Source organism: Prionailurus bengalensis, chromosome B3, assembly GCF_016509475.1.
Source record: "Prionailurus bengalensis isolate Pbe53 chromosome B3, Fcat_Pben_1.1_paternal_pri, whole genome shotgun sequence".
NCBI lineage: Eukaryota > Metazoa > Chordata > Mammalia > Carnivora > Felidae > Prionailurus > Prionailurus bengalensis.
The window spans coordinates 121,124,417-121,196,000 of record NC_057355.1 but is presented as its reverse complement, the minus strand read 5'-3'; the positions used below and the strand labels follow the sequence as shown (position 1 = coordinate 121,196,000).

Genomic DNA, 71,584 nt, shown 5'->3' with positions numbered 1-71,584 from the left:
GCAGATAAAATGATCAGTGCCAGACAACTCACTGAATCAGAGAAAATATTCACAAAAGACGTACCTGATAAAAGGTTAGAATGCAAAATACACAAAGTACTATACAACCCAACCCCCAAAACACAAATAATCCGTTTAAAAAATGGGCAGAAGACACGAACAGACGTTTTTCCAAAGAAGACATCCAGATGGCTAACAGACACATGAAAAGATGCTCAACGTCACTCATCACCAGGGAAATGCTCATCAAAACCACAATGAGATATCACCTCACACCTGTCAGAATGGCTAAAGTCAAAAATGCAAGAAACAACAGTTGTTGGCAGGGATGTGGAGAAAAGGGAATGTTTGTGCACTGTTGGCGGGAATGTGAACTGGTGCAGCCCCTGTGGAAGCTCCTCAAAAACTCAAAAATAAAATTATCAGCTGATCCGGCAACTCCACTACTGGGTATTCACCTGAAGACTATGAAAACACTAACTCAAAAACATATATGCACCTCTATGGTTGCTGCAGCATTATTTACAGTAGCCGAATTATGCAAGCAACCCAAGTGTCCGTTGATAGATGAATGGATGAAGATGTATATATATGCAATGCACTATTACTCAGCCATAAAAAAAGAATGGAGTCTTGCTGTTTGCAACGACATGAATGGATCTAGAGGGTATTAGTGAAGTCAGTCAGTCAAAGAAAGGCATAGCATATGATTTCACTCATATGTGGAATTTAGGAAATAAAACAAATGGACGTTAAAAAAAAGAAGATACAAACGAAAAACCAGACTCTTAACTATAGAGAACGAACTGGTGGTTACCAGGGGGGTGGCAAGGGATTGGGTGAAATAGGTGAAGGGGACTAAGATTACACTTGTTGTGATGAGCACTGACTAATGTACAGAGTTGTTGAATTACTATATTGTACACCTGAAACTAATATAACACAATATGTTAATTATACTGGAATTAAAAAAAAAAAAAAAAAGGTCAGTGCCTTCCATGACCATTAACTCATATGTGCTGAGAATCACATGACTTTAGAAGTGAGGTACCTAGCTCCCTACGGTCTTGGTGCTGGGAAGGATCTTCATTTTCTTAATAAGGACCCTGTCGTGTTTGCCAGAGCAATGACCCGGGAGCACAGTCACATTCAAGGGCTGTCTGTGCCCATTTAATTTCTCATGCACAATAATTTGTGTGCTTCTGCAGAAGATTCTAGAATCCAAATCCGCCACTGCTTTGTGTCTTCGCAGGATTATTTCTTGCTATGACAGATCTCTGACAACTTACCTTTCTGGCCTTCCCCATCTTATTTCTTGCTCTTTGACATTCTCCTTAGTCCCCCGTGCTCCCAAGAACTCTTTTGTCCGCCCAGCAGGAGAGCACATATCTGACCTTCTGACCCACAGAGTCCTGGGGGCCGCTCCTTTAGAGTAGGGGTCCCTGTTCCAGTGAATGTGAGACGATTCCAGGCGGCAGGTGAGCAACACAAGGGCCTCTGCCCAGCAGAGATGACACAGTCACTATCCCATCCCAGGACGACAGCCTGATTTATCTGGGAGGTGGGGGCACACAACCGGGCCCCTCCCTTCAAGTCCATTTGGCTCAGGTCCCTGGGATCCCACCTCACACCCCCTCCATCTCAGCTTTCTCCTCTGCACCCCCAGCCCTCCTCCCCTTAACTCTTTCAGGTCGATCTTCATTGTGCCCAACGCCTCAGCAACCCCTTCTCTAAACCACACCCTGCTTTTGTCTCAACCTATGCTCCCTGAAGTCCCTCTTCCCCCTTGTCCTGCCCTCCTGCCCTTAGTCTCAAGGCTCTGCTCCCCCATGTCCCCCACCGATGGCACCTCAGAGTCAATCTCCACGAGACTCCCAGGGACCTGCAGCCTCCCCTCCTCCCACTTTCTTCTTTCCTCTGCTCACCCCTTGGGACCTGACTCGCACACCCAGCCCCCTCCTGCCTTCACCTGTCCTCCATCTCTGTGAGCAGTCCTCCCTTTGGGGCCGGATCTGTCTGGCTGCTCACATCTTTCCTTTTGGTCTCCCTGATCTGCTAGCTTTTTTTTTTTTTTTAAAATATATGTATTCAAGTAATAAGAGTGAGTTGATTTAGAAAACGAGGTCATTAGCAGTGCAGGTGATTCGTGGATGCAGCAGAAATGGCGGTGGTTGCGTGTGGGTAACTCACGTTTGGGAAATAGTGAGTTAGAAGAACGGGTATAATAAACTCAGATGAAAAACAGCTACCAGACTCACGCAATGACAACGGTCGTGTGTCACCTAATTTTATCTGTTGATACGGGCTCGCTCTGTCTGTGAATCAGGTAACCACAATACAAAAAAACTACTGACACAACCTGTTTCCATCCTCCACAGCCTCTGTGGCTCATAAGCCAGGACTTAGTCTCCCCTCTGTGCCTGGACCCAGGTACCTTTAAGGAGTTTGTTACCCTCTGAATCCCAGACACTCACTCATTTTGGGAGCTCATATATCCCTCCCATCTCCATGGCTATCAAAAGAATGTTTCTGGCCAGTGTGTTGAGAGTTTGGGACATCAGAAGGAATCTATGGGGTCTTGACATCGAGTATTCCCTTTTTTCTCTTTGCCAAAGTTAGTAAGAGGTTAGGACAAAGCAGGGATGAAAGGTGGTGTGGGGGTGAGGGTAGCCATTCGCTCATTTATTTATTCAACAAACATTGTTGAGCCCTGATTACATGCCCAGCACTGCCCTAAGCACAGGAAATACAATGGTGAACTGGCTACAATTTCCTGAACCTTTGAAAGTTTACAATCCCAAGGAGAAGATAGCCAATGGATAAATAACTAACGATATCATGAGAGATAGCAAGATAGTGAGGTGGTGCTCAGGGAAGGCCTCACTAAGGTGACATTTGAGCGTAAGTGAGGAAACGGGCCACATGGACATGTAGAGCCAAGGGTGCCCCAGGCAAGTGCAAAGTCTCTGAGGCAGGAACATGCTTGGTGTATTCAAGGTACAGCAGTTGCTGTAGGGAGAGTATGGGGAGAAGAGGTCAGATAGGTAGATGAGGGCCAGATCTGGTGGGGTCTGATGGGCTCTGGAGACGGCTTGAGCTTTGGTTGAGGTAAGAAGCTCCAAGAAGGCTTTTTTTTTTGTTGTTTATTTATTTATTTTAGAAAGAAAGAAAACAAGTGGGAGAGTGGCAGAGAGAGAGAGAGAGAGAGAGAGAGAGAGGGACAGAGGATCCAAACAGGCTCTGTGCTGACAGAAGAGAGCCCAACATGCAGGTCAAACCCACAAACCCCAAGATCATGACCTGAGCTGAAGTTGAACGCTTAATCGACTGAGCCACCAAGGTGCCCCGAGCTCCAAGAAGGTTAGGAGCAGAAGAGTGATGTAGTTGACTTCGCTGTGAAAGGATCACCCTGACTGCCATACGGGGAGCAGACACGGGAGTGAGGGTAGAAGCAGGGGAACAGTTAGGAGACTTCGGTGGGGAAAACTTGCTAGAACTAATACGTGAACAGCAAAGTCACAGGATATAAACTCCACGTGCAGAAATCAGTTGCATTTCTATACACCAGCAGTGAAGCAGCAGAAAGAGAAATCAAGGAATCGATCCCATTGACAACTGCACCAAAAACAGTAAGATACCTAGGAATAAACCTAATCAAAGTGGTAAAAGATCTGTTCTCTGAAAATTATAGAACACAATGACCTAGAGGAACATTCCATACTCCTGGATAGGAAGAACAAATATTGTTAAAATGTCTATACTACCCAAAAGCAATCTATGCATTTAATTCAACCCCTATCGAAATACCACCAGCAGTTTTCACAGAGATAGAACAAATAATCCTAAAATTTTTTTTAACTTTTATTTATTTTTGAGACAGAGAGAGACAGAGCATGAACGGGGGAGGGGCAGAGAGAGAGGGAGACACAGAATCGGAAGCAGGCTCCAGGCTCTGAGCCGTCAGCCCAGAGCCCGACGCGGGGCTCGAACTCACGGACCGCGAGATCGTGACCTGAGCTGAAGTCGGACGCTCAACCGACTGAGCCATCCAGGTGCCCCAATAATCCTAAAATTTGTATGGAACCACAAAAGACCCCAAATCCTAAAATTTATGTGGAACCACAAAAGACCCCAAATAGCCAAAGCAATCCTGAAAAAAAAATGCAAAGTTGGAAGCCTCGCAATACCAGACTTTAAGCTATATTATAAAGCTGTAATCATTAAGGCAGTATGGTACTGGCACAAAAAGAGACACGTGGGTCAATGGAATAGAATAGAAAACCCACAACTGTATGGTCAACTGATCTTTGACAAAGCAGGAAAGAATATCCAATAGAAACAAGACATTCTCTTCAACAAATAGTGTCGGGAAAACTAGACACAACATGCCAGAAGAATGAAACTGGACCACTTCCTTATACCATACAAAAAAATAAATTCAAAATGGATGAAAGGCCTAAATGTGAGACAGGAAACCATCAAAATCCTAGAGGAGAACACAGGTAGCAACCTCGTTGACCTTGGCCACAGCAACTTCTTACTCAACACGTCTCTGGAGGCAAGGAAAACAAAAGCAAAAATGAACTATTGGGACCTCATGAAGATAAAGAGCTTCTGCACAGTGAAGGAAACAATCAACAAAACTAAAAGCAGCCTACGGAATGGGAGAAGATATTTGCGAATGACCTATCTGATAAAGGGTTAGGACCCAAAATCTATAAAGAACTTATCAAACTCAACACCCCCAAAATAAATAATCCAGTTAAGAAATGGGCTGAGGACATAGACATTTTTGTAAAAAACACGCATAGATGGTTAACAGACATATGAACAGATGCTCAGCATCAGTCACCATTAGGGAAATACAAATGAAAGTCATGATGCGATCCCACCTCCCACCTGTCAGAATGGCTAAAATTCACAACATAGGAAACAACAGATGCTGGCGAGGATGTGGAGAAAGGAGAACCCTCTTGTACTCTTGGTGGGAATGCAAACTGGTGCAGCTGCTCTGGAAAACAGTGTGGAGGTTCCTCAAAAGATTAAAAATAGAACTACCCTACGACCTAGCAATAGCACTACTAGGAATTTATACAAAGGATACAGGAGTGCTGATCCAAAGGGGCACATGTACCCCGATGTTTATAGCAGAGCTTTCAACAATAGCCAAATTATGGAAAGTGCCTAAATGTCCATCAACTGACGAATGGATAAAGAAGATGTGGTTTATATATACAATGGAATACTACTTGGCAATGAGAAAGAATGAAATTCTGCCATTTGCAGCAACGTGGATGGAACTGGAGGGTATTATGCCAAGCAAAATAAGTCAGTCAGAGAAAGACGGTATCCTATAATTTCACTAATATGTGGAACTTGAGAAACTTAACAGAAGACCATGAGGGAAGGGGAGGGGAAAAATAGTTATGGAGAGGGAGGGCGGCAAACCATACAAGACTCTTAAATACAGAGAACAAACTGAGGGTTGATGGGGGGTGGGGGAGAGGAGAAAGTGGGTGATGGGCATAAAGGAGGGCACTTGTTGGGATGAGCACTGGGTATTATATGTAAGTGATGAATCACTGAATTCTGTACCTGAAACCAACTTTACCATATGTGTTAACTAACGAGAATTTAGATAAAAACTTGAAAAAAAAAAAAAAGGGTGGCTTCCGTGGGGGATAAAGAAGAGGAACAGAAATGTCTACCCCAGGGTGAGAAGCATGAATGTGCTGACAGGTGGGCTGGTCAGGCCATGTTGTTCCCAACTGTGAAAGATGGGGGATCCCTCTGTGGAAATGTAACTCAGCACCAGTACTTCTGGAGGCAGGGAAGTTAGGAATTGATAGGGCCATCTCTCCAGTGCTTGGACACCTCAAGCCGAGATTTTGGCTTCCAAAAATGCTAGAGACTGGGAGAAAATGCTAGAGACTGGGAGAAGGTGACATTGGTCACCGTCCAGTCTTCAGTTGAAATACCGCTTTCTCGGGCTGGCTTCCCAGACCTCCCTCCCTCCGGGGAATAGGTCAGCTCCTCAGGGTACGCTTTCCTAGTCCTCTGTGCTTATGGCGCTGAGCCCGTATCAGCACCGTCATTCATTAATTAGTACAATCAGTTCTTCGGTGTCTATTTCCCCCACCAGACTGTAGGCTCCGTGCGGGCGGGGATGGGTCTGCTTTATTCATCTCTCCACCCTCAGTCTCTAGCTGTCTGCCTGACACGAGTGCTCAATATACGTTTGTTGAATGAATGAAGGAATCAACAAGTGCATGGTCAGGAGAGCAGGTACCAGAGACGCGGCAGGGGGGAGAGTTGGTTCTTAAGGGGGAGATGCAAATAGGGACAGGGTTTGTGTCAACTTAGAAGTCAAAGGACTCACAAACACCTAGGGTGGAAAGCATGGGATCTCTGTCCTGGACTTGCAGACAGACCCAGCCTCGTAGACAGGCCCACACATGCAGATACACACACACACACACACACACACACCTGGTGGTCACAGCGGTAGCTCCTATTATGAAGGATAAGGATGGGTTGATAACAACATAGAATCTCGACTCAGGAAACTTACTGAAGTGGGAGCAGAAACCAGGACTAATATTCTGATGGCCAGATTTGTTCTTGAGGCAAAGGATTCAATCAACTCAATCAATGGAGTCTCAACCGAAACCAGATCAATCTCGATGGAAATCAGGACATGATCAATTTGGTTTCAGTACCTCCAGCTCCCAGCCTCCAAGTCTTCTTCCACAGCCCTTCTCCCAGTCTCTAGCATTCTTATGCCCCTTCCACCCTTCTATGAATCAAAAGAAGACCTTCAGAGAAAAGAACAGGCAAAAACTCTGTCTACTGATAAGACAAAGTATTAGCCTTACCAAGAGCATTTGCACTTTGGTTGGAATAGATACCTTAAGCCCCAGGAACAAAGTTTAGGGTTCTTATGCCCTTGTGACTTTGTTCCGTGGACAGCCAGTTGTCTCACAAATGTTCTGATCTTTCACTCACTGCCCTTGGAAGGCACTGTGCATGGTTGTTTTAGCAGAAGAGCATTTTGTCAAAGGGACATTTTTATGTATTATTGTCGAAAACCATTAAGGTTCCAACTATTGAAAAATCACCGAGTAATGTTCCTAACGTACATCCTCATTTCATCCCTGAACCTTATCCCGTCCTCATGCCCCTCCTTCTCACCACTGATGACACGTTGTATCAGAGTTGCCCAATCTGAATGGCCTTTGAGTCAAACATTCTGCTTCATGCCAAGTGGGTTTACTTCTTGCAAACATGAAAATCTCCTGGCTCCCTAAATTATGACAACTGATGAGAACTTCTGACTTCCAATTTAGCGCGGCATGCTATGGACCACACTCTCTACTGGGAGATGCGTTTCTTGAGTTTTGGGTACTTGCTGTGTTGACTGATGAAAGGTTTTTACCTTGGGGGTCTACGAATGCATCTCAAGAATCCATGAATCCCTGAAATCATATCATCCAAATTTGATGAGTATGTATATATTTCGTAAAGGAAAGGGGGGTGCGGTCCGTGGTTTTAATCAGATCCTCAAAGCAGTCTGATCACCGGCTTAGATGGGTAATCTAGATAGTTCAGGTAAAAACAATCTATTTCGTTGGATGTCGCTAGCTTAGTATCTGCCCTCACTAGATACATCGTGTTCTGTTATGTTTATTTCGTCACTGGGCAACCGGTTTATGTAGCACATCATCTCAAGTGGATTTCCTGACACAAATGATGCACCTTGGAGACAACCTTTGAGGACTAAACAGAGAAGTTTCTGGATTAACTTTGAGCAAAGTGAAGCACCTGTTTGGTGAGAACATCCTGCCTTCTAGAAGGCGACCCTCTATTCTCTCTCCATTTTCAGTGAGGTTCCAAGAACTGGCCCTAAAGGGAAAAATGTGGCTTCTGGTTTCCATGTTGCCGGGGACCTTACATTGGGAAGAAAACCCAGCAAAGAGTCGCCCAGCACAGGGAGTGGGGGTTGCTTCTGCTTATCTGCCTGCCTAGTGTGTCCTATTCTGTGCAGGGGAGGGAGGATTCTTCCTCTACCCTTCAAGGTCTTCCAGCTGGACTAAGAATTCAATTTACACGAGAAAGATTAACAGGAAGAAAGAACAAAGTTTTCTTATGCGCGCCCAGAGACCCAATAATGAAATTGAGACCCAAAGATGTGACCAAGGCAGGCAGTCTTTAATACATTTTAGACAAAGAGACAATACATTTGCGAAGAATTTACAGACTAAGGAAAACGGGTGTTTGGGAGCTTTGATTAAATTCTAAGCAAAATTTGGGCTGAGGTAGCAGATTAGTAAAAAAGTAACAAGGTTTATTTCTGCAGCTTTCTGGCCTTTAAAGTACCTATCTCCGGTGATAAGGATATCTTTGTACTTCTTAGTACAGGGAGGGTATTTTTCATATGGGAGATTTATTTCCTGCTTTCAGGGGGACAGAGGAGGGTCTGAGTGTCCTTGTACTGGCTGTGTCTGAGATAGCTTCGATTCAAAGTAATCAGTGTGCACTTTGGGGCAGCCTGCCCTGGGCCCCTGAATATGGCTGAGACTAAAATCACTCCCCAGCCACATGTTTCAGATTGAGGTAACTCCTCGCTGCCTTAAAGGTCAGGAAAGCCGCTGTGCTGACACAGGCCCTTCTCCCCATGACAATCTGCCCCACATCGACTCTTGAGTCATCACATCTGGATGACTAGGCTGACAAAAACAAGGTTTCTTGTGGTGAGTTGAATTGGTGGCAAGGCAGTATGGTGGAGCAGGAAGCACTGTGCACTTGGATGCTGAGGATCTGAGTTCGAGTCTTACGAACTTGCATGCTGCATTGATCCCTTTGGGTCTCGGCTGAAATTAAATAACGCGAGTCAAACTGCTTCACATGGTGCGAAGGACCTAGGAGGTGCTCAGTGAAAGGGATCGTGCAGGACCCACACCGAAACAGAAGTCCTGGCCGTGGACCAGGATGTCGTCAACCCTGACCTGTCCGGCGGTGTCTTCAGAGGCTTATCTATGGAGACCAGGTAGATCCCCAGACCTGTAGAGATTTGCACCCCTGGTCATTCACTAATTCAACAAATGTTTCTTCACACCTATGCTCTGGGATACTGTCCAAACACATAATGCCTGGCTGCCGGAGGTAGAACTCAAACTGCCTGCGTCTCTCTTAACTGGGAAGTTGGGACAGAGCCAGGACCGGAAAGGAAAGAGGCGGTTTGTCTCCACAGCTCTCTGCCTAGCCACTAGGTGGCAGCACCAACTCAGGGCTGCTGTCCCCACATTCCTGGCAGTAACTTGGGACTTCAGAAACTCCCCTACGCGCACTCAAGCTTGGTATACAGCTCCAGCTTTGGAGGCAACAAAGGCCGGTTTGAATCCCATCTCCACACTTGGCTGGGCGACCTTGAACACACCGTTTAACCTTTTTTTCTTTTCAAGATTTTGGTTTCTGGGGCGTCTGGGTGACTCAGTCGGTTAAGTGCCCGACTTTGGCTCGGGTCATGATCTCCCAGTTTGGTTCGTGAGTTCGAGCCCCGCGTCGGCTCTGGGCTGATGGCTCAGAGCCTGGAGCCTGCTTCTGACTCTGTGTCTCCCTCTCTCTCTGCCCCTCCCCCATTCATGCTCTGTCTCTCTCTGTCTCAAAAATAAATAAACGTTAAAAAAAAAATAAAGTGAACATGCAGATAAACACTTCAGGGTATGTAGGGGGAGGGTCCACGGAGTGATTTTTCTAGAACAGACCTGACTTTTCCCCTTCCTTCCCTTCTCCACCTCTTCTCTTCCTGTTCATTTTCTTTCTTCTACCTTGGGATTTTTACGTCAGGGCGGGGGACGGAGGGGATTTTTACTTGTTTAAAGTGAGAAGTCACCGCTGCTCCGTGTGAAGCCCTTGGCCAGGCAGGGACAAGTGGGGGACAAAAGTTGAGGAGAACAGAGTTACAAACGTAGGAGAGAGTCCGCCCTAGGAGGTACTTACAGTCCTGAAGGTGCTGAACTGATACCCAGCTGGCATGCACCCAAATGTAACTAAAATGATCTTTAAGATATTAAAATATTTACGTTCCGGCTGCTCAGTGGCCTCTACCCTAGTGCCCCTGTGTGCTGCAGTGCGGGCACGCCCTGACCCCGCTTCAGTGCCAGCTCCAGCACCCATTCTGAGTGGCCAGGACCCGGCCTGCCAGTTTGAATACCACCCCTGAGCAGGTTGACTGGGCTCCATACACAAAGGACCAGTGCGGGTGGAGAGTGCCGTCTGGAGGCTAAGCTATGACTCCCTGTGATGGTTTTCAAGTTACAGCCTGGGGAGCTTGCCAGAAGCAGCAATGGGTCACATCCAGGTCAGGCATGCCAGAGGCTGGTGCAATCCTGGCTGAATGTCCAGCTTCTGATGGAGCACAGGGCATCCCAGAACCCTCTTGGAAAATAGTCTACTCCTGCTGTCCCCTGAGATTAGGATCCAGTGCCCCCCACTTCCTGGGAAACCCTATGATTCATCATCCCTGAGTTTTGGGTTTCTTAATAGAGAAGCTTACTCTGGCCGGGATGGCTTAAGCAGGAAGCGAACCTGCTGGGAGAATATTGTGTGGCTCCCAGAATCCAAAGAAATGGCTGGAGAACAAGGGTTGGAATAAGGCAGGAACTAGGACAGTTTTCCACCAGAGGAATTCTCTGGCCAGGGCTTCCTAGTTGGAGGGGAGGGCTCCCACAAGCTTTTGGGTCTTCCGTTTGCTGCGTTCAAGAGTCAAATTCCCAACCTGATAACAGCAAAATGGATGGCGTTTAGTCTAGTAACAATGTGTGATAACACTTCAATTATTTGGGTTTGCATTATTTTTGGTACTGGCTTAAAGATAATGACTTTTTACTATATAATTTTATTGTAATTGTAATGACTTTTGACCTGTACTAATCCCATCATTAAACTAGAAATGTGAGTAAACAGGGGTGCCTGGGTGGTTCAGGCGGCTAAGCATCTGACTTGAGCTCAGGTCACGATCTCACCATTCCCGAGTTTGAGCCCCACCATCCGGCTCTATGCTGACAGCTCGGAGCCTGGGGGCTGCCTCAGATTCTGTGTCTCCCTCCCTGTCCCTGCCCCTCCCCTGCTCGTGCTCTGTCTTTCTCTCTCAAAAATAAATGTTAAAAAATTAATAATTAAAAAAAAAAAGAAATGTGAGTAAATAAAAACTTTTATAAATTCCATTAAAAAAAAAAAAAGTCAAATTCCCCGGAATGAAGCTGTTTGGCCCAGCCTGGGTCACATGATTGCACCTTGGCCAGATAAGACAAAGCACCTGTCTGATAGCTCTACTCACTGAAACAGAAATCAGAGTGCTTTACCAAGAGAAGGAGACGTAGATTCTGAGTGGCAAAAAAAAAAGATCCCTCTAATCACCTGCATGCCAGTTCCAACCGACAGTTCAGAAACACCTGTCTCTGGCCTCCAGGGGTTAGACCCAGACAGAAGTAGACCGTCATCCTAGCACTATATATAACCTCCTTGGAGGCTACCAGATCAACCCATAAGGTTCTATGAGTGCAGGAATTACAGAAGTTTTGCTCACGTTTGAATTCTCAGCCCCATGCACAGTAGCACAGAACCAGCCACACAGCAGGAATTCAGTAACTATTTGTTGACTGCATGAAAGAAAGACAGATGAATGGACGAAGGAATGAATGGAACACAGTGCCCGCCTTCTAGGAATGTATAATCTGAGACAATTCTTATTCTGACAATGGAATATGAGTAACAAGATAAAACTTTGCCCAACATACAGACAGTAAGCATCAATCAGATCTTTTAAAAGCAGGAATCAAGGGAAGGGACTCCTTCCCATGGAGGTGGTAGAGATTGGGGCAGGACTCCAGGTGGGGCCAGAGGAGGCTAGGGTAGCAAGCTGTGTTTCTGTGTTTCTTGAGTTGCACGGTCATCTAGGTTTTAGTCTTGTGTCTAGATGTCACCGATCAGACAGAGGCAAGGATAAGAATCAAAGTAAAAGCAAGGTGGAGTCCTGAGCAGGGTTCTGGAAAAAGAGATTTGCCTCTACCCTCTCAACCTCTGTCCTATTCCTCAAAGTCCTGCTTCCCTGATAATGTACAATAGAAGTTGGCCTGCCTGTCTGTACTCTCTCTCTCTCTCTCTCTCTCTCTCTCTCTCTGTCTCCATGAACCAATCCTCTGACCCAGAGAGGAAACAGACACATTCCTAAGCAGCCTCTCCAACTGGAGCTTCAACTATGACAACCATGTTGGTTTCTCCCAAGACCATTGAGAGACAGTGATAAAGACAAGACATCCACCCGTATCATGGACAAAACCAGCAATGGTGATTAATGGTGGCCAGTCAAATGACAGTAAAGAGGCCATTCACTAATCCATGAGCAAAGGTAGAGATTGCTTCTGTCTTGATTAGTTCTATATCCCTGGTGCCCAGCACAGCAGACTCTTAATATTGGTCGGTTTGATAAAGGAAGGAAGGAAAGAAGGAATGAATAAAGTTTCTCTTATATTCTCAAGGCTTGTGTGTTTCAGGTTAAAGTTATCTATGGCTCCCTCAGAGGTTCGTGTACCATATTTCTTCTATTAACCAAATAACCACACAGTTAAAGTGGAATTTCAGTGGGTTAATGGCTGTGAAAGAAGGGTACGTAGTGTTCTGAAACCATGTGATAGTGGGGATCTGATCTAGTCTGGGAATCGGACAAAACTTCCCTACACTGATATTTGAAGAAGAGGTGGGAGTTAACTAGATGGGGGTGGGGGGAGTACAGGATAAAGAGCAGGTCAGTTGAGACTGAATGCATGAACAAGATTCTCAAGGGCGAGGGAGTGCAGAGAATGAAGGGAAGGGACAGAAGCCAGCACGGAGGAAATGAGAGTTGCATAAGGTGAGCTGAGGGGCAGAGGGCGTAAGATTTCTGGGGTCCCAGCCAGGGTTTAGGTGTTCACTTCAGTAGTCACCTTAAGTAACTCTTAAACCCAAATCGTGCATGCTGCGTGCCAGCAGGCCATTGATAAGCTTGGCGAAGACGTGCTAATGGCGGGCGAGGTGGGGGGGGGGGGGCATTGGGGCGGGTGGGGGGGGGGCGGTGCAGGGAGGCCGACCGGTACTGATGTGACTTTCAACCTGACTTTACTGCTCGGATGTCACAGCAATGAAGAACTGATCTCCAGGAATGGGGACCTTTGTCTCTGCACATTGCAAGATGGTTTGGAAAGTTTGCTGTCAGTTTCTTAAAATGCCGCAAGATAGGGAAATGAGATATGATGCTTTTCACTTTTCAGAACTAGATGTTCTCTAGAGAAAACAAAAGGGGGAAATTTCAGGGATGCTCCTGGGCTTCCAAACTGTAGTATTTATACCCTGTATTTGCCAGGCTTTAAAAATCTAAATATATGTATTTTTAAACAAAAGAAGACTGATCCTCATTTTGGCCGGCATGGAGGTTTTATTCATACCTTTTTTACACCCCTCCTTCCTTGTCTTCTATGCACATTAAAAAGCAACAAGGTAGAAAACCAAGCAAATATTTACATACTGTGTCCATTAACAAAAGTAATGTTTCCTAAATGAAGCAGCTTTTAGCATGTTCCTTTTTTAAAAATTTTTTTAATGTTTACTTTTGAGAGAGAGACAAAGTGTGAGCGGGGGGAGGGCAGAGAGAGAGGGAGACCCAGAATCTGAAACAGGCTCCAGGCTCTGAGCCATCAGCACACAGCCCGACACGGGACTTGAACCCATGAACAGTGAGATCATGACCTGAGCCAAAGTTGGGTGCTTAACCGACTGAGCCACCCAGGCGCCCCTGAGATGGATTTTAGAAAGTGGGTAGAATTTCAAAAAACAACTGTGGCTTAATCAAGCCATTCGTTCATGCCACTGAGATCAGAACCACCGACGAATCTTACTAAAAATCAAGAAGATTCCTGGGCCCCATCCCAAGAACCCGTGAAAACATGACAGAGCGATTCTAGGCAGAGAAAAATAGCACAGAGGAAGAGCAAAGTAGCGAAAGGAAAGTGCCAGATACAGCCCCCAACATGAACGTTTCAGCCTGGCCACTTCATGGGGTTTGTTCCCAAGAGAGGAGGGGGTGATAAGGGTGCCAGGACAGGCGAGCAGGCTAAAGTCTAGTGGTCTGGAAGCAACTGGGGCTACCTGCTGGGTTTCTCAGCCTCCGTGCTGCTGACCCTGGGGCTGGACAGTTGTTCGTCGTGGAGTTTGTCCTGTGCGCGTAGCAACTTTAGCAGCACCCCTGGCCTCTGTTCATCACCTGTCTCCCAAACTGTAACAGCCAAACATGTCTCCAGACATTGCCAAATGGCCCCCGAGGGACAAAATCGCCCCCAGTTGAGAACCACTGAGGGTGGGGGGGGGGGACGGTTTAAATTCCTTGTTTGGTTGTTAAATTCCTTGGCTCCCGCATGAGACAGAATTAGACGCTCGCCCCACTGAGCCACCCAGGCGCCCTGAGATAGGCCCACCTTTTATGGAGCTTTCCCTTAAGCCCAACCAGCAACTTCTGCTTCTATCTCACTGGTCTGGGTCACATGGCCGTGCCTAGCTGCCAGGGAGTCTGGGAAATGCAATCTTTCTAGCTGGGGACGTCACCATCCTGGACAAAATGAGAATTCTGGAGTAAGGAAAAGGGGAAGGGGGAATGGCTTTGAGAGGTCGATTTTCAGGCCTTGCTACTGCTCCTCATCTTCCTTTCTATGTAGAGAGACAAGCTCAGCCGTCTCTTCCCAGTAATCTTCCAGAAGGAGCCGGACACACCTCCCAGGCAGCCATGGAATTCATCCGTGAAAATTGCCCTAGAAAAGTCCTCCAAAAGGGAGCTTCTTATCTCTGCCTGCTGGTAGAGTCTTCGAACCAAGATCAAGTTTTTAGTCTATTTTCCTCGAAATACATTGGCTCCATGATACGTGGGAGCAGTTGGGAAACAAGCTTTTTAGGAGGGATGTCTTAGTTCTTATCCTCACTTCCTCTTTCCCTGGGACCCACACGAGGCCAGTGCAGTACGGGGTCATCCACATGGCAACAATTCCATTCAATTATCTGCCCTACACACTTGCTCCAAAGCCTAAAATGCCACCATTGGGCACTCCCTCCTTTGGGTCAGGCATTCCTCTTTTAGGTGCCTCTTAAAATGTCAGTCCTCTGACAGGGGTAAAAGAGTATTTAATCCACCACCTTCGTGTGGGTCTGAGCTCACTAGCCCTTTTCTTCCTCCCTTGGAATTCCTGCCCAGTAGGCACTTGGGGGCACTGAAACCTGTGAGGGGGAAGGTGGCTGGGGTGGGGCAGGGGGCAGAGGGGGACAGCATGTCTGTCCTGGAAAGGAGGGGGGCACGCAGCTGGCTCACCTCCTTTACTGTAAAGGCTGCAGCCGCACTGGTACTTTGGTTGGAGGTATTAATAAACTGCTGGTAAGTTTGGGTCCAGCAGATGGCAACCCCATGACCTTTGAGTTGACTTTGCCTCCCTTTCTCTCCCCACCCACACTTCTCAACCTGAAGACTAAAAATCTGGCTTTCCTGTAACTTGCGTTGACTCTAACTCAGGGAATAACACTGCTAGTAAGAGACGAACACAGAGGGTGGCGGGCGGGGAAATCAGCATTCCCCAGGAAGCCTCGCGCCGAAGTCACAGATAACGATGACGCGGTCACGCGTCCATTTCTTGCTGCACGGAGCCTTCCTTTAGCCCGGGCTTTCCAGGGAGACATCGTTGGCCAAGAGAGGTGGCAAACCTCTCCAGTGCCACCTCAGACCCGGGCAGAAGAGGTCCCTATTCCGGACCGCCAGGAACGGGCACTGGGCCTCCAGCTAGACTCTTTCTCACGGGGCAAAGATCTTAGACCCAACGGGTCATGCCCACCCAAGGCCCTCTGTCCCCTTGTAAACCATGCTCCGATCGCTTCTCGGCCTTTTGGCTAAGATCAAGTGTAGTAAACCATGCTCCGTATACCAGGACACCAGAATCCCCCACCTGAGTGGCCCTGAGCTGGCTTCCAGGAGTTGCAGCCCTCTTCCCGGATACTTCTTCTTTGGGATAGACCACACCACTGGCATATGCACCTTTGGACCCTAGGGATGGCCAAGGGAGAGCTGTCTGCGTGAGAGGGGTGTGGGTGGAACCCAGTCTTGTAGGCTGGGATGCACACCAACATGAGTGTGGGGCCGCTGAGGGGGAGCCAGGGGAGGGACAGGAAGAGGACAGGCTGCTGTCTTGGGGCCGTTTGTTCGTGGGCCACCTGGTGCTAATACAAAATTCTGAAGCACCCAAGAATTCGAAATTCAAACCTCGCCTTCCAGGTTGGTATGCAGGTATGTTTGCAGGAGAAGAGAACATACTTTGCTTACCATATTTCATATATTTTGTAAGCCTGATTTATAATGCGTAAATACTTAGACATATGCTATGTGGCCTCTGTTTGTACTTTGGCCCCAGGCCCTGCAAATAGTAGGGGCCAGCCTGTTCCACAACCATATTTTACTCGGGCTGCAGGGCGTTTTGAAAATTGAGAGGTTTCGGGGCACCTGAGTGGCTCCGTCGGTTGAGCATCCCACTTTGGCTCAGGTCATGATCTCACAGCCTGCGAGTTCGAGCCCCGCGTCGGGCTCTGTGCTGACAGCTCAGAGCCTGGAGCCTGCTTTGGAGTCTCTGTCCCCCTCTCTCTCTGCTCTTCCCCTGCTCATGCTCTCTTTCTCTCAAAAATAAATAAGCAAAAAAAAAAATAAAATAAAATAAAATTGGGAGATTTCATGTATAAATTCTGATTCGGGCTTTTCTTGACACGTTGCAAGATATGGCAACACTGGGCCTGAATTCCCACAGGGCAGCGTGGGATAGAACCAAAGGGCAGCTGCCTGCTCTAGGCAGACAGGCACTCCCTCCTCAGTTTGCCACACTCCCCACTACTCCCAACTGCCCTACATGGGCTGAGCTTCGTGTATCTGCATTGCCTGCCTGAGCCAAGTGTGGGTCTGTGGCCCACCAGCCGGAGGGAGCGGTCCCTGTTGGGTAGGAGGCTGGGACAGAGCTGGGGGGTGGGATCCATGGTCAGAGAGCTCTGCGAGTTCAAATTTATTCGTAGCCTCTCCTCCAGTGGTCCTGTGTGGAGATGAAGTCAGCACTTCATAACTCCCCCCAGGCTCAGCCTGATGCTTCCTTGACCAGACTGATCAGAAAGGAGAAGTGGAACTGCCTGGGGTCATTAGAAAGTACAGAATGAAAGAGGAAGAGCAGGTCTCATCAAGAGATGGGAACCGTGCACGTGAGCTCTGCATTTCTAGTCGGGGCCCTGAATGTCACTCAGTAGATGTTCGGCACAGGTCATGTGCTTTCTGTGGGGGTTTCTGGGGGGAAATCACAATGCTAGAGAGGAGTGGGGAGGAAAATCTCTGATTGGAAGGAAGCCTGCCCCAACCTCCCATGAGAGGCCGGGACTTGGTGGAGCCGGCCGTAAAGAAAGCAGGGCCTAAAGTTCTGCTTCCTAAGAACGTGAAAGAAAAATGAATTCTATACGATGCACGTAATGTGTGCCGTCACCATTGGCTTCTTCGCCCTGCCCGGGCCGAGAGGAAACTGATGAGAGGGATCCTCGTTGCCTCGGCCCCTCATCACATAACCCTTAGTCCACGCGGAGTCCGGGAAGAGGAAGCCCCACTTACCAAGTTTTGTTAGGCGACCAAAGGTGAAAATGTCAGACTCTGCTACTAGCTGGGGAAGGTCTTCTGTCTCCAGCAGGCTCTGAGTGCAGTTCCCACACTCTGGGCATCGGCGGGCAACAGCTTCAGGGTTGAGGGGCCCGATAGTGGCAATGTGGCTTCAGAGGCCCTTGGGTTAGACCCCCCACCCCGTAGACAGGCCACAAGGAGGTCAGGTGACCACGTGCCGGGATGCTGCGTTTCCAGACCTCTGCAGAGTTCGGCAGTCACGGTAACCCAACACCAGCATGATCCCAGTGGGGCAGGAGAGACGGGGCGGGGGAGGCCCAGTGCTGAGGCCTTGCATCAAACCAGCCAGAGCTGTGGGCCGGCGGGTTGAGGAGGCGCTGCTCCTCTCTTTTCCTTGGGGTCACCATCCCAAGATGGTGGGTTCAAGGGACTCACCATCCCAAGATGGGTGCTGACAGGGAGACCACGGGCAGTGGTAGTCCCTCTGAAGGACCAAGGGGTGAGTTTGAGGTGGCTGCGGAAGAGGCTGAACCAGACACATCCTGTGGCGATCCCTGTCACTATTGCCCCCAGCTGACTCAACAGAGGCTGCGTGTGGGGGCAGTCCCCACTGTTGGATAAGGCTGCGGCGTGCAGGCCAGTGGGCACTCGACCTGGGGACCTATGAGAGCAGGGGACCCAGAACATACTGGTTTCAGGCTCTGCCCAAACTAGAGAATTTGAAGACCTGAAGACAACCCTGTGTCAGTGAGGCACTTACTGCCCTCAAACTGTGCTCAAAATGGCGGCCTGTGGAGCCCAATGGAGACAGGCAAAGCCGTGTGTGCTTTATCGCAGCTTCTCAAGGGAGGTGGGGTCTTTAACAGGACGTGTAGGTCCATTGGGAGGAAATTCCCCAAGGACCTAAGCCACATGCTGCCCCTTGAGAGCACGAGGCAGCACTTTCCCCGTGTTGCCCTTGTGTTCCTAGAACACCTTGCACGGAGCCTGGCATGCAGCATCACCCAAGGCTGGCTTTCTGGGAGGAGCAGAGAAAGTATAGTCGTAAAGGTGAGAGTATCAACCTGAACGACCATTCCTCTGAATGGCGTCTTGCACTGGTCCTTCTCCCTGTCTGGAAAATGGCCCGCTGACAATCCAGGAAGCGTGAGGCAGTGAGGAATGGAAGGTGGGAAGGTCATGGTGAGGTGACGGGGGGGGGGGGGGGGGGGACCAAGAAGATGCCTACAGGGAGGATTGAAGATGCTTTGAAAAAACCCAGCTCGGGGCTCCTGGGTGGCTCCGTGGGTTGAGTGCCCGACCTCAGCCCGGGTCACGATCTCACGGTTCATGGGTTCGAGCCCCGCATCAGGCTCTGTGCTGACAGCCTGGGGGCTGCTTCGGGGTCTGTGTCTCCCTCTCCCTCTGCCCCCCTTCCCGTTCACAGTCTGTCTCCAACATAAACATTAAGAAAATAAAAAATAAAAAAACACCCAGCTTCCCAAGTAGGCCAACCAAACCATGGAAAAGAAGAGATTAGCAGAGTCCCCAGAGCTGAGACCAAGAGCAAAAGAAGGCCCCCACCCCCGCAGAACCTAGGCTTTCAAGGGACTACGTGAAAGAAGAGAACCTCTTGCCAGACCGGTTGCTTTTAAGAAATTTATTTAGAAAAATAACCCTACCCTGCCCTCCTCCCTCTGTGCCATGGGACTTGGGCATCGTGTTGGATTTGACTCTGGATTGGGCCTCCCGTCCGCACGGGGGCCCGGCACATGCTGACAGGCGGCCACGCCGCTGGGTGACCTCACACCCTCTCGGCCGGTACAGTCCTGCGCTCGATCCTTGTCCGGGCCTCTGCCTCCGGGTCTCCGGAGGGAGAGAGGGCCCTGAGGGGCGAGGGCGGCCTGGCCACAGTCTGTGTGCCCCTCCCGAGGCCGGCCAGGGCGGCTGGGGGCGGGGGGGGCTCCGTCCGCCCCCCACCGCCTCTCAGAGCTCAGGGCTGGAAGCGAGGCGAGCTGACGTGAGGCTGGTGGAAGGCATGGGCGCTGTATACCACGTCGGGGGGCGAGGGCGTGCTGGCCGCCAGCACCGAGCACAGGGGCTCATGGCTGCTTAGCACCGACGTGAAATACTTCATCTCTTCCGTGAGCTGTTTGATCTCCTTGCGCAGAGCCGCGTTCTGTTTCTCCAGGTCTTCACTCTCCTGTGGGGAGACAGGTCAGCATCTGAGACTAGCGTCAAGGAAAGCACAGGATCGGGGGAGGGGGGACCGGAGGAGTCCAGACTGGGTTCTCACCGGCACAGCCGTGGGGACGGGCGTCGGTGAATTTTTCTGCACGCGTGGGTGCACGCGTGCACATGTGTTTGCGTGTGTCATATGTGAGTGCGGGTGCATCTCTGCGCGCCTGTGTATGCAAAGATGCCCGGTGGAGCCTATGAAACTGCTGGAATTTGTCTGTTTTGACCTATAAAGATGGCGGTTCCACATGGTCCCACCCAACAGAGGCGTGCACAGGAATGCGTGTGGGCACGCTCCTTTGTGTGTGTGCGTGTGTACATGGGTCTCCGTGAGTGTGTACGTGGGTTGAGAGGGGCAAGGGTAGGTGAGGGGAAGCTGGTTGGCAGGTTAGAACCTGAAGAAACGGCAGAGAGTTTTTCTAGTTCTGTTTGATACAGGTCAGCATTTCCCAAGCTTGCTGTAGCAGAATTTAAGGGCTTGTCACACAGTTCCAGGCTCTTTGTGAAATCTAGAGATTTGAACTGAATGGGTTTGGGATGTGGGGTGAATTCTGGGAATTCACAGAATTTTTATAAAGATGTTTATTTACTTTTTTTTTTTTTTTTTTTTGAGAGAGAGAGAGAGAGAGACAGAGAGCACAAGAAGAGAGGGAGACACAGAATCCGAAGCAGGCTCCAGGCTCTGAGCTGTCAGCACAGAGCCCGACGCGGGGCTCAGAACTCGCAAACGTCAAGATCGGGCCCTGAGCCGAAGGTGGACGCTTCACCAGCTGAGCCACCCAGACGCCCTGGGAATTCGCTGAATTTTATCGAGTGCTCCAGGTCATTCCAATGATCGGGCAAGTTTGCAAACGTGAGTTAAATGCAACCCTAGATTTGTTTTAGTTAGTCAAGCACTAATGTAGTGCCTAAATGTTAGGTGCCTGAACACAGACTATGAACTCAAATGTCCGTCGATTGGCTGGCTGATGACATTAATTGCTGGCCTAGAAGTTGACTCAAAACTACCGTGGGCAGTGGGCAGATATAAGATAACCTACCACGTAAAAGGCACCTTACATAACCCATCAGGAGCATAAGCAGCAATGAGATATCCAGGTTTGCTGCTAACGGCCTTCATCCATGAGCCCAGGGTTTCTTTTTTAAGTGGCGGAAGGGTGTACGACCGGCCTTACCCATCAAGCCAGCTCCCATCTGTCTGTGAAGGACAGATGCAGGCAGGCTCAGCCCCAGCCTGGCATTTCCTGTATGTGGCGTTGAGCTAGAAAATGTGGCTAGGTCGGTACAAAGGAAACCCCTATCTCTAACATGGGGTGGGGGTGGGTGGGATACTCAGACCCACGATGGTGGGGTCAGAGGCACTGGCTTCTTCGGCAAGGTACGGCTGGCTCTCGCTAATCTCGCCAGTTGGCTGTTTCCAGGCACATCCCGGAGGCAGGGCATCCCCTCTTTACCGAAAGGTAAGAGAAAGCAACACATGAGACTGGGTGGGGGGTGGTTGGTAAGACGGGAACTGGGGGCCGGGAGTCCTGGCCCCTTCCTCTAGCCCTTTTCCTCGCCCCCTCTGAGAGTTTCCACTGGTGACAACGTTTACTGTAAATTCTGTGCTCTGAAGAGCCTGGGCAAACCCCGAGGCAGAAGGGAGGGGTAGGGTGGGCGGGCCACAGGGACCAACCGCGCTCTGACCTTCTCCCCGCCTAGAGGCAGGCCCAGCTTTCGGGAAGTGACAGCAGGTTCTTCCTCCCCGTGCAAGCTCTGCTGAGTTCTCTCTAGTTTTTTCTCCCCGCCCCCCGCCCCCCCTGCCTTGCAGATCCCAGTGCTCTAGGATGGGGCGTCACGACTGCTGCTGCCTCTAACCAGAAAACAACCCCCTGTGACAAGAAAGTCATCTTTACCTCGGGAAGCAAGACTGCTTCCTGCTAGGGCCCCAGAGAAACCAGCACTGCCAGCCCAGCAGCCTCACTGCCAGCCAGACACTGGCAAGAGGAAGAGTTTGACTTCCCTTGTAGAAGGAAGTGGCTGATCTGGGGCCTCCTCCCAACATGTCCCCACCTGCCAACGTTTGGTCCACTCTGACCCTCCCTGGGGCAGTCATGCCCCGGAAGGGACTCACACGGGGACAGCTGGCAAAGGCCGTTAACTCGGAGGAGCAAGGATCACATCCCCCGACTTCCCTTAACTTCCCAGTGGCAGCTAGCAATCTAGGACTCAGTGAGGGGGGACGGGAGCAGAATGTTTGGGAAGGAAATGTCGGCCTCTCACACGCATGTCTTCTGCTGCAGTCAGGGAGCAGTGAGCTGGCTCACAGTGAGTTTGGGCTTCCCTGGAAGCTGCTTTCCACTTTTTGGAATTCACTTGGGGCCCTCAGGCTCCTCACAGGAACCCCGAGATGGACACGCTGAGGCCAGCTGGCTACCATTATTCCCACTTCTCAGATGAAGCCAACTGAGACCCTGGGACAAACCTACCCCAAACACCCCCTCCAAATGATTACAGGCTGGTGGCAGCAGCCGCTACGAGGAAAGGCTTTGGAATTTGCCTCAAGACACTTATTTTCTCAGAGGTTCAGACACTTTAGCGATTGACCCAAAGCCCCATAACCATACAGGGTTATGCAGAGCAGGGATCGGCTGGAGGCTTCCCCACCCTCAGCCCCATTCTTCTAGCATACCCAGTGCTTCCCCCAAGAGACTGGTAACTTACGTGACCAAAGGTCTTTGGAGATCACTAAGGAGTCTTCAACTGCCCTACAGTCTCCCAAGAGAAAACAAGGTCTTGATTTGGGTGATCTTTAGACACCGCACTGGAAGCCTGAGTTAGTCATACTTTCCAGTCACAGAGCTGCCTCCTGCCCAGAGTTGGGAGGGAATCATCCATCCAGCTACGCTTTTAGAGGGCTCACTCAAGGCCAGACCTTCTTCCACATGCACAGTGAGGTCCAGAACATACAACAACAGTGGGCTCCATCCGCAGTAACTGGGGACCGGGGTCCTGGCTGGGTGAGCCCCATGACTCTCTTTTCCCTCTCTGAGCCCCAGTTCCTGTTAGAACGGGAAGACTGGACCTCAACAGTGGTTCTCAACCTTGGCCACACATTGAGATCAGTGGGATCCCTGGGGAACCTTACCGATACCAGTGCCTGATTCTGGTTTAAGCAGTCTCGGGTACAGCCTGGGCATTTGGGTTGTTAAAGGCTCCCAGGGGATCCCCTAATGTGCCGTGAACACTGCCAACCATGAGAAGGAACCATGAGCTTAGAAGCTCTCCAAGCCCTCTTCACCTCTGGAATATCTCAGAGTCCGAACTGAGCGTATTAACCTCCAACCCCCACTCGTTGGGAAGGGGTGCGCGTGAATGTCAGGGAGAAGGCTGTTGGGAGCAGAGGGATGTAGACTCAATTTATATGAGAAAAATGAGTGGAAATCGATTTTGTAAAAGAACAATCTAGCTTGACGTAATAATTTTTATTGAATGCTGCCACGTATCAATCACTTTTCAAAGTATTTTAGTTATTATCATATTTAATCTTTGCCACAACCCTATCGGGTAGATAATGTTATCAGACACATTTTACAGAAGAGGACGACCTAAGGTACAGAGAAGTTAAGTAATTCGCTCAAGGTCACCTGGCTCGTAAGTTGCAGCAGCAGGACTAGAAGGAGGCAGTCTGGCTTCAGAGTATGTGCCCACCATTTTCTCTTGCCTTTGACATCTGTTTACATCGTATGACGTTTGGTAATTATCCTGTGAGGCCTCAGCCCTGTTGGCTTTGCCATTTCATCTTCCCTCTTTTCCCATTTCTTGCAAGTCCGGGCGATAAGGTTCACAATTCACCCTCACCTGTGAAGCTGCCTGATGCCAACCCTGTCATGAACTACAAGCAGCTCGGGGGTGGTTAATGAAGAGGCTTCATGGGGGTGTGGGAACATTCTGGGAAATTCCCTACTGGAGGGGCCGAAAGAGGGTCACTCAAAGAGCTCTCGAATGATGGGGAATCCCCAGGCAGTTCCCTTACCCACAGGGAAGCCAGTGAGGACCAAGGCCAAGGACAGGCTCTGGCCCAAGGCTCTGGCAGGGACTCTCCAGGCATTCTGAGCGGGGCTTGGTCCTCCTCCCTGCCAGCTCTGGTTTACTTCTCTTTGAATTTTCTAATCACAATTTCCAGAAGAGTGAAAATAGTCCCGGGTGTTCCTCCTCAAGAGAACATGTATTCGTTTATTGATTGGGTGACCTTTCAGCCCCCACCTACACTTAAGCAGGAGAGTAGTGTGTGAAGCTTATCCCTCGCACCCAGCTATGTTCAGCCTCCTGCAGTTACCAATCCCCGTCCACAAAATGCAGATACAGAGTGGAGCCCGCCATTGCTGGAGAAATCTGCGAACTGACAGGTAGGACATTTCCAAAGCCATGGTAGGACGTATGCCTACCTCTCCAACCAATCTGGGGGAATTAGCCCCAACTTCTGGTCCTCACCCGATGAAGAGAGAAGAGGAAACACTAAACCACAGGCCTTTGCACTGAATAATGTACAAGTCTGATTCTGGAGAAATTTTTACTTTCTTGCCATCCTAAACTCCTCCCCCTTGCTTTCCTCTAGAGAGGCTAGAAAACAAATTCACCAAAATGCTCTGCTTCCCTTGCAGCTAGGCATGACCACGTGACAGATTCTGACCAATAAGGTGTAAGCAGAAGTACCTGGGGGTGGGGCTTCCCTTTTAACTGAAAAAGCAAAGCCTCACCAGGACAAAAGCCACCCTCCCTCAACACAGATTGATGCCTGGAGGTCCAGCAGCTACCTTGCAGCCTTGAAGATGAAAGCCACATACTGAGCATACCTGCACAGAGACAGAAGTAGCTCGGGTCTTTGATGTCATTCCTGCCTTAGCCCTGGTCTGTCCAACTCGAATTCCTTGTGAGAGGACTTCTTCTATTACTCGTAGCTAAATGCAATCCTGGCTGATATCTCAAGTTAGAAAGTTTATCACTAGCAAGCCCAATTCCAAAAAACCACTGATAATTGCCATGAACACAAAGGTTTGAATTAAGTTTTGTTTTGTTTTTTAAACCTGCCAGGCCTCTGGGACAGTGTCTGGGTATAAAACCCCTACAACTGTACCAAACTCACTCCACACCTTCTACCTCATGCACCTGACGGGTTTCAAATGTCACTGCCCCCCAAGTCTCAACCCTGGCTACATACTGAAGTCACCTGAAGAGCTTCAGAAAATCTTAATTCCTGGATCTCACTCCTGTGAGAGGTTCCAATTTGATTGTCCTGGAATGGGTCTCAAGCATCAAGACTTTTAAAAATGCTCCCCATGGCGCAGTCGGTTAAGCGTCCGACTTCAGCCAGGTCACGATCTCGTGGTCCGGGAGTTCGAGCCCCGCGTCAGGCTCTGGGCTGATGGCTCGGAGCCTGGAGCCTGTTTCCGATTCTGTGTCTCCCTCTCTCTCTGCCCCTCCCCCGTTCATGCTCTGTCTCTCTCTGTCCCAAAAATAAATAAACGTTGAAAAAAAAATTTTTTTTTAAAAAAATAAATAAAAATGCTCCCCAGGGGCACCTGGGTGGCTCTGTCGGTTAAGCATCCGACTCTTGATTTCAGCTCAGGTCATGATCTCCCAGTTTTTTGGGTTCGAGCCCCGCGTTGGACTCTGAGCACTGACCACGTGAAACCTGCCTGGGATTCTCTCTCCCTCTCTCTCTATCCCTCCCCCCCCCACTTGCACTCTCTTTGTCTCTCTCAAAATAAATAAGCTTAAAAAATTGTTTCCCAGGTGAGCTTAATGGGCAATTAGCTTGGGAATCATGTTCGTAGCTGATTCCTCTTTTTAAAAATGTAAGAATATAAATATGGGCAGTGTTTAATTTTATTAAAATGTATTTTATATATTTAGATTTTTATTAAATATTTTTATTTTATAATCTATAGTAAAAATAGCATAATACAAATAACTTTAGAGAGATGGGAGGATGTTTCTAAGTCAAAAGTATTTTCTGAAAGTAAATGCCTAGTTAAGGCAAAGGCCTTACTATCCCGATTGCTATTATCTTTGGTGAAAACAATTTCAAGTAGCCCAGAACAGTTCATTTTTATGACAGAAGAGCCAGAGGTAGGACATCTATTCGAATCTCATTAATGATAACTTGATCAAACCAGGTACCCTTTAAATTGTGGAGCTCCATGAGGGTCTATCACTGCCTTCACTGCTTTGCCATCATTGATTAGGACAGTGCGTGGCACATAGTAAGTGTTCAATAAAATCATGTTGCTTGACTGCCAGCTTGAACTCTCTAATAATTTACCAAACCCTGCTTATGAAGAGTCTACTAAGTAAATTTATGATGTCCGTGACATTTCCAAGGGAGTGTTTAACTAAGCATTTACTAGCTTTTATAGCTTCTACTTTATAACAAGGATAGTTGCAAAAGAGTGGAAGAGATTCACTTTTTTAAAAAGGCCCAGGTCAAATCCCTACTCAGCAACACTTTTGTTCCGCAAACTGAACCTATGCGTGGGAGTAGCAGAATGAGCACCATTTTAGGAACTCTGCATATAATTTCCTTAGCTGGAACCTGGCTTTCCCCATCCATTCCACACGAAGGAGACTTGAAAAGCCAGGCCCGTGCTCTTAAATTTTTATAAACTCGAAAGTATTATTATATACGAAGTCACATACGACTTACGTCATATGTGACTTCGTATATAATAATACATCTGATATCTCCATCTGATTGATTTGTAGGAACATGCCAAGCGCTCTGCGTTAAACAAATGAACAAATATAACCTTCTCAATGCAAAACAAAACAGAACAAATGCAATATTGTTCTGCTTTTATATTTACTCTGTCATTTAACTATCGAACAACCCAGGGAGGGGCTATTGCTTCCCATTTTGTAGATCACAAGTTAGGTTCAGACCTATTCCCCAGGCAGATCTGAATTAGTTTTGTTGACTCTCCCCACCCTACTCCCCGCCCCTACCCCTACCCCTACCCCACCCCCAGCGGGCTCCTGCTCCCTGCCACAGGCTCCTTCCTGAGTTCCTTCTCCTGATCTCAGAGGCCTGGGCCCACAAGGCATATTTTCCGACTCTTGGCCCTTTTCCAACACACAGTTTGGCCTCAAGGCTCTGCTGAGCACACCCTTTCCTCAGGTCCTCCCAGTCTCCCTTCTACGATCACAATCTGTCAGGGCTTCAGACAGACCAGACCTTCCTTTGCTCACTGTCCCCGCCCCGTCTGTCCATTAGTTACATTCAACATCGCACTATTTGATTTTCACCGAAGTACTCTTCACTTTATGTGTTGAGCCTGTTTGTCATTTATTTGCCTGTTTTGTTTCTTTTTTTAAAAAAAAATTTTTAACGTTTATTTATTTTTGAGAGAAAGAGAGCACGAGTGGGAGAGGGTCAGAGAGAAAGGGAGACACAGAATCGGAAGCAGGCTCCAGGCTCTGAGCTGTCAGCACAGAGCCCAACGTGGGGCTCAAACTCACGATGAGATCATGAGCTGAGCCGAAGTCAGATGCTCAACCGACTGAGCCACCCAGGCGCCCCTGCTTGCCTGTTTTCTAGTGTGACTTCCAGTTGAATGCAAGGTCCATGAAATCAGGGACTCTGTCTTGTCCCTGCTGTGCTCTCAACGCCTAGAACAAGCCAAGCCGTACCTGGCACCTGGGGGGCTAATACATACTTGTTGGGCGGATGAATCATTTCTGCTAACATTGGATCTAGTCCTGGGAATATGGCCTTTGCTTTTATAATTTTCTGGATCACTCTACCCCTTTAGCAGCAAGGCGTGTTCTCATACCAGCCGAGGACCCAGAAAATACTTTGGTTAGAGGATCCTCCGTTGCAGGAAATTACATTTTGGCCCCAGGAATCCAGCCCACTCTGCGTGGCCCTGAACTTTATCTTCCTTTTGAATTTTGATAAGAGCTCAGGTCACCTTCCTTGGTTTCCTGAAACCAAGAGTGATGAGTCGTGTGCTGGGACCGTTCCAGCACATACCTGTTGTCCTGGTGTAATTCTTACTAGTGCTGTTTTTGCTTCCAAAAGTGTTCCCATTTGGAAGATAAGTGGTAAGATTTACTAAAACTTGACCCCCACATTCTAGCTCAGTGATATCATCTTTGTCCTTGTCCTCACTGTCCTCCGGAGTTCACTCAGATCTCTATTTGCCCATTTTCGTATGTTTTTGAATAAAAAAAAATATGCAGTATAACTACCTTTAAAATATTTTTAAAAAATCATACCCACCCATGATTCTAGTACTCTTAACACAAGTGTTTCCATTTGCACATGTTGCCCTCTTGCCCTTTTTAAGAAACACAAACACTCATTTGTATGAAATCTCAATGGTTGTACAGAATACAATTTGTATTTGGCTTTGTCTCGACTTTGTCACCTCTCCATAATCACCATAATTATCATTTTTATTGGCTCTGTCATCAAATGGAAGATCCGCACTTTACCCCAAATGGTTTTTTAATGTTGGACATTTAGGCTGCTCTCAAAATGTTGCTATTGTAAGTAATACCACAGTGAACATCTTGGTGCATTCTGGGTTTTGTTCGGTTATGTCCTAGGATAAATTTGTAGGAGTGAGATTAGCAGAGCAAAGGGCACAATCCGTCTTCCAGTTCAGGGCCGTATTGCAGTAAAAGGGTTATGTAAAATATACAATGTTGGGGCGCCTGCGTGGCTCAGTCGGTTAGGCGGCCGACTTCGGCCCAGGTCATGATCTCACAGTCCGTGAGTTCAAGCCCCGCGTCGGGCTCTGTGCTAACAGCTCAGAGCCTGGAGCCTATTTCAGATTCTGTGTCTCCCTCTCTCTGACCCTCCCCCGTTCATGCTTTGTCTCTCTCTGTCTCAAAAATAAATAAATGCTAAAAAATAAAAATAAAAAAAATACAATGTTACCAGCAGTGAATACATGTGTCAATTTCACTCTAATCCCATTGGCATTTAGGCACTATACTTTTAAATAATTTATTTGGCCAATTAGCCTTTTGAGGGTTTCTTAATTTCGTTGTAATGTGACAAGTTATTGACAACGAAGGAGGAAGAATTTTCTATGGGTCTGTTGCCTAGAACAGCATTCTCAACCAGGGACAATTTTGCCTCCCAGGGAACATTGGACAAGGTCTGGAAATATTTTTCCTCATCACAGCTCAGGGGTGAGGTGCTGCTACTGGAATGTAGGGGTTAGATTTTACATTTTACAGTGCACGGGATCCCCCTCCCCCAACAAAGAATTATGCAACTCAAAATGTTAGTGGTGCCGAGGCTGAGAAGCCCATAGTGTGTATCATTTTCACAATCAGAATAGAAAATTGGGTTATTTTCATTTTGGTAGGAAAAATGTTACGTAAGTTTTCTGTTCATAGCTTCTGCCCACTTACCTATTGGAGTCTGGATGTTTTTCTTAAAAAGGACGTTCTTTCTATGGTATAAATATGACATCTGCATTTATTTCTTTTGATGCAAATATTTTCCCCAATGTATTACTGTCCTTTTCATTTTGTATTGCAACTTTAAGACCTTTTTAACATAAAGGAACGTTTGGACTTCAGGCCCTCTCAACCCGGGACTCTCTTTCTCATCACTTGCTGTATATGCTTGGGCTATATTGCCCAAGATTGGCTAGGTCATTCAAGCCTTCTGGTTAATGGTTTACTTCTTGGCTTACCCTTTGCAAAAGGACATGTAGGAGCAACACCCTCTGAATAATAAAGTCCTATTCAACAAAGTGGTACAAATCAAAAGCAAATGGTGGGCAGGCAAGAGGTTTAGGTTTTTGGGCGTCCTTGAGAAAGACCTCAGTGTCCCCATTGGTTACACGGCAGGTTGGTTTGCAGCATCTCTGAGTTATCTTTTAATTCTGTGATTCTATATACAAGGGAATATGACCATAATTATTGTTATACCCCCCGCCCCCCCCCCCCAACCACGCTACCACATGGACCCATAATGATGCTCTCTACATAATGATATCCCACAATCTGAAGGGGACTTTGTCCTGTGGAACCACTCTATGCCCCCTAGGAAGCAGGGTGCCAGACTGAGTACTACGGAGGAAACTAAGAAAATCCCCAAGCAGTTTGGGAAAGGACTTTTTGGTGAGATGCTCCCATGCTTTTCAAGAGAGAGAAGTTTGGGTGCTGCTCGCTGAGGACAGCTTCATGGAGACATCTGCTTGAATGGGCACCATCATTTTGGGACTTGGGACCTGTAATCTCATTTGAACAGAAATTCTTCCTAAACATCAAGACTGGTATGGAGCTGGCCTCCTTCCAAATATGCCTCCCAAACTTAACCACACGGACCCATCATCAGTGGTACAGGCATCCAGGGGTGGTATTGCATTGCCTTGACATGCTTTTCTTTCCCAAATGAAAATAGTCTACATTGTTGTTCTGCTTTTTAACATGGTACACATTCATCACAAAAAAAAAAAAAAAAAAAAAAAACAGAAAAATACTAGGGTAAGATAAGCTACTCAAAACTCATGACTCAGGAATAACTGCTATTAGCATTTTGGAGAACATCTTCCCAGATATCTGTATGTATGCAAACATGCCCCAAACCCACAGATTTTACATTAACAGGATTGTATTCTGCAAACTGTTTGTAACTTGCTGTTCTCCCCTCATTGCTATGTCATATGTATCTTTCTGTGATACAGACATACATAGTCATTTTTAGTGGTAGCGTAACATTCTAGTGTCTGCATGTGTCATAATATGCTTAATCCCCTATTGTTGGGCATCTGTCCAGTTTTATAGTATTGATAAAGTGTTTACTGGTCATGATGAACTAAGCATCTTTGTGCATTTTTTCTTCAAACATTTGTAAGTGGAGCTGCTGTGCCGGAGTATTCTTATGTGAGATGTTAATATTTATTGCTGCACAGCCTTCTTTACAAAGGGTTTCAATGGACATGTTGATATATTGCATCGAGACTTTACTTTCTTGACTAGGCCTAATCATGGAGGGGGAAAAAGTGTGAATTTTGGAGGTTGTTGCTTAAAGAACAAAAAAGTAAAGTTAGGAAGAGACTCAAGGAGGATATCAGAGAAGGTGAATATAACTTCATGAGAGTCTGAAGGAAACAGGCAGTATAGCATCATGGCTAGGGAGATGGGCTCTAAAGTCAGGCAGACCTCGTTACAAGCTGTATGATCTTGATCGAATTACTTAACCTAAGAATTATGAAATAAGGCTTTTGTGCAGATTAAATGAGATACTACAGGTAGAGCCATTAACACCCAGCGCCTGGTACACAGTCATGTATTTAATTAATGTTTTCAATAAAAGGAAATTCATAGCAACAGAGGACCAAGAGAAGTGACTATTTTCCACAAATGGCTCACTGATTTTCGCTGAATTTTTTAAGGGCAGAACTAGCCAGACATTCCTTCTGTGTTTTGTTTTTGTTTTTGACCTATGCCTTCTCCATGCAAATAAGCCTTATGGCACTGTCTTCCAGAGAGAAAAGAGAGAACTCCAGGAGTGAAAAAGAACCACAAGCAGCTTTCTCTTCCAGTCCTCCCCAGACGACCAAGAACAATAGTGTCATTCTAAGGAGGCCCAGGGGGTTGACATCTTTGCTCAACTGTGTTTCCTCCATTACTCAATCTTCCTCCGATCTGTAAGTAACTTAATTCTCACAGCAGCAGTTCAAAGCTTCACTTCACGCATAATTTACACTCAGGACCTTTGTTATATATGGCATTAAAGATATCTCCTGGAACCTGGAACCCTTTTTCTTTGTTCAGACTAGTAGAAGACTCCTTTAGGAGCCAGCCCCAGGAAAGCACCTTTCCCACCCCCAGCTAAGGGAGTACTCACAGTTGCAGCTTTCAGATTTGGCCCTGTTCCTCCACCTTGCTTCCAGTTCCATTCTGGAGGCCAGATCTGACTTGTCAAAGGCATAGTTCTGGGCTAATATTACTGTCTCCCCAGCATCTCTTCTACTTTTAGCCTTTTCATGAACAAAGCTTCTCAACTGATCTCAACTTTTCTTTTCCACTGACCCAGGACACTGGCTCAAAATCCTTCAAGCCACTACAATCAACCAGGATGGCCACACAAGTGACACTGATCTGCCATTCCTTATAGTGGTTTGTCTAGTACTGTAGAAGTTAGGGTTACTCGTGACAAATCCCAACTTATAGTTGGTTCTCCCAAAGGACTGAGATATTTATGTCAGATGCTCAAGAGATAAAATGTCACAGAGGAAGACTATTCAGTGTTTGAAATCAAAATTAAAAAAGAAATCATCCTGGGGCGCCTGGGTGGCTCAGTCGGTTGAGCGGCCGACTTCGGCTCAGGTCATGATCTCGCGGTTTGTGAGTTCGAGCCCCGTGTGGGGCTCTGTGCTGACAGCTCAGAGCCTGGAGCCTGCTTCGGATTCTGTGTATCCCCCTCTCTCTGCCCCTCCCCTGCTCATGCTCTGTCTCTCTCTGTCTCAAAAATAAATAAAAACATTAAAAAAATTTTTTTTAAAAGAAAAGAAATCATCCTTGCTTCCAGTTCCATATGTAGTAACTTGCTTCCAGTTCCATATGTAGTAATGACTGATGTCGAGAATGTAAATATGTATATTATAAACATAAAAGCACATGATAAAAACAGCCAAGCTGTATAAAAAAAGGGGAAAAGGCAAAGTATCTCTCTTTTGCTTTAGACCTTTCATCCTATTTTTCAGAAATAAATATTAACTTTGAGGGAAAACCCATGTGAAAAATTTTAAGTTCATACACATATGCACATGTATGTTTTTCTTTTTATTAAAAACATACATGGGAGCAAACTAGGTACCATATTCACCCCCCTTTTTCACGTAAGCGTATAGAAGCTTGATAATCTTTCCAGATTAACACATTCGATGTAACATTTTGACAACTTGATAGTATCCCATTGAATGGACAACTATAGTTTATTTCATTACTTCCTCACCCATGAATATTTAGCTTGTTTCCAGTCTTCACTATAACCAACAATGCAGCAATGAGTGTCTTCACGTGCACATAATTGTGTAATCTGTGCGCATGTCTGTAAATAGACTCCCAGGTGTAAAATTGCTGATATTTTACACCTGAGTAAAATGAGTGACAGGGTATGTGCGCTTGTAATTTGGATGGGCTTTTTCTTAAAATTTTATTTTATTTTTACATTTATTTATTTTTGACAGAGAGCACAAGTGGGTTAGGGGCAGAGAGAGAGGGACACAGAATAGGAAGCAGGCTCCAGGCTCTGAGCTGTCGGCACAGAACCCGATGCGGGGCTCGAACCCACAAACCATGAGATCGTGACCCCAGCCGAAGTCGGACGCCCAACCGACTGAGCCACCCAGGTGCCCCTGGATGGACTTCTAATGGAGTTGTACTGACATATTCCTACTAAGTAGTATGTGGTGGTGCCTGCTTCTCCATTGCCTTGGCAACGTCACATATTAGCAACATTTTTTGTCTTTGCCAGTCTGGCAGGGAACCTTCCGGTTGCTTTAATTGTCATTTCTCTAAGTGAGGTCTAGAATCTTTTCCATATTTATTTGCTATCTCTTTCTCTCTTTCTGTAAATTGCCCATTTATAATCATTGCTCATTTTTCTTTTGGGTTGTTAATCATTTTCTTATTCATATGAGCTCTCGTGTGAAGTAAATATGCCCTTTTTTGGTCATGTGTATTACAGATATTTTCCCCAGTCTGTGATTTGCCTTTGATTTTGCATAGAATATTTTGAGCTGTATAGAAATTTTTATTTTTTATGTATAAGGGTAACGTATATCAGTTTTTGCCTTTACGGTTTCAGGGTTTTGTACTTTATCTGGAAAAGTCTTCATTCCAAAATAATTTTTCAATGTTCTTTTTTTCCCCCAAATTTCTTTTTTTTTTTTTTTACATTTAATCTGTGTGCATGTTGTATGAGAAATGAAGACTCTAGCTTTCTTTTTCCCAAAATGGCTAGCCAGTTGTCCCAAGTCTATTTTTTTTTTAATTTTTTTTTTCAACGTTTTTATTTATTTTTGGGACAGAGAGAGACAGAGCATGAACGGGGGAGGGGCAGAGAGAGAGGGAGACACAGAATCGGAAACAGGCTCCAGGCTCCGAGCCATCAGCCCAGAGCCCGACGCGGGGCTCGAACTCACAGACCGCGAGATCGTGACCTGGCTGAAGTCGGACGCTTAACCGACTGCACCACCCAGGCACCCCCCAAGTCTATTTATTGAATAATGCAGCTTTCTTTCACTGGTTTGAAAAGCTATCATCATTATTTTGCATTTTCTCTGGTGCCTAGTTTTTAGGAAATGACATATGTATCTGGGTCTTAAATTTCAGTTTGTTTTGGGGTCTCTTTCTGTATTCTGTTCTGCCCAATGTTCTGCCTTTTCCACATTGTTTTGATTTCTATATTTATAATTCAGCTAATCTTCTTTAATTACCCTCCTCTAAAATTTTCCTAAAAGCTGTCACATGGTTGTTTTTTACCAAGAACTTAGAATAGCTAATCTAAGTCTCTTCTAACTGCCAGAAAGTCCTATTGGGTTTTTATTGGGATCAAATTAAGTTAAATTGATAGATTTATTTCAGGAAAATTGCTATCTTTACATAAGGCATATCTTTCCACTTATTGGAATGTTTTTTTTTTTTACTCACTTAGAATAATTCTAAAGTTTTAAAAAATTGAGCCCTGCATATTTTTTGTTAAATATATTCTTTCCTTACATTTGCCATTATAGGTATTATATATATGTATATGGAAAAGTATATATATTTTTAAATATATATATTAATGTTTTTTAATGTTTATTTTTTTAACATTTATTTATTTTGAGAGAGAGAGAGAGTGTGAGCAGGGGAAGGGCAGAGAGAGAGGGAGAAAGAATCCCAAGCAGGCTCTGTGCTGACAGCACAGAGCCCGACCCGGGGCTCAATCTTACAAATTGTGAGATCAGGACCTGAGCTGAAACCAAGAGTTGGACACATAACCAACTGAGCCACCCAGGCGCCCTCATTGTTGGTATTATAAATGGAATCTTTCCAACCATTAAATTTTCTAATTGGTTGTGGTTTACATATAGGAAACTTTTTACTTTTTTGTGTTAACTTCGAAAGCTGACTGGGTTTTCTTATCACTTTTAATAGTTTTCAGCTGAAAGTGGATCCACTTACTGGATCCACTTATTAGCTACTGATGTCTTTTGGAGATGAACTGGTCCAGTATGTAAATGAACTAGAATTAAAAATGTTTTTTAATGTTTTATTCATTTTTGAGAGACGGAGAGAGACAGAGCATGAGCGGGGAAAGGCAGAGAGAGAGAGGGAGATACAGAATCCGAAGCAGGCTCCAGGCTCTGAGCTGTCAGCACAGGGCCCCACACGGGGCTCGAACTCACAAACTGCGAGATCATGACCTGAGCCGAAGTCGGACGCTCAACTGACTGAGCCACCCAGGCGCCCCTAAATGAACTAGAATTTAAATAAAAACTTAGGGGCGCCTGGGTGGTGCAGTCGGTTAAGCGTCTGACTTCAGCTCAGGTCACAATCTCACGGTCCGGGAGTTCGAGCCCCGCGTCGGGCTCTGGGCTGACGGCTCAGAGCCTGGAGCCTGCTTCCGATTCTGTGTCTCCTTCTCTCTCTGCCCCTGCCCCCTTCATGCTCTGTCTCTGTCTCAAAAATAAATAAAAACGTTAAAAAAAAATTAAAATAAATAAATAAATAAATAAATAAATAAATAAATACTTTTAAAAAATTAATTAAAAAAACATTAAAAAGGAAATGAACTGGTCAAGATGTGCCTTTGTCATTTTTCACCAATGCATCTACTATGCCTCACAGATTCCATGGTTGTCTGCAGGAGGAAAGGAAATAAGTGTGGTAAGGGCTTGTGTGAAACATCCAACAGAAGAGAATTGAAATGGAATGTCGACTTTGTTTGTTGATATCACAATTATGAAAAGAAGCACCTGATCCAGTTTACATGAGGGGTACTCAATGCCAGGGATGGTAGAAAACTGGCAAAAGATTAAACCGTTGTGGAGGGGCGCCTGGGTGGCGCAGTCGGTTAGGCGTCCGACTTCGGCTCAGGTCACGATCTCGCGGTCCGTGAGTTCGAGCCCCGCGTCGGGCTCTGGGCTGACGGCTCAGAGCCTGGAGCCTGTTTCCGGTTCTGTGTCTCCCTCTCTCTCTGCCCCTCCCCCGTTCATGCTCTGTCTCTCTCTGTCCCAAAAATAAATAAAAACGTTGAAAAAAAAAATTAAAAAAAAAAAAAAAAGATTAAACCGTTGTGGAAAGAGGCTCCTTCCCTACTCTATTTTAAAAGCAATCCGTATACAGCATTTTGGTATAAGCCCCTTATAGGATAGATACTGAAAACGCTAAATAATAAGTAACCCACACTCTCACTGCAGAAATGAAGTAACGCTTTTGGTATTTTAAGAGAGATAATAGTGGCAAAGCTGAAACCGAGAAAATGACACTACCCCAGCATAGGACGCTAGCACAGCAATGCAAGCACGGCCCTCATTTGATACGGTACTCTCAGTCGCTGGTCTTTACAATATTGGTAGATGGATCTACGGCTATGTCTGAAGCCCAGAGAATGGTTCCAGAACTTCAACATGTGGAGCCAAGCATGAACTCAAGAGTAAACCAAGCCCTTGACCTTAAGGATGCTGGTGGCAAGCCAGAAGATTTTTCTACCTGAATCACAAACATAATTAAGAGGATAATGGATACAGAAGATAGGTGATTACTTCTAAGAGGAAATGGACATTTCAGACCACAGCCAAACCCTCTGCTTGAAGGTGGCAGACGTACGTTATGTGGCTGTCAAAAGCTTTTACCTGAAGTCAAGAAACAAGCTGCACTGGCTGTAACCCCCAGGCTAGCTACGCAAACCTGTGTGACCCACTCACTGGGCAAACAGTGAGCCTGACCACTGTGGTGCTCAAAGGAAAGGAACGAGGAGGAGTTTGTCCCCAGATGTGGGGAGGCTAGGAAGGAACATTCTAGAGACTGCGGTTGGAGGTGTGGGTGTGGATGTGGTGACTGCATGACTTGGGGTCTCCATGCATCCCAAGCCCAGAGATTCTCTCACTCGAGCCATGGCCAGTATAATCAAGATGGGCCAAATCTTCTGGTTCTGAATCTTGTCTTACAGAGAGAGAGAGAGAGAGACAGACAGACAGACAGACAGCTGCGCCCATTGAAAACTTTGCCATAGCAAAGAAAACATATGTCCCCCTCACTGATGTGTCTCTGGGCTTGAATGAAGACCAGTGGGTTGAATTTACAGGGAAACAGTGGTGCAGCTCAAGATAGGGAGGACTCTTCTGCTCAGGTTGGGAGGGAAGGAGTTCTCCGACAGAAGTGAGCAGGTGTATGTTGGGGACCATTTCAGCGGTGTGTGTGGGGGGGGGGGAGGGGGGCGCATGTAGAGGAATCTTAAGCATCAAAAGTGTGTCTGAACTTGCCAGCCCTTAAGAAATCTCTCAGCCCTGAGATTCTGCAATGTATATATAGTCGTGTGATAATTTAGCTTGCTTCTATAAGAATAACTATTATTAATATTACTCTTATTATACTTAAAATTTTTGAGTATTATATGCCAAGCAGTGTGTTCAGCTTTTTCGATGCACTATCTCTATGAGGTAGTTACTGTCATTTCCCATTCTATAGATAGGAAAATTGAGTCTAAGGGAGGTTACCAACATTTCTAAGGTCAATCACACAGATAGCAGGTGGCAGAGCTGGGATTCAAACCCTGTGCTTCTGACTGCACAGTCACGGAGATATACTTAATTCACACTTTTTTTTCTTTCTTTTTTTTTTTTTGTTTTACTTTTGCAAACTTATAAAGCTTACAGCAGTTTTACAGTCTCAGGACATTGTCTACTTACACAAAAAGCAAGGCTTTATCCTTTCCCATTTTTTTGATGTTTATTTTTATTTATTTATTTTTTAATTTTTTTTAACGTTTTTATTTATTTTTGAGACAGAGAGAAACAGAGCATGAACGGGGGAGGGGCAGAGAGAAAGGGAGACACAGCATCGGAAGCAGGCTCCAGGCTCTGAGCCATCAGCCCAGAGCCCGACACGGGGCTCGAACTCACGGACCGCGAGATCGTGACCTGAGCCGAAGTCGGACGCTCAACTGACTGAGCCACCCAGGCGCCCCTGATGTTTATTTTTTTAAGAGAGAGAGACGGAGCGTGAGAGGGACAGAGGAAGAGGGAGACACAGAATCTGAAGCAGGCTCGAGGCTCTGAGCTGTCAGCACAGAGCCCAATGCAGGGCTTGAACTCGCCAACTATGAGATCACAACCTGAGCCGAAGTCGGACACTCAACCGACTGAGCCACCCAGGCGCCTCTATCCTGTTTAATTTTTATTTGTTTGTTTGCTTGCTCTAAAGAATATTGAATTAGAATCAGAATCTGATAGAGACAAGTGCATGATCATAGATTTTCAAGCTTAAAATAGTAAATTGGAGTGTGGTAAGAGCCTAAGCCATAATGAAATCACAGAGAATATGGAAGTATCGGGGTCCCCAACAACTTCACATTTAGACGGCTTGAAGAGAAGAAAGAATTTGGTGTTCATTCATTTATTTTTTTTTTTCGATTCAACAAATATTTATGACCTTAAAACTATGTTGGGATGCAAAGAAGATATGCTGAATACACTTCTTATAAAACACAAGCACCCGTTCAGAGATGTTGGTGCAGACTATTCTCGGCTTCCCTACCAAGCTAAAAGAAGCATCTGTTTTCCCCCCTAAAACTACACCTTACTCTTTCTTGAGAGCATTAAAACAACTATTCCAACTGGTTGATTGCCACGGTAATCTTTCAAATAAACACAAAGCATACTTCTTGCCCTTTGTGCCAATTGCCCTTTTTACCGTTGAAAGACATTACGAGGATGCTCGAGGTTCGGGAATGGTTCAGGAGGAAGGAGAGGAAGGCTGAGCTGCTAGAGGAAGGGATGAAGGGATGGAAGAGGGAGGAGCCAGTGAAGAAAGAGCTGACAGACTAAGGGACCAAGGAAGGGGCAGAATGAAGAGAGGGAAGGCGGTCAGGTAAGGGTGACAAGGAGGAAACAGTGCTCTGGCACACGGCCAGAATTCAGAAACGTTGATCAGAGCCCTGCTCCGCCAGTAGAATTGCAGCTCAGCACCACCCGAGGCTCTTGCTCAAGCCAGGGGTCAGGACCTTCTCTAGAAAGTTCCAGACTAGAGGCAACTCAATCAGGACAGTGACCGTCCCAGATAAGTGTACTTGAAACTGCCTCTTTCACAGATCCCTTGGGATGTCATGAAAGATATTTCGAAATAAAACTTAATGATGTTCAGGAAGGCGAAGTAATAAGGTGCGGCCCCCTATGGAGGCCTAGCCCCGGACGCAAGGACCAGGGTGGCTGTCAACTGGCCTCCTAGGGGGTGGGACCATATGTGATCCTAACGCTGGGCTCCTGGGTTCCCCCAAAGTGCTTCACACCGTGTAAATTCCTCCCAAAGACAGTCCTGCCTTCCTTCTGCAGAGGCACAAGCTCTCTCTGCCTCCTCCATCTCCGAGCAGGCCGTTCTGGTTCCACCCAGCCCTCCTCTGGGCCTCAAGTGATCAACTCATTTACACTTCATGCCCTCTTGGGGGTCAGGAAGAAGGGCTCACTTCTCTATCAGCCCCATGGCTCATGTTCTGCTACAAAGTTTTCTCAATACAACCATAGGAGAGCCTCTCCTCCACACCGCTCCCCACAGCCCTACCCTGCCACTCTCCCCCGCCCCTCCCCACATACACATCCCCACGCAGACAGGCTCAAAGGTGTGGTCCAAGCACCCACGAGTGGTGGGGAGCAAAGCCCAAGGCTCAAGAGAATGAAGGAAGTCCTGAACACTCACCAAGTGCAAGGTGTCAGCCTTCTGTGTCTGCCTCTGTCGGCTCTTCTGGGCAGCAATGCGATTTTTCTCCCTTCTCTGAACTTTTCTCACATCATCAGATGAGTCCTGGGAAGCAGACAAGACGGGAATGGGGTGAGTGTGCTCCTCCCTTCTGAGTTAAAACAGGTTCTCCTGCCGTCCGGTATCTGTCCGTCCATCCGTGTGTATCTTTTCATTTGCCCATTCACTCCCTCCTTACCTAAAGGCTGGGCCCAAAAGAGAACCTTCCCCACACTCTGTCACGCTCTCTTACATCTATATAGGTATGCTGGCCAAAAGCTACAGGAAGAAGAAAAAGACCCTGGGGCCTAGATAGGGCTGTATTTGGAAAAAATTGGTTAAGGCGATGAAGTGTGTTTTATCACCTCTCCAGCCCTCTAGGGCTGCTCCACCCTTATTCTTTTCGGCCTAGAATTTTCTTGCTTTTTTTTTTTTTTTTTCAAAACTTTGTTGACACCAGCAATGTGACGACTTCTGTGAAAATGCTTTTTCAGAGGTGCTCTTGCTTTTTTTAAAAAGATTTTTTTTAATGTTTATTTATTTTTGAGAGAGAGAGAGAGAGAGAGAGAGTGGGGGAAAGGCAGAGAGAGAGGGAGACACAAGATCCAAAGCAGGCTCCAGGCTCTGAGCTGTCAGCCCAGAGCCCAATGCGGGGTTCGAACCCACAAACCGTGAGATCATGACCTGAGCCCCCCAGGCACCCCAGAGGTGCTCTTGCTTAATTCCTCAAATCTGTGAAGTTGATATTATCGTTTCTATCTTATATGTGAGGAAACTGAGGCTCAAAGGGCTTGCCCGAGAGTTCACAGTAAGCCAGGACTTACATCTTCTGCTGCTAAGTCTGATGCCTTTCCAAGCCACTCCCCACCCCTCACTGGTTTGTACCCATGTGTCTTCTCCCACATCGCTGGGCTCAGGTCCCATCCCAGATCAGTCTCTCTTTCCCCCTGCATTCCCTTCATTATGCTCAGTGACTCTGACATTCCCCGTGGCTCTGAGCACAATGCCTAATACAAACTAGAGACTAAGAACAGCTCTAACGGTGGAGATTACCTGGCTGTGGCAGGTTGCTGATGGGTGCTTAGGAGGACAAGAGGACCTCTGGTGTCCTCTAAGTATATCCCACAGATGGACATGTCCTCTACGTGGGCAGAGAGGTTAGCTCCAGCTGTCCCCCAAACACTGCAGGATAGGCGTAGGAGCCTGAGTAAAACTCTTCCACCACCCCTACCCTGTTCCCTCTCAGGTCCACACGGGACAGAGGGGCACTGTTCCTGGGGCAAGACCCTGTGCTCTCCAAGCGTGTCTCACCAGCATGCCCAACACTTCCAGGCCATCGCAGTAGGAGGGCATCGGGTCAGATGGGAAGGAAGTGCTTTTCTCTAAGGGGCTGGGAACCCAGATTACCATGGAAGCCATGAGTAATTTCCTTCCTAAGAAGAGTACAGACTTCCAGGCAGCCCGAGCCACCCTGATACCATCTGGAGCAGAGGACTGGATTGTTTGCCCTCTAGAGGTCTCTGCTATGACGTCTCCCCACCTGGTGCTCTTCTGTGCGGTATTCATGACAGATGCTGTCTTATATGTTTATATACTTTTATTTTGGCTGCAGCATCTTGAAAGCCCTCTTGGATGTCTATGCTAAGCAAAGAATGTGGTTTTTAAACCACAGAGTTGGGGAAGACATTTTAATCTCTTGATGTATTAGGTGAGAATGCAGAAGCCTTTCTATAGGGAGGGATGTCAAGGAAGGTGGTGAAGAGAAGTCTCCAAAGGTTTGGGGTCAGGGTGCCTGGGGGGCTCAGCTGGTGACATGGCAGACTCTCGGTTTTTGGCTCGGGTCGTGATCCTCAGTTCGTGGGATTGAGACCCGCGTCAGGTTCCGCACTGACGCTGTGCCCAGCCAGCTTCTGATTCTCTCTCTCCCCCTCTCTCTGCCCCTCCCCAGCTCATGGTCACTCTCCCTCAAAATAAGTTAATAAACTTTTAAAACATTTAAAATAAAATAAAATAAAATAAAATAAAATAAAATAAAATAAAATAACAATAAAAATAAAATAAATAAGCTTCGGGGCTGGCAAGGGGCCCCTCCTGTTGGCACCCCTCAAGCTGAAAACTTTTGACTCGGAAGTCACCATCTAGATTCCAAAACGCCCCCAGACTCTCTACCTCGATCGCTCTGCTTTCCCCGGAACTGAGCCGAGCTGAGCTAGAAGCGAGTGCGTCCATCAGGTTCCAGTACTGCCTCCCGATTGACCCTTTCCTCCTGCCCAGCGGCCACAGGGGAAAGAAAGAGGCTTCGCGACAGCGCCCCAGCATCGCTCTCCGCTGGCCGTGCTGGCGGCAGGGGCAGGGCCCCTGTAGGTCCTCCTGCGTCCGCTTCCCCCTCCGTCTAACTTGCTCTTTTTTCTTCTTCGCTTTTCCCCGTTGCCTCTCTCTCTCCCTCTCTCTCTCTTGCCCTGCTGGCTGCCCCACCCCGTCCCCCACCCCCCACCCCCCCGCGACCCCACGCGCCGGGGCCCGGGGTGCATGCGGCCTCTGTGATGCTGTGCCCCTCGGGTTTCTCCCGCCTTGCAGACAGGTGGACCCTCTCTCCTTGGAGAGGCCGCGGTTCTCTGATGCACATGCCCCTCCTGGCTTCCTAGAAAGCTTCGCGGGGTGAGGACCCGGCTGAGGCGGGGGCGGTGGGCCCCGTCTGGAACCGAGAGGAGAAGGGGCCCTGGTGGAATGGGTGCGGGACGAGGGTCCGCGCCGACAGGCGGCTGAATTGCAACCACCGTCGTAAGTCTGACGGGGCGTTCCTGCCACCAGCCACTTCCTCGCGCCCCGGGGCTCCCTGGGCAGCCCAAGCAGGCCTGGCCCTCCCGCTGCCCGCCCCCTCGGAGACGCAGAAGGTGGGTTGCAGGGAAAGGGGGACCCTACCTGCTTGCCCGGGGGAGGGGAGCGGCTGAAGCTGGAGTCGCTGCTGTCGGAGCTGTGAGGCATGGCTGCAGTCTTCCGGGCTCTCCACCCAGCCCCCGACGCGCCCGCGGGCTCTCTTGTCACCAGCTGGCCTCCCTTCCTGGCTGCTCCCGGGCCGCCAGCCCACCCCCCTGCACAGGTCCCTCCTCTGCCCGCCCTGCAGCCACCTCTGACCCCCGCGTCCTCCTCGCTCTGGGGTGCAGAGGCACTGCTCCCCACAGGGACATGTCGCTCGCTTTGGGGCTCGTGCGCGCGCGCTCTCTCTCTCTTGTGGTTTCTGGTAACTCACACTGGAAGTCACATGGGCGGAAACTTAAACAAGGTAGAAGTTAATTTGAGAGAAAATACATATCTGGGAAAAGACCCACAGAATTATATGAAAGGAAGACCAGAAAAAAAAAAATACACAAAACCCCAGATACCTTCTGACTGTTTGAAAGGCAGAACAGCTCTCCTCAGTTGATGGAGATAAAAGAGAAAAACAGCCCAGGCAGGGAAAAACCCCAGCCAGAATTAGCAAGTCCGTCTCCTGTCAACAGGGCAGAAAGGAGAGGGAAAGAGTTTCCATTGTCACCCGACTTGATTTTTCAACCAAAATAAAGCAACGAGACTGGGATTTCTCTCTGGTTTTTACCCGAAAGTGGCGACCCATCCGTCCTGTGACAGGCCTCCCTCACCCCCCATGCAGCCTGGTCCTTCCCTGACTGCCCAACAGAAGAGGCCCGGCGAGCTCTGGAAGCCACCGGCGCGGGCTCTAGCGTTGATGTCCCAAATGTCTAGGCGTCACCTTAGCAGCCGGTTGACTGAAGGGAAGAGATGCCTCTCGTGTTCAGAGTCTGAAAGACTCAAGCTCGGGACGGGCTTTGACTCTTAAGGATCCAAGGAGGTCACCGGGTCAAAGCCCAGAATGGAGGAACAGTAAGAACTTGCAAAATGAGCACCGCACTTGGAGTCGCGTTCTGGCGCGTTCTGGCGTTAGCAGGATACCTGTGGCCCCGGGGGGTAGCTCCCCTGAACTCTGTGCCCCTCATCGTCTCCATCTGAAAACGGAGAGCGGTAAAACCCGCCCTGCCCACCTCTCTGGGGGGCTGTTTCCAGAAGCAAATGATAGCAGGGATTAGAATGCCCCTGGCCCACTGTAAAAATATACGCTGTGAAGACAGGTGTTACTTGTAGTGTTCTTAGCCTTGCTGGGAGCACGTTTGCAGAGTTCTCGGTGAGCAATCTGACATTCACCTGGGCATTGTGGCTTTTTTAAAAGCCCTTGCTTTCTTCCCGGCACGGCTGGAGGCCAAATGCTTGCCTTGCCTCCTCAGGATTAACAGGAAGAATGCCCCCCCCCCCCCCACCGAAGGATTTTGCATCCACCGGCTGGATTTCTGTCCTAAAACAATATTGTCCTCAGGCTAAACTGAGCAAAACAAAATTCCCTCCCTCCTGGAAGTTACATCTGAGTGGAGGAGGCAGACGGTAAACGAAGAAGAAGCTAATATACAACACATCAGAAGGTGACAGGTGCTGTGGAGAAAAATAAAGCAGGTGGGGGGTAGGGAATTCTGGGGGTCAGTGGGTTGCTGTTTCTACAGGGTGGTAAGAAAGGTCTTACTGAAGGGGGGTGGGGCATCTGACCAGTGACTTGAAGGAAGGGAAGGAAGGGAGGGAACATTCCAGCAAGGACCCGAGGTGTGAGTGTTTGGTGTGTTAGAGGAGTAGCAAAGAAGCAGTGAGTGGCAGAAGATGATGTGAGCGGGTCTCGGGGCGAGGTCACGTAGGGCCTTGGAGGCCACTATGAAGATTGGGGCTTTTATCCGGAAACAAATGGGGCGTCTCAGGAACAGCACCTTCCCACCTCCACTCTGTGATTCTCTCCCGTAGCCACTATTTGTGTCCTCGGCAGCACTTACAAAACATTGTCATTGTTTTACTAGTTTACTTAGGTTTTTTGTTTCCCTGTTTCCCTCATTAGAGTGTTAGCTCCATTTATGAAGTTAATTCAACAAATGTTTATTGAGCACCTACCATGTACCAGGCAATGTTCTAAGTACCGGAGACACAGTTAATACTTTGACTTTTTCTCTGAACCAGATGGCGGGTCGGTTTGCTTTTGCTACCCAGCAAGCCACAGAAAAATCCAATGGCTTAAAACAACAACCATCTATTTAGCTCATGAGTCTCTGGGTCCTCTGGAAGGCTCTTCTGGTAGAGGCTGGGCGAGGCTGATCTTAGCTGGGCTCTGTCGGTGTCCTCAGATAGCTGGTGGGCTGGCTGCTAATCCGATGGCCTTGCCTGGGTTGGCTCTGCTCCACATGATCTCTCATGGCCCCAGCAGGCTTGTTCATCGAGCTGTTGCAGGATTCCAAGAGTAAGCGCAGAGGCGTTCAAACCTCCTGAGTCCTGGGCACAGCCTTCCTTCCGCCACATTCTACTGGACAAAGAAAGTCACAAGGCCGGCCCAACTCGGCGGGTTGAGAAACAGCCTTCACCTCTCATCGAGAGGGATTTAAAGAATTGTGGCCATTTCTGCAATCTCCCACAGGTGAGGAACCGTTGGAGGTTTCAAAGCAGAGGCGTGATGAGCCCTAACGTGGGTGGAGATCTTTGTTCCTCCTCTAACACACCGAATGAGATCTTTCTGGATGCAGTTGAGAGTTTACCGTCGGGGAGCAAAGCGGAAGGAGGGAGACCAGTCAGGATCCCGGTATTGGATTATCATTACTATTATTATTATTCATTATTGTTATTATTGCAACAATCCAAGTAAAAGGTGTCAGTGGCATACATAGACCAGTGAAGCGGTGATGAGGGTGATAGGAAGGGAGCCATGTAAAAACCAGTGACTGTGTCTCTCTTGTTTATAATCACACGCCCAGTGATAATAGGTGCCTGATCAATAGTCGTCAAGTAATGTATGAACAAATCCCCTTAGAACTTTGCTCGTACTTGGGGCACTTATCACGACCTGCATTGTCCTAGATCTTTTCTCACCCTTGTGTACAGAAAGCTCTCTAAGGATAAAAATCGTCATATTCATGTTTCATTCTGTTTAACGTTTGTAAATACCTAGTATGTAGCAGGATCATAAATAGGAATAACACAGAGGCCCCGCCCTCGTAGAAAGAAGGGGGAGTAGTGAACCACACAATGTTCAGATGAAGTTCTTTGCTCTTCGAACATTCTATCGTTCAATAGTAAATACCTGTTGAATGAATGACTGCTTGACTCTGTGGTTCCAAATCAATACACTGAGTTAATGTTTATTTAAAAAACATTTTTTTAATGTTTATTCATGTTTAAGAGACAGAGGGAACAGAGTGTGAGCAGGGGAGGGGCAGAGAGAGAGGGGGACAGAATCCCAAGCAGGCTCTGGGCTCCGAGCTGTCAGCACAGAGCCCGACATGGGGCTCGAACTCCCTGACCTCGAGATCATGACCTGAGCAGAAGTCGGACGCTCAACGAACTGAGCCACCCAGGCGCTCCAATATCCTGAGTTAATATTTAACGGAGACTATATACAAGGAAAAAATAGAAAATTAGTTCTTATGTAGAAAGGCAGTCTCTTCAATAGTATTGATTTATAAATTATTTTTACATATTTAAGATCAAAGAATAGACACTTGTGTATCCACCATTAAGCTTAAGAAATAAGTTCTGAATAGAGCCGAAGTCCCCTGTATATCCCTTCCTAACCTCATTCCCTCTCCACCCAGCTAACCATTTTTCAGAATATGGTCTTAATATTCCCAGACATTTCTCTATACTTGAAACATATCTATACATACACCTGAAGCAATACAGTGTCGCATGCATGATTTTAAGCTTTTTATATTGTTAATATTTTTACATTTAATTTTTATGTTTTATTACACAGTATCTGAAAGATCATGGCAAGGCTTGGGATACAGGCACCCCCCTGAGATTATTCTGGACAACTCTACAAAGCCACCAAGTAACAGCTGTACCACAGCCAGTGTCCTCTCAGTTAATATCAGCCCAAAGCCTCCGGACGATGCTAAGGTAGGATTTGCGAGACAGTTAAATCCCTTATGTTGACAGCTAACACATATCAGGACAGTTGGTGGCTCACGCGTGGTACAATTTAGAAAACAGTGCCACCTCTTGGTAGGCAATCTCAGGCCAAAGGACATGGACTGGTGAGCCCCTATTTGACTTGCAATGCTGGGGCTCTTTAACAGTGAACAGTTCGGACAACTGTGCTCTGCCACCCTTGCTATATTCACTTACTATGTGCCCAGACACACAAATGGACTCATTTAATTCTCAATATTTCCTCCCATTTTATGGATATGAAATCCTGAGGCACAGAGAAGTTAAGTAACTTTTTTAAGGTCACACATGGCAGCTGACTTCCCTAGCACGATCAATCTGAGAGAAACAGAGAGAGAGAGAGAGAGAGAGAGAGAGAGAGAGAGAGAGAAGGGGAGAGAGAGGAGGAGGAGGGCGTGGCAGTGCCTTTTATGACCCTGTCTCCCAAAGCTTCTGCTTTGTTATATTTGGTGGAGGTGAGACCCTAAGTCCAGCCCACACACGAGGAGGCAAAAGAGCCTCCATCTGTTGAAAGGAGGAATATTCCAGAACTTGCAGACCTTTCTGAAAACCACCACACTTCCCGAACTGATACTTGAGGGGACATTTAGCTGGATGCAAGCAGCCCGCTGTGAGACCAGGCGGGAGTCACGGGGGTGTTTGGCTCCTAGCCCTGCCTCCAATTCACTTTATGACTTTAGGAAGGCCCCTCCCCCTCCCCCTCTCCCCTTCCAACCAAAGTTGGTGGAAGGGAATGGAAGAGAGGAGGAAATGCTGGAATCTACTTTGTGAATCTAAGTTTGGCAAAGGAAAAAAACCCCACCTCATTAGCTCATGACTGTCTTTTCTCGAGGTTGAGAGCAGCAGACTGGGGCCAGGCTGGCCTACAAGCTTCTCCACTTAGCAGCTGGTGACCTTGAGGTCAAGTTACTTAACTTGTCTGGGCCTCGATTTCCATATCTATAAAATGGGAGAATATAACATTACCGATCTCCTAGGGTTGTTACAAGGAACGGAATAAATTCAAATCAGTAAAGTTCTTAGGACGCTGCCCCAATATGAGTCTTTGTGAAGTTAAACAAACTTGCGTTGCTCTAACTCAACATGACGCGCCGAGAGCCTTGGAGCAGGCTGCTTTCAGGAGTACGTTCAAATGATTTCTAACCAAGGATAACATAAGTGACAACCTGGACAGCGTGGGCATCCGCCGATCAGAACAGATCCCAGCAGCAAATATAACCTTTGAGGGGCTGGATCACGAGAGGTGGGAAAGAGGGTGGTCCTGAAGGAGGAGGGGAAAGGGGACGTGGGGGGAGGGAGAACTCTAAGAATTCAGGGCAGCGGCTATTTGCCAATCTCTATGTCAGTGTTTCTTTTTTTTTTTTAAAGGTTTTTTTTTTTTTAATGTTTATTTATTTTTGAGACAGAGAGAGACAGAGCATGAACGGGGGAGGGTCAGAGAGAGAGGGAGACACAGAATCTGAAGCAGGCTCCAGGCTCTGAGCTGTCAGCACAGAGCCTGACGTGGGGCTCGAACTCACCAGCCCACGAGATCATGACGTGAGCTGAAATCAAAGGCCTAACTGACTGAACCACCCAGGCGCCCCTTTCTCATGATCTTTTAAATAACACTTTCTTTTCTCTAGCTTACTTTATTCCAAGAATACAGCATATGGTATCAGTAGCATATCAAAATGGGTGTTAATAGGCTGTTTATCTCTAAGGCTTCTGGTCAACAGCATGCTATTAGTGGTTAAGTTTCGGGGGAGTCAGAAGTTACATGTGGATTTTTGACTGGGCAGGAAGACAGCACCCCTAACCCCCAAAGTTATTCAAGGGTCAATTCAACTTCAGTCCAATACCTGCTGACTCAGCTCATTTCCAAGACGTTGAGACCTAATTGGCCCGTGTTTTACCAGAGCGGGCATGCTGTGACCAAATCACGAAGGAAATGGGTTGAAACGGAGGACCCAGGCAGTGCAGAAACCTCCTGAGTGTCGGCGGTGTGCCTCCCCCTGTGGGGTGGGGGGCTGCCTGTAGAACTAGGTACTTTTCCATCAGGAGAGTCCTTTCAGAAATCAGGCTTCCCTCCCTGGAAGGGGGTGCAAAATCTCCCAAGGCCAAAAAGAAGGAAGGAAACACTCGCTTGGGACCTACCCTCAGATATTCTGATCTAACTGGTCTGAGCATGGGTATTTTTTTTTTTTTTTTCAACGTTTATTTATTTTTGGGACAGAGAGACACAGAGCATGAACGGGGGAGGGGCAGAGAGAGAGGGAGACACAGGATCGGAAACAGGCTCCAGGCTCCGAGCCATCAGCCCAGAGCCCCGACGCGGGGCTCGAACTCCCGGACCGCGAGATCGTGACCTGGCTGAAGTCGGACGCTTAACCGACTGCGCCACCCAGGCGCCCCGAGCATGGGTATTTTTAAAAAGCTCCCCAACGTCGTTCTCAGGCAGCTTTTTGAGTCGGGGAAATCTGGGAGCGCATTTCTCCAGGAATCCGGGTAGGCTTCCAGACCCAGGAGGAGGAGACGCCGCTGGCTCCCTCCTCTCTGTTCACTCTCTCAGCTGCCCGGGAACACGCAGACACCAACCCGGATTCCAGCGCCCTGAAGTTAACCGGTTCCAAATCTGTTCTCATCATCTGCCTTGAGCTGGTACTTAACCTGTCTAAGCCACCTCCCAGAGTCCGGTCCACCAAAGCGTGCAGTGCAAGACGTGGGGGGGGCCCTGAGGGAGACTCCCGGTCAGGAAGTGTTAGCAGCCCTCCCTCCCCTGTCCTGGCGGCCTCTCAGTGTACTTGGCCGTGGGGCCCTGGCTGCATTTTGTCCCTGTGCCTTTTCCACTGAGAGGCAGTTCGCTCTGCGAGGGTGTTCAGTCTTACATTCTCTAGTTAGTAAAGACTAGACCCTAGGAGAAGAAAGAAAAGAAAAGAATCTCCTGAGAGTACAAACAAAGGTCCCCAGGCTCCCCAAGGGGGAGGAGTGGGCGGCCTTTACCGTCAGTCAGCCGCTGCCCACCCCTCAGGCTGCCCACCCCTCCCCCCCCCAGGACACGGCTCCCAGGTTATCTCACGGGTCTAGACCATGAATTCATTAATACTAAACCCACTCTTCCCGCCCCCAGTTCCATCTGATGCCCTTGTGAGGGCCAATTGGTGGATGTGTCACCTTTGAAATCTGAAGGGTTGACCGCCACTTTTATTTATTTGACTTAAATAATAAAAATCCCCTAGCTGTCTTAATTTTGTTTTTTTTGGTTTTTTTTGTTTTTTTGGCACTGTGCAATACATCTTTACTGCTCACAAGAGGGCAAAAGGGGATTTTTCTTGAAGTTTCCCAAACATGTAGGGAAAACATTTACCTGAGGGCAGAGCTCTCCAACAAAGAGCCCAGAGGGGGTGGCCAGGCGAAGGCAGGGAAATTCCCCGGGGGCATGGCCTGCAGTCCAAACCTCTCCAGCTTCAAGCCCAGATAAGAACTCCTAGAAGCTTCAGGAGGGTGTGGCCCCCCTGCTCCCAGTGACCCCTAAGGGTTGAAGCAGGGTTTCTCAACTTCGGCACTTCGGGCAGATGATCCCTTGTTGTGGGGGCTGTCCTGTGTATTGTGGGGTGCTTGAGAGCATCACTGGTCTCCACCCAGTAGATGCCAGTAAACCCCCCACACTTGTGAAAATCACAAATGTTTCCAGACCTGGCCAGATGTCCTCTGGGGAGGACTTTGCCCCAGATGAGAACCACCAATGTGAAGACCAAACACCCAAAAGCAATGGTTCTCCTGGTCAATCTGGACCTCGTAGCTTCTTCACAAATCCCCTCAAAGCTCAGGAAACCTCGTGGCGCTTTGCTCCGTGCAACTGTGAGTCCCCCAGGTTTTCGATTTACTTTGGCCTGTGCGCGGCCATGCTGACAGCACGGCCTCTGGTTGCTTCTGGCACATTCCTCTCTTCCCTGCTTCCGTCAGACGGGAGGGAGAAACCCCTCTCAAAGGTTGAGAGAGCCTACTCCATTTTTCAGTTTTCCACCAGATGAAAAGCAAAGATCTGTCAAAATGAGGTAATAAAAATTACGGTATATTTAAAAAGCAATGTACTTGGGTTAGAACCAGGTGGTTATGGGATTTATGCAGTTACTAATTCGCGGCTCGCTGGGGGTGGGAAGGAATCCTCCCTTCTCTCACGCCTGGCCGAGAGTCTCTGACGGGATATATGACCTCACTGGGAATGTGAGGCCTGAACCAAATCACTTCCGGGCACGTCTCCCTCACCCACCCAACCCCTGAGAGGATGTGGAGAGAGCTGTGGTCAGGGAAGGAGGTGAGAAAAAGGGAAATGGCTTATTAGCTTTAGGGTTGAATAGGAAATCGAATGTTCTGGCTCTGCCACTTAGTAACGTGATCTTGGGCAGAGCCCTTAAAACTTTGTGCCCCAATTTCCTCTTCTCTGCAGCGGGGCTAACGGTGTCCACCTCACGGTATTGGACGTATTTGAAGTGCTCAGCACCTGTGCCTCGTAAGCATACAGTGCCTTCAGCCATTACCGCCATTCTTTTCAGTTTGCCCAGATAAACCTGGGCCATCCCAGTACCGTGTCTCATCCAAAAGACACCTTGAGAAGAGGGAATCACATCCCATACCGACTTTCTGAAAATCCTCTCGACACATTTTTTTCCCAACGCCACCCTCCTCATGGTTATTGCACCAGACTTTCCTTTTTCTTCTGAGGGCTTTCTCTGCTCCTGCTTCCCGGGCCTCACACCCCTGTCAGACCCACCCCTCTCCCACTGGACAACCCTGGTCTCTACCTCCCAATCAAGTGTCCTCTGTTCCTCAGCTGGACATCTCCAGGCCAGGTGAGCATCGCTTGCCTTTTATTTCCATTGGCTTCCTCTCCCCCCCGGTCCAGCAAAGGGCAACCTGTTTTCTACTCACTTATCGTTGGACATTTGAGCGGCCTTCAGATTTTGATTATTATAAAATGGCCATGCGTTCTCATGTATAAAAATTTGGGGGGCCATATGCTTTCATGTCTCTTGGATGGATACCTAGAAGAAAATGCCTGTACCCTTCCTGTAGTCATTTATTCGTTCCAGTAGCTTTTACGTAGATTCCTCAGTATTTTCTCAGATGATTACATTGTCTGGGAATGAAGATGGTTTTACTCTTTCCCTTCCAACACCTTTGACTTTTTTCCCCTGCTTTATTGCATTTCTCTTTTTGTACAGTGCAATGTGGAATAAAGGCATTGAGAGTAAACATCCTTGCCTTGTTTCTGATCTTAAGGGACGAGCATTCAGTCTTCTATCGTTAATTCTACTGTAAGCTTTTTTTTTTTTAATGTTTATTTATTTTTGAGAGAGAGAGTGAGACAGAGTGTGAGTGGGAGAGGGCCAGAGAGAGGGAGACACAGAATCGGAAGCAGACTCCAGGCTCTGAGCTGTCAGCACAGAGCCCGACGTGGGGCTCGAACTCATGGACAGTGAGATCATGACCTGAGCTGAAGTTGGACGCCCAACTGACTGAGCCACCCAGGCGCCCCTACTGTAAGCTTTTTATAGGTTTATTTTTATAGGTTCTGGTTTATCAGGTTGAGGAAATTCCCTTCTATTTCTAGATTGCCGATAGCCTTCATCTTGAATGTGTTTTCAATTTTGTCAAATACCTTTTCTAAATTTATGGATACAATTTCATGGTTGCCCCCTTTATTCCAGTCCCCCTTTATTCCATAATAGATGAATGACATCGATTGATTCTTGAATGTTAAACCAAGTTTGCATTCCCAGGGTGCAACCCTCTACTTGCTCATACTTCTTAGCATATTTTTTAATTGAGATATAATTCACATACCAAGAAATTTACGTTCTTAAAATGCACAATAGAGTGGGTTTTAGTCATTGACAGAGCTGTGCAACTACCACCACTGTCTAATTTCAGAACATTTTTATTGCCCCCAAAAGAAACTCTGTACTCTCTATTCTCTTCTCCTCCCAGCCCCTGAACATTTCACATCAATGGAATTGCGCGATATGTGGCCTTTTGTGACTGGCTCCTTTCACTTGACATAACGTTTTCTATGTCGTAGCACATGTCAGAACTTCTTTCCTTTTGATAACACAGCAATATTTGATTGTATAGACATACTACATTTTGTTTGTCCACTTACCAGTTGATGGACATACGGGCTATTTCTACATTTTGGCTATTATGCATAATGCCGCTCCAGACGTTTGTGCACACGTTTTGGCCTGGACAAATATTTTCAATTCTCTTGGGCATACAACTGGGAATGGCATTGCTGGGTCCCATGTCACTCTATGGTTAGCTTTTGAGAAACTACCAGATGGGTTTCCTTAGAGGCTGCCTCATTTTACATTCCCCAGCCTTCTTTTTTTTTTTTTTTAATTTTTTAATGTTTATTTATTTTTGAGACAGAGAAAGACAGAGCATGAACGAGGGAGGGGCAGAGAGAGAGGGAGACACAGAATCTGAAACAGGCTCCAGGCTCTGAGCCATCAGCACAGAGCCCGACGCGGAGCTCGAACTCATGAACCTCCAGATCATGATCTGAGCCAAAGTTGGACGCTTAACCAACTGAGCCACCCAGGTGCCCCAGATACTAGATCTTTATTATATATATTATTTATAAATATTTTCTATGGGTTGCCTTTCACTTTTTTTTTTAAATTTATGCTATATTCCGTTACAAATTTGAGGTATAGGGTATTTTACCTGATTGATGTACTGTAATCTAGACTGGCTTTTTAGTGAGGTTTTTGGGATTGTTGAGCATGGTATAATCATTTTATCATAGCTGGGGCAAGATTTTGGAATAATTTGGAATGAGTGGTTTTAATCACAAATCTGTGGGGAGATGAATTGGACTCTTCTTCCAAGTTTAATTATAACTACTGCTGTGCTCTTGCTGAAATTATTTAAACCTGAGCTTGATGACTTACATTTTTGTTGAAATCTCTTTCACTTTCTTTATATTGTTCTTTTAAACACAAACACTTTTAATTATAATGAAGTCTAAGTTATGTATTTTTTCCCTTGGTTGCTTTCACCTTTGGTGTTGTATCTAAGAAATAATTGCCAAAACCAAAGTCACAAAGATTTGCTTCTACATTTTCTTCTAAGAGTTTTGTAGTTTTAAATCTTATATTTAGGTTTTTGATCCATCTTGAGTTAATTTTTGTATGTTATGTGATAGAGATCCAAACATTCTTTTGCATGTGAATATCCAATTACTCTAAGGCTATTTTTTGAAAAGACTTCTCTTACTTCATTGAATGGTTTTGGCACATTTGCCAAAAATCAATTAACTGTAAACGTGGGTTTGTTTCTGGACTCTAAAATTTCTTCTGTTGATTTATGTGTCTATCTTTATGCCAGTACCACCCTGTCTTGTATTAAGTTTTGAAACTGAGAAGTATGAGTCTCCAATTTTATTATTTTTTTTCAAGATTTTTTTTTTTTTTTTTTTTTGAGAGAGAAAGGAGGCATAAGTGAGAGAGGGACAGAGAGAGAGAATCCTAGGAGGGGCAAAAGGAGAGAGAGAGAGAGAGAGGAGAGCTCACCCAAAGTGGGGCTTGTGTTTTTACCCAAAGCGAGGGTCATGCTCAAGCGATGTGGGGCTGGTGCTCACCCGAAGTGGGGCTCAAGCTCACCCAGTGTGGGACTCACAGTCAGGAACCGTGAGATCATGACCTGAGCTGAAGTCAGATGTTTAATGACTGAGCCACCAAGGCACCCTTTTTTTCAAGAGTTTTTAGGCTCTTCTAGAACTCTGGTAATACCATATAAATTTTAGTACAAGCTTGTCAATTTCTGTAAAAAATGCAGCTGGAAAATGATATGGATTGCATCAAATCTGCAGATCAATTTGGAAGGCATTGCCCTCTTAACAATATTAAATCTTCCAATCCATGAACATGGGATGTCTTTTCACTTTTCTGGGTCTTCTTTGATTTCTTTCAGTGATATTTTATAGTTTTTAATGTATAAGGTTTATACTTTTTTGATTAAATTTAATTAAAGTATTTTATTCTTGGGGTGCCTGGGTGGCTCAGTCAGCTGAGCACCCAACTTTGGCTCAGGTCATGATCTCACGGTCCGTGGGTTCGAGCCCCGTGTCGGGCTCTGTGCTGACAGCTCAGAGCCTGGAGCCTGCCTCCGAATCTGTGTTTTCCTCTCTCTCTGCCCCTCTCCCACCCATCCTCTGTCTCCTCTCTCCCTCTCAAAAATAAATAAGCATTTAAAAAAAGTATTTTAGGGGCGCCTGGGTGGCTCAGTCGGTTAAGCGGCCGACTTCGGCTCAGGTCATGATCTCACGGTCTGTGGGTTCGAGCCCCGCGTCGGGCTCTGTGCTGACAGCTCAGAGCCTGGAGCCTGTTTCAGATTCTGTGTCTCCCTCTCTCTGACCCTCCCCCATTCATGCTCTGTCTCTCTCTGTCTCAAAAATAAATAAATGTTAAAAAAAAAAAAAAGTATTTTATTTTTTTGATGCTTCTATAAATAGAATTGTTTTCTCCATTTTATTTCTGGACCACTCATTGCTAGTATATAGCAATAGAATTTATTTTCGTATATTGATCTTATGTTCTGCAATCTTGTTGAACTTCTGTATTAGCTCTAACAATTGTGTGTGTTTTCCTTATTCCTTAGGATTTTCTCTATATAAGATCATGTCATCTGTAGAGAGACTTTTACTTTTTTTCTTTCTAATCTGGATGTTTGTATTTCCTATTCTTGCCTAACTTCTCTGGTTAAAAATTCCAGGAAAATGTTGAATAGAAGTTCTGAGAGTGGATATCCTTTTTTTTTTTTTTTGGTTCTTGATCTTAGTGGGAAAACTTCTGGTCAGGCTTTCACTATTAAGCATAATGTTAGCTGTGGGTTTTTCATCGACATTCTTTATTATGTTGGGGAAGTTCTTTTACTTCAGGTTTGTTGAGGTTATCATGAAAAGCTGCTAGGTTTATCAAATGTTTTTCTCCACCTATTGAGATGATCATGTGGGTTTTGTTCTTTATCCTAATATTTAAAAAAATTTAATGTTTACTTATTATTTTTGAGAAAGAGACAGAGGGCAAGTGGGGGAAGGACAGACAGAGAGGGAAACACAGAATCCGGAGCAGGCTCCAGGCTCTGAGCTGTCAGCACAGAGCCCGCAGTTGGGCTCACACCCACAAACTGCGAGACCATGACCTGAGCTGAAGTCAGATGCTTAACCGACTGAGCCACCCAGGCACCCTCATTCTTTATGCTATTAATGTGGTGTATTACATTGATTAATTTTTATACGTTGAACCAATTTTGCATTCCTGAGATAAATTCCCACTACTCGTGGTGTACAATCCTTTTTATATGCTGTTGGACCCAATTTGCTAGCATTTTGTTGAGGATTTTTGCATCTGTATTCATATGGATAGTGGTCTTTAGTTTTCTTTTCCTATGATTTATTTCTCTAGCTTAGGTATCAGGGTAATATTAACCTCATAGAATGAGTTGAGAAGTATCCTCTCTTCTAATTTTCTGCAAGAATTTGAGAAAGATTGGTGGTGTTAATTATTCTTTAAACATTTGGTAGAATTCACCAGTGAAACCATTTGGTCCTAGGCTTTCCTTTGTGACAAGTTCTTGACTAGTAATTCAGTCTCTTCATTTGTTTTCAGTCTATTTAGATTTTCACTTTCTTCTTGACTAAGTCTCAGAAGTTTGTACTTCTAGGAATTTTTCCATTTTATCTAGGTTATCCAATTTGTTTGCATACAATTGTTCATAGTATTCTTTTATAATCCTAATCCTTTTTATTTCTATAAGAGCAAAAGTATGTCCCTCTCTCATTTCTGATTTTAGTAATTTGAGTCTTCTTTCTCTCTCTCTTTCTCTTTTTCTCAGACTAGCTAAAGGCTTTTCAACTATGTTGATCTTTTCAAAGGACCAACTTTCAGTTTCATTGACTTTTTCTATTTTTTTTTTCTATTCTCTATTTCATTTAGGTCTGCTCTAATCATTTTTATTCCTTTCCTTCTGCCTCCTTCAGGTAAGTTTGCTCTTCTTTTTCTAGTTTCTTAAGATGGAGGTTTAGGCTATTGATTTGAGATCTTTCTTCTTTTCTAATATAGGCATGTACAGCTATAAATTTCCCTCTAGGTATGGCTTTAGCTGCACCTTATAAGTTTGGGGTTGTTATGTTTTTGTTTTCATTCACCTGAAAGTATTTTCTAATTTCCCTTGTGATTTCTTCTTCGATACATTGATAATTAAGGAGTATGTTATTTAGTATCCACATATTTGTGAATTTCCAAAATTATTTTTTCTGTTACTGATTTCTAATTTCATTTCATTGTGGTTGGAGAACGCACTTTGTATGATTTCTATCTTTACAACTTTACTGAGACTTTCTTTGTGGCTCAAAAAATGGTCTATTCTGGAAAATGTTCCATCATGCACCTAAGAAGAATGTGTATTCTGCAAAATTTTGTTGGGTGGAATGTTCTAGTGATGTCTGGTTTAGTTAGTTTAGGGTGTTCAGGTTTTCTATTTTTTCCCTTAATCTTATGTCTCACTGTTCTATCTATTAATGAAAGTATAGTACTGGAGTCTTCAGCTATTATTTTTGAACTATTTCTCCCTTCAATTTTGTCAGTTTTTGCTTCCTGTATTTTAAGGCTTTGTTGTTAATGCATAAATGTTTATAATGATGTCTTCTTGATGGATTGACTCTTTTGTTATCATAAAATGTCCTTAGCCGCAGTAGTGATAGTTTTCCTCAAGTCTGTTTTGTCTGATATTACTGTAGCCATCCATCTTTCTTTTAGCTACTATTTTCATAGTATATGTTTTCTGATCCTATTGTATTCACCTTATTTTTGTCTTTGAATCTAGTGTGTTTCTTAGAGAAGTATGTGGTTGATTCTATATTTTTTAAATCCATGTTGCCAGTCACTACCTTTTGACTGGAATGTTTAACACATTCAAATTTAATGTAATTTCCAATAAGGTAGGATTTATGTCTGCCATTTTGCTACTTGTTTTCTACATGCCTGATGTCTTTTTGTGTGTGTGTCTCTATTTCTTCATTACTTCCTGCTTTTGTGTTAAATAGATATTTCCTAGTATGCAATTTTAATTTCCTTATTTTCTTTGTATAACGCCTTTTGAGTTATTTTCTTAGTGGCTGCCCTAAAGATTACAGTTAACATTTTATAGCAACCTAGTTTGGGTTAATACAAACTTTTTTTTTAAGTTTTATTTATTTATTTTTGAGAGAGACAGAGACAGTGTGAGCAGGGGAGGGGCAGAGAGAGAGAGAGGGAGAGAGAGAGAGAATCCCAAGCAGGCTCTGCATAGCCAGCACAGAGCCCGATGTGGGGCTCAAACCCAAAAAACCATGAGATCATGACCTGAGCCAAAACCAAGAGTCAGATGTTCAACCAACTGAGCCACTCAGGTGCCCCTGGGTTACTACAAACTTAACTGCAATAATATACAAATAAAAATTTTCCTATAAACTCCATTCCTCCCTACTTTGTGCTAATATTGTCATACAAATTACTGCTTTATACATTATATGCCTATCAACACAGATTTACAATTATTGCTTTATGCAGCAATTTTTTTAAATAAGATTAGAGATGAAAGTGTTATAAACAAAATACACATTTATATTGTCTTTTTACCTCTAGAGTTATCATTGCCAGTTCTCTTTATTTCCTCATATGGATTCAAGTTGTTGTCTGGCATTCTTTTTTGCTTTTTTTTTTTTTTTTTTTTTTTTGGCATTCTTTCATTTCAACCTGAATGATTGACTCCCTTTAATATTTCTTGTGGGGTAAGTCTGCTAGTAATAAATTTTCTCAATTTTTGTTTATCTGGTAATGTATTAAATTCTCCTTTATTTTTTAATAGTGTTTTAAGAAAAACTTTTGTTTTTTAAGAAAAAAGCCAATGTCTCTTGTGGGTATGTAGTATGTAATAGTGGGGGTTCTCCAGAGAAATAGAACTAATAGGAGGTGTGTGTGTGTGTGTGTGTGTGTGTGTGTGTGTTTAGAGAAAGAGAGTGGGAGGAAGAGGGATACATTTTTTATAAGGAATTGACTCAACAAGTTCCAAGATCGACAGTCAGCAAGTTAGAGACCCAGGAGAGCTCATGTATAGATCCAATCCAAGTTGGAAGGCCAGAGAAATGGGAGAGCCAACAGTGTAACTCCAGTCCAAAGGCAGTAAGCTTGAGACCCAGGAAGAATTGATAGTTCAATTTGAGTCTGAAGGCAGGAAAAAACAATGTCCTAGCTTGTGGATAAAAGGAATCTCCTCATATCTGAGAGACTGTCCTTTTTGTTTTATTCTGGCCCTTTTGTTTTATTCTGGCCTTCAACTGATTGGATGAAGCCCACCACCTTACTGCTGTGTCAGGACTTTGTAAAATTAACATTTGTTAACTGAAGCTCAGGGTGTGGAATGGTGAGCCCTGGCCCAACAAATGGTCACAAGAGAAACTGAAATAGAAAAGTTTATTACTCACAAGTCCTGGAGGAAATACACAGTACACCTCAAGGGATCACATTGGGGGGTCAAGACAGGGTGTAAGCAGACAGAGTGATAGGGCCTGTGGCATATGCCTTTATTAGAGTCTGTAGGTAAAGTGTTTTAGGGTTCCCTGAAGGAAGCCAGATTGGTCCATTTAAACCAAGAAGAGCAGAGTTTGGGCAAGACCCACGGGGGTCTTATCTAAGGAGTACACAAAGGGAAGACCCTGGGAGGTGGCGGGAGGGCTGTTGATGACAAACACTATTGGGGAAATCACATCAGGAACTTATGTTTGCTTGTGACCCTGTGGACTGTTATCTAGGGCATGTGCTCGCGTGAGAGGCTAGTGTTGGCTTTAAGCCCCTACAGCCTGCTTGGCCAAACAAAATGAATGCCAAAGCAGCAATACCATGAAGTAATTTAGCTAAACTCTCGACAGGAGGGCAATTCGCTTTATTAAGTCCATCAATGTAAATGTTAAAGTCATCCAGAAACACCCTCACAAAAACAATAAGAATAATGTTTGACCAAATATTTGGACCCCTCATGGCCTAATCAAGTTGATACAGAAAATTAAGCCTCATAGCAACATTCAATAGAATATTAAATAATTGAACAAAAAGGCTATACAAAGAGGCAAGGCCGCTAAGATTGAACTGCTTTCTGGCTGGGAGAACCACCAAATATCCCCTTCTTCCTCGATCCCCATCGAAATGACAGCAAAGTCCAGTAAGGAGTTGATTCATAGCAAAACTGATCATGGAAGGAGAGGACATTGGAGACCAGAGGCTCTGATGTATTTGTGGAAGACTGAAAAAAAAAAAAAAAGTTGGAAATGGGCATGTTGTAGCTGCTGAGCACAAATCCAATTTAGCACATGAAAGGGTACGGTCCAGAGAGACAATGGTCTAACAGAACACTATGCCCCCATGACAAATAATGTTACAAAAGAGTGTTTAATGAAAAAATTAGTGACACACAAAGATGTTTGCAACATTTAAAATCAAAAGCTGGCTTAAAAACATTATGTTTAGCATGTTCCTATTGTTCGTAAGAAAATATATATATACGTATTGAATCAGGAGACCATACACTATCTGTTAACAACGCTAACAATGACCACCTCACAATTTTCTCAAGCAAACACGTATCCTATAATGATAATAAAAGTGGCTTTCAACTATTACATACCTACAAGAGACTGAGATTTTAGAACATCTCCACGCATTTCTACGACTGTTACTATTGTGGGGACAATGGCAATATATGGGCAGATGGGTGGTTTGTGTAGCTCAACAAAATAGATGAAGTCACCCAAGATTGGCCACCCTCCTCTTCGTGAGCCTCAGGTATCCATCTGCCAAGTTTCCCAATGCATGTCACATAAAACTCTCTCATCACTCTGGTTCCTCAGCGAACAGAGTGTGATTTGTCCTCACTCACAGAGTCTCCATGTTCAGACATACATGTTCCCTGTGATCTTCCAACTTTCCTGTAATCTAGTCTCCCCCACGGTGGAGGTAATCATCCTCAGGAACCTAGGTGACAAGATTAATGGCCAGGCCCATGTAGCTTCTTACTAAGTGCCACTCAGGGTAGGAAGGACTCGTCTTCCCTTTAAGTCCTTCCTCTAAACAGAGAGGAATTCACATAATGAGAAATCTCTCATGAGTATCTTATAAACCGAATCTGAATTAACGGTGGAATTAATTCAGGAGGCATTTGATTTGTGTTACTTCTCTGGAAGTAGGTGGAATAGAGTACATAACAGCCCCTGTGTGCCCACTATCACCCTCAAAGTATATCTAAGAGGATATAAGATTCTCAAAGTATATCTAAGAGGATATAGGATTCTTATTCCTCTCTCTTTCTACTGGTCAGTGTAGCTTCCTTGGGTCCATGGAGATACATGGCAGGGTTAGGGTGAGGGGCTGAGAAAACAGATGTATGAGCGGGTTTTCCAATTTTATTATTATCTAAAGATTACCTTTAAAACTACATCAGAGGGGCGCCTGGGTGGCGCAGTCGGTTAAGCGTCCGACTTCAGCCAGGTCACGATCTTGCTGTCCGTGAGTTCGAGCCCCGCGTCAGGCTCTGGGCTGATGGCTTGGAGCCTGGAGCCTGTTTCCGATTCTGTGTCTCCCTCTCTCTCTGCCCCTCCCCCATTCATGCTCTGTCTCTCTCTGTCCCAGAAATAAATAAACGTTGAAAAAAAAATTAAAAAATAAATAAATAAATAAATAAATAAAAAACTACATCAGACCCCTGACTTAAGATGGATTGAGAACATGTGCCTGACCGGAAAATCCCACTGAAATGACTTGCAAATGATTTACATACCATGCGCAAGAGATACTGTGAAAAAGGACAGACCAAGAAATGCAGATTTAATTAAATTGTTACCTAAGGCGATAACGATTATCAATAGGCTAAAAATAAAAATACAAGTAGCAATTGGGAGGGGAGAAAATGAGGTGAAATATAACTGAGTTTAATTCCTCAATTTTCAGAGTGGGAGGGGGGTCTTTAAATAACATCTAAAGGAGATAAGTTGAAAAAGAGAGGGACAAATGCCTTGTAGAATTCTGGGTATAACCACCACAAGCACAAACACCAGAAGGGATTTTAAACGTTTACTTCTAGAGAGTAGGTCTAGTGGTACAGGCCTGGAGATGCAGAAAACTCTCACATTTTCTTTACCTTTTTTTATAACTGCTTTGAAATTTTAGCACCACGTACATGAGCCATTTTCATAGTAGGTAACAACAATAGCAACAACAATTAAACTCTAATAATCTCATGGAAAAACTTTCTCCTTTTACCTCCATCCAACAGGTGAACCGATCCCATGGCTTCTCCCACCTCATTGGAAGGCCCTGCCAGGGAAGCAGACAGTGACCAGGTTTCTAAGGTGCCTTACAGCGTCATTTAAAAATGGATCTATCACACTTAACTTTTTATTTAAGCAGACAATGAGATGGTGATTGTCAGGCTGTGGGAAGAGGGGAAAGGGGAGTTAGCTGTTTAGCGGGTATAAAGTTAACCGTTGTACAGGATGAATAAGTTCTAGAGATATGCTGTACCACACAGTGCCTATAATTAACAATACGGTGCTGTGCACTTAAAAACCTGTTGAGGGGGCGCTTAACTGGCTCAGTCAGTGGAGCATGTGACTCTTGATCCAGGGTTGTGGGTTCAAGCCTCACATTGGGTATAGAGATTACTTAAAAATAAAATCTTTATGAAAAAAAAACACTTGCTGAGAGGGTATTTTTCATGTTGACTGTTCTTAGTGCACACACACACACACACATAGAGTAAAAGGACACAAGGAGTTCTTTGGAGGTGCTAGATATGTTTATTATCTTGATTGTGATAATGATATCATGGGTGTATGCATATATCCAAACTCATCAAAATGTATACATTAATTGCATGCATTTTTTTGTATATCAACGATACCTCAACAAGGCTGTAATTTTTAATTTTTTTTTTTTTACCATTTAAAATATTCATTTACGTAACCATTTTATGCCCTACAGTCCTGAGTAAATGCCATCAGGCCACTCTCTTTTCATTTGGCTTGTTCTAATCCTGGCTTGGTGAGCAGAACCCAAGAGAACAGCAGCTTACAAAGGCATGGCGACAGAGGCTGGGGATCCAAAATCTGGCCCTTGGAGCTTCCTCCTGTGGGGTGGGCAGCCGGGGTCTGGGGTTGGGAATCCTGAGTATCTGGGGTCTGCACTGACCGGACTCCTAAGTGACAGGCTCATTTCCTGTCCATGGAGTGGGGATCCTAGGAGCAGCACCTCCCCCCTCCCTCAATGGGTTTGCTGTGGATTTCAATGGCTATAAAGAACTTAGCATGAGGGGCACCTGGGTGGCGCAGTCGGTTAAGCGTCCGACTTCGGCCAGGTCACGATCTCGCGGTCCGTGAGTTCGAGCCCCGCGTCAGGCTCTGGGCTGATGGCTCAGAGCCTGGAGCCTGTTTCCGATTCTGTGTCTCCCTCTCTCTCTGCCCCTCGCCCGTTCATGCTCTGTCTCTCTCTGTCCCAAAAATAAATAAAAACGTTGAAAAAAAAATTAAAAAAAAAAAAAAAAAGAACTTAGCATGAGGTACATGGTGGTCATTCCACCCATGTCAGTTGTATTGGTGTCATTGGACTGCTATTCAAAACTCAGGGAGATGCCCTCTACAAGCCCTTGCTACACATTTCATCAGGGAGGAGCTCAGCCCCAAGGACAGAAGGAAGCTCGGGTCGTTTGTCTTGGGCCAGAGGCAAAGAAAGACCACAGACTTGGTGAATTCTACACTTTTCTGTTGACCACCCTCAAGCCATGAGGTCCAAGTTTCAGTTAACTTTCTAGAAAAGGAAAAAGAAGAAAGCGCCATCACAGAGGTATATGCACATCCAGAAATTCAGACTGGGAATCACCAGGCCCGGGGCTCTCTAGAAGTCTGAGCTGAGACAACAGAGCCTGTTGCTCCTGAGGTTTCCCGGTCTGAATCACCCAGCACAGGGACTGTCAGCTGTGGCTATGACAGCTCAAGCCGCAGCTACACGTTGAGCCGATGCTGAGGAGGAAATTGTGCCCCAGACTCTGCAGGCCATCCTGGTCACGTCTGCAGGGCAGTTCTCCACCTGCGCTGTGGGGTGGGGAGAACAGTGGAGACGTTTCCTGTGCGTTTTTATCCAAAACAAAAAAACAATAAGAAAATGAAGCTACCATCCTATTTAACACATTAGTGTAAGAGCCAGTGTCTGTTTTGTAAATAACTATACACATACTGCTTTGTCGACGCGGACGTTGTGCGCCTGCGTTATGAACGCACACACGCATTTCTTGCGCGCTCCAAAAAAATGTGACAGGCGGCACGCACAGAACGGTTTGGAGAGTGCCGCTCTGCACCTCACCCTTCTTTCTGGCAGGCTCTCGGGCCCAAACCTGGAGACTTCACGCTCCAGCTGCTTCAGCCGCTTGTACTTCTCAGAAGCCACCATCGTGTTTCTCGACACTGCTCTTCTATTCTTGCCGTTTCCTCCGGATTGTCCCTTTCCCTCTCCGGCCTGGCCGACCCCCGCTCACCCCGCGGGGCCTCCGCTCCGTTGTCACCCCGGGCTAGGAAACCTTCTCTGACCCACCAGGGGGGATATTCTTTGGGGACCTCCCTTGTCGGTGCGCTGCTTTCTCGTGACGTCTACATCTCGTGGCTGTGCAGGTGTGTCCCCGTGTCTGTCTCCCTCCCTCCCTGCGAGGCAGAGTGGCCACTGGGGCTTCTCCTCTCCCATTCATGCGGCTGTCGTGAAGACGGCTGACTAAAAATCTTCACCACCACGACAACAAAGAGATTAACATCTTCTCTGAAGTCCCATTCCTTCTGGAGTCTGGGTCGAATTGTGACCAGCAGGCCTAGGGTCTCCTTCAAGAAAGAGCCAGAAAGTTCCCCTTCGACAACATGCCCCGTTTCCGGACTGTGGTTCCTCCAGCACAAAGCATAACCAAGGACTTCCCCTAATGGCTCTGTCAGAGACCTGGCTGAGTGGGCTCCTTCTGCAGAAACTTGATAACATCAGACTACGGTAAGGGTTCCAGGCAACAGACTGTCCTCCTGTGACTGGAGGAGGGGCCTCCAAGAGAGAGGTGAAGGCCTCCTCTGGGCAGGGCGCCCCCTCCACCTCCGCCCCCGCCCCCAGGCACGAAGCAGTTGGCTTCTCAGGGTTTCTCTTGGGGTCTCAGGGCTTCTCTTTGCCACCCTCCCTCAGCACGTTTCATCTCCCTCCTTCCCTGCACCGGCCTCCTTCGTGCCTGCAGATGGACGGCTCCGTGTTCCTGGACAAACACCACCTCGGCGTAAAGCATCAGAGGAGACTGAGGAGCCCCTCAAGTCACAGTTCCAAACTGAGAGAGAGGCTTTCATGGGTCCAGTTTGAGTCAGGAACCCACCGCTGTACCCCTCAGCCACTCATGGCGGGTCAGGGATTGGTCTTATAAACATGGCTGCCGGGGGCCGGACAGTTCTCGGAGACTGTGTGTTCGGAGAGAGAGTTCTCAGGGAGCATGGCACACAGTCTCCAGAGTATCAACCGTAGGAAGTAAGGAAGGAAGCAGAAAGGAAATACTGGCTGAGTTTGTTGGCTACCAAGTTCGTCAACAAATATCTTAAAGCAAAGGGGTCAGATCTCAGAGAGGATGTGAAGAACCGAATCTCATCCGCTTCTCCAACCGTCCTTTGTGCAGGACCCACACCAGGAGCTCTGCAATGGGGCAGAAAGTGGAAGGGACAAATGCATGCCTACCATGGGGGAGTCAACGATTCAGTTAGGAAAGCCACAAAGGAGCCTAAACTGGCATCAGGAAGCCTGGCCCCTCTTTCAAGACCACTCACACCCCTTCCGTCCCTTCAGGCCCCGGTCACCTTCCTCTTCCTCAGGGAGGCCTTCCCTCACCACACCTGCTTTGGCAATGTGGTGTAGCAGAGGGAGCCAAGAGCCTAGAATCAGTCACCGGGGACCCGGTTCTGCCTCTGCCACCAGCTAGCTGTGTGACCTTGAGGGTGCCATCCGTCAGCTACATCTACGGGCTGCGGAAGCTTGACCTACTGCAGGGAAACGTTGGTGGAGCCTTAAAACTTTGAGTCTGTGAAAGTTTTCGTCTCCAACTCCTTGGAATTTCTGTAGAATATAAAGTTTGTGCAGCACAGTTCTTTTCCCCACCGCCTTGTTGTGAATTGTTTCAAGCTGAAAAATGCAGTTTGTACATTGGTTGAGAGCGTGAGCTTTGAGGCTGCAACTTGTCCCTGCTCGGAGGTCTCTTCTCATTGCAGAATGACCTAGAATGGACTGACCGGCTGTTTCCTGTGGCATCACAGGCTTTGCAAAAGGAGAAGGCCTTTGGTCCTTCCCACACCTGGGAGTGTATCAGCTCTGGATGAAGCAAGTAACATCCGTGTTTTCCCAGCTACATCTGGACCCTGACTGGCATTATGGCACAAGGCTCTACAGTTCTGGAAAATTTGAGGCGGCGGCCTCTATTGCTGGTACCAGGACGGTTGCCAAGCTTGGAATTCTAATGCTAAATAAATCCCAATAATGATAACACGGGTCTGTTTGGACCATCGTGGGACTGGAAATCTTCCAACTTCCATTACTTTCATGTGCGAAGAAAGAGGAGAACAGAAGTCCTAAGTATTTTCAAATATCTTGAAGAGAAAGAGGGGTGCCGGGGTGGCTCGGTCGGTTAAGCGTTCGACTCTTGATTTCAGCTCAGGTCGTGATCTCGCGGTTCGTGAGCTCGAGCCCCCCCCCCCCCCCCTCGGGCTCTGAGCTGGTGGCACGGGGCCTGCTTGGGATTCTCTCCCTCTCCCTCCCTCTCTCTGCCCCTCCCTCTCTCTCTTTCTCTCTCTCTTTCTCTTCCTCTCTCAAAAGAAAGAAACTCTAAAAAATAAAGGAGGAAGAGGGGAAGTGGGAAGTGAAGAAGAAGGGGAAGGGACAGGAGGAGAAGAAATTGGAGATAGGGGAGAAGGGAGGTGGGAACGAAGAAGAAAACGACACCGAAGACGGAGACAAAGAAATAAAGCAATCGCTAACCCGTCTGGACGGAGCAGTGACTCTAATACGGTACCAAGGCAACCTCACGCACCTGGGCCCTTGAATACTGATGATGCTGCTGCTTTCTGGGTCCCTAGATAAAATCTCAAGGTGTGAAATGTCACACGTCAGCAAACCGGAGGAGCCTTGAAAGTCTACTCAAAGGGGTACTACCTGATACCCTTGAGCTATCTCTTCTGTCCATCTATGCACAGACTTAATTTGAAATCGTGTTCAATGAAATCAAGAACGTTTTACTATAACCCCCCCAAAAAAAACAAGGTGTGGGGGAGGATGTAGATTCAGACAGACGGAATGGAATCACAGCTGTGCCGCCCGTGAACTCTGTGACTTTGGGCAAATTAGTTCACGCTTCAGCACCTTTGTCCTGCCCACCTGGAAAGTAAGGATATTGCCAGTGTAGACACCCTGCAGCCGTTTGGAGGGTTCCGTGAGATTTTGCACTCGGTGCACTCGGGGGAACGGCAGCTATTGCCACCGGTAACAGAACCACCGGCAACATCCTGCCTCCTTTGTCTGGAATTGACTGGGCGGCCCCAAGGGCAGGGCCCTGTCACGGTCATCACGGCACCCACGAGAGTGCCCGGCACAGTCCTGGCACACAGCATCCACCCGCTGGCCCGAACGGATGGAGCCCTGGACCAAACTGCCCACCCCCCTGAGGGCCTCCGATGTAGACTTTGAGGGGGCGAAGAGCAGTTATGTCATGTGACGCGTCCCAAGAGCAAACGTCCAGGGACCTCCCGGTTCCCTCCCCAGAGCCAAGAATGACAGAACTCCACGACTGGTCAGTTTTGCAGGCTGCGTGGCACTAATGGGGGAACTGAGCCCAAGAGAGGAGCCGGGCCTTGTCGGTGTGGACCGTCTTGAGTCTTTTTTTTTTTATTTTTTATTTTTAACGCTTATTTATTTTTGAGACAGAGAGAGACAGAGCAGAGCATGAACGGGGGAGGGGCAGAGAGAGAGGAAGACACAGAATCTGAAGCAGGCTCCAGGCTCTGAGCCATCAGCCCAGAGCTCGACGCGGGGTTCGAACTCACGGACCGCGAGATCGTGACCTGAGCTGAAGTCGGACGCTTAACCGACTGAGCCACCCAGGCGCCCCGTCTTGAGTCTTAAAGTCTATATCAATATATTGTTTTCTTTTTCCCATTAGCCTCCTGGACATGCCTGCTCTCCCGCGGACCTTAGGTAGACAGGAAACGCCGTGCAAACACCTGCAACACACATCAATCCCGGGAGACTCTGGCTCCGCGGCAGGCCCACTTTAAATCCGAAAGAGCCCCCAGCAGCCCCTGTTCCAGCTCAGCCTCTCGCTCCTGCAGAGATGCACCCAGCAGCACTTTCTCAACGCCGCCCCTTCTCTGCAGCGTGAAATCCTGGTTCGCTTCTCCAAGAGCACAGAGCGAGCGGGCAGCCGCCCTGAGGGTCCCAGGAGCTTTAAGTTTTCCTTCTTAGATGATCGCGGCAACGGGGAGAGAAGGTGGCGGAACCCGCATTTGAAGAAAGGCCACCTCAGCGTGTCCTGCCACTGTCCATTCAGGCCAGAAGAGGCCTCCGCTGCAACGAGGCCCCCCTCATGCCCAGCAAAATCTTCCCAGGTGGAAATGAACATGTGGGTGCCCTGTGCCCGCTAGGCGCAGAAGGGTGGGGCACGCGTGCACCTGCTAATGCCAGTCTTTAAGAGCTGATCACATAAGATAGTTCGCTGTGGCCGGACTTCGAGTAAGCATTTCCAGTTTTCCTTCTCACGTTAACACATACAAAGAGTTGAAAACTGCTAATTGGGCAGAAGTACGTATGATGCAAACCAAAGAGATGCTTCCGGAAATAATAATCGCAGCTACCATTTGCTGAGCGCCTACTGTGTGCCAGGCTCTTTACAGTCATGACCTCATCGCAGGCTCCAGCCACCCCGCCAGGCGGGCGCTGACACAATCCTGCCGCCCAGATGAGGAGACCGGAACTTGCCTGACATCACACAATTGTCAAGGAAGAAAAAGAAAGTTGATACCGTGAGTGCAGCAGAACTGTGATTCAGCGATGAAGACGGGATGGAGGAAGCCCAGAAAAATGAAAGCAGTTGGTTCGATGGGATGGTAAGGTCACGGGGATTTTTTTTCCTCCTTGGCAAACATGTCTGTTGTCTTCGTGCAGGGGCGTGCCGTCCTACGGGGTGGAGAAGTTGAGTGACCGTCGCAGGCGCGGCCGCGGGGAAGCCTGTGGGAAGGGGCTGTGGACCATCAGCCTGGTGATGAAGGCCCCGGCTGCCCATCACCCCTTCCCTCCAGGCCACCTACCCGCACTTTCTCAGCAGCTTTGTCGATTACTGAGTCTGTACAGGGACAGTTTGGGGGAAACCCCTTCTCCAGCTCAGATTGGCTTTGGTTCTTTTTCAAACTTACTGCAAATTTGTTCCCTTGGAGCCTGGAACCTAGGGGGGGTTTTCCCTTCCCTTTTATGAATCAGCACAGAATTGGCCTGTGTGGGCCAGAGAAGCTTCTGGAATACAAATCTTGTGGAGGTCCTGGTGCTCTTCGGCCTACAGACTCTCCCCCCTGCCTCGGATTCGCTGGCCAGGGGTTGCTTCAGCCAGGCTCCCCGCTGCCTCTGGTCTCCAGAAGCCTGGGCCCAGAGACAAGCCTCCCAGGCCCCTGATTCCAGAAGCAACCTGCAAGGTCTCTATTATCCACTTGCATTCGGCAGCAGGGAAACTGTGGTCCTCCTCTCCACAAACTCAGCTTCCTCTGGGGCATCGTGAGACATACGAGGGCCTTCTCTTCAAGAAGATTCCTGAGCCAAGTGGTCCCAAAGTACATCCTCCCTTTCCACCCTCCCCCAGGCTCAAGGCCCCCCACCCCCAGAAGCCCAATGCACTTGCTTTTTTTCAGGTAGCTGATGTAACACATTGCCCCTCTGAGGGTATTTTGTGTCTTCGAACTCTCAGAGCCACCCAGGGTATCTGAGTTCAATGAACCCATTTCATAGATGAGCTCATGGAGGCTCAGAACCATAAAGTAATGGGTCAAGGCCACCAGCCAGAGGCGCCAGGCAGGGATTCTTGCCCCATCACCATGCTGGGCCATCCCCTTCTGTCTTGTTAAACTGGGTTTTTCATATAAGGGCAGTTGTATTGGGACTGTGGCTTTTGTTCATGGATGCTACCTTCTTCTTAACGCCAGGCTGTGGGAGGGGATTTATAGCACAGAAGAGGATAAGGAATGAGTCCGAGGGGTTGGAGCTGAAGAAGGGTCTGGGAACCCCAAGAAGAGGGGCCATGAGTTAATCACAGTCCCCTCCTCAATTCCCAATCTCCACTGTAGGCCAGCCATCGAGGGACAGTGACGGGGAAAAGACAAAAAAGATCAATATAAAAAATGCCAAATAGCGTCCTAAAATAAAGACTTGGCTTGTAAGGAAGAAACACTCATCTTGTTATTTCCAGAGTTATTGTCAATGATCTGATATCCCCTTGACTTGGTTTCTCTCTGTTACTTAAGTTTCTTTCTCTTACTGTGTTCATTTTGTAAGCTACTGCAAAGTCTCTGGAGAAGGGGACAGGATAGAAACAGTAAACAAATGAATGCGATGCATCATTTTATCGTGATGGTGGTGGTTTGTTTCCTAGGTTCAAAACCAGCCCCTGTAGGGTACACGTACTGGAACCGACAGGGAGGAGACGTCTGTGTGGGGTTCTCCTCCGGGGCAGGTGCAGAGACACAGACAACCTGTGACCACACTCAGTGTCTCGGTTCCACTCTTGACGAACAGACACCCCAACCTCAACCTCAGAGGGCTTTCCAGCCCTGTTCCCGTCCATGGTTCTGAAACTCGGTGGTGACCACTCCCACCCACATCCTCTGCCCCCTCCGCCACTTGCCCCCATGCATCGTCCATTCAAGAACCATTGAGCACCTGCCGTGTGCTAGGCTCCGTGTAAAAATTGGGAATTCAGCTGTGATGGACACTGGCCGAATGCAGCCCACAGAATAACGGAAGAACAGAGGAGTTAATAATTCTGTGAAATGAATGCCACACGAGAGGACGTATGGAGGTGGGGCACCCAATCCAGACCCGAGGGGTCAAGATTTCCTACCAGGGGAATCAAAATTTAAACCAAGGCCACAAGAATGTTTAAGACTTAAGTCAGGTGTGGCAGAGACCGGCTGGCAAGGCATATTTCCCCCGCCTTCAGACATAGAGCAAGACTACATTTCCCAGCCTCCCTTGTGACTGAGCTTATGGTAATGAACTATGGACAGAGTTGATAAGCACCACTTTCAAGCCTGGTTCATGTTCTTTGCTCCCTCACCAGGTTAATGCAGAGGACTCCAAAGCCCCAGGTGAGAACTGAACCACTAGATGGAAGGAACCTGGGTCTCTAAATCACCATGTGGGAGGCCCTCCCACCCAATGGGAAAGCCCTCATGAGTGACCACACACATGAGAAAGAGAAAGTTCTATTGTGGAAAGCCATGGAGTTTGGGGTTTGTGTTACAGCAACTGGTGGTCCCCTAATGTATAATCAAGTAGGAGGGACAGATAGAGTAGTCTAGAGAAAAAT

The 71,584-nt window shown here is 46.8% G+C and overlaps 1 protein-coding gene across 1 annotated transcript; it reads right to left on the bottom strand.

Moving 5' to 3' along the window:
- Positions 1–19,328: 19,328 nt before the first annotated feature.
- Positions 19,329–43,047, bottom strand: BATF (basic leucine zipper ATF-like transcription factor). Its single transcript, XM_043556662.1, has 3 exons — positions 42,794–43,047; positions 39,833–39,937; positions 19,329–19,886 (listed from the first exon to the last, which is right to left on the bottom strand). The coding sequence occupies exons 1-3, from the start codon at positions 42,854–42,856 to the stop codon at positions 19,677–19,679; spliced, it is 378 nt and encodes a 125-aa protein (XP_043412597.1). The 5' UTR covers positions 42,857–43,047; the 3' UTR covers positions 19,329–19,676.
- Between the last annotated feature and the right edge of the window lie 28,537 nt (positions 43,048–71,584).

Excerpts from the sequence above, each read along its gene's own strand:
- BATF (XM_043556662.1), bottom strand. The coding sequence starts at position 42,856 with ATGCCTCACAGCTCCGACAGCAGCGACTCCAGCTTCAGCCGCTCCCCT. Across the intron at positions 39,938-42,793 it reads CCCCTCCCCCGGGCAAGCAG|GACTCATCTGATGATGTGAG; the intron begins GTAGGGTCCCCC and ends TCTGCTTCCCAG. Across the intron at positions 19,887-39,832 it reads AGGCTGACACCTTGCACTTG|GAGAGTGAAGACCTGGAGAA; the intron begins GTGAGTGTTCAG and ends GTCTCCCCACAG.